At 46.4% G+C, this 72,089-nt stretch overlaps 1 protein-coding gene across 1 annotated transcript; it reads right to left on the bottom strand.

The window, feature by feature from the left end:
- Positions 1-16,966: 16,966 nt before the first annotated feature.
- LOC144684687 (prostatic acid phosphatase-like) lies at positions 16,967-67,162 on the bottom strand. The gene is made up of 11 exons (XM_078548794.1): positions 66,985-67,162; positions 56,039-56,134; positions 54,065-54,151; positions 43,346-43,498; positions 38,653-38,751; positions 37,944-38,039; positions 32,394-32,526; positions 27,557-27,648; positions 27,190-27,293; positions 25,089-25,264; positions 16,967-20,761 (listed from the first exon to the last, which is right to left on the bottom strand). The coding sequence occupies exons 1-11, from the start codon at positions 67,099-67,101 to the stop codon at positions 20,610-20,612; spliced, it is 1,305 nt and encodes a 434-aa protein (XP_078404920.1). The 5' UTR covers positions 67,102-67,162; the 3' UTR covers positions 16,967-20,609.
- Positions 67,163-72,089: the final 4,927 nt, after the last annotated feature.

The raw sequence follows: 72,089 nt of genomic DNA, 5'->3' as shown, positions 1-72,089 counted from the left end.
ACTCCATCGACTATAGAGCCAGAGTCCTCAAACGTTCCTCATATGTTAAGTCTTTCATTCCTGGGATCATTCTCATGAACTTCCTCTGGACCCTCTCCAGGGCCAGCACATCCTTCCTGAGATACGGGACCCAAAATTGCGCACAATATTCTAAATGTGGTCTGACCAGAGCCTTATAAAGCCTCAGCAGCACATCCCTGCTTTTGTATTCCAGTCCTCTCGAAATAAATGCCAACATCGCATTTGCTTTCCTAACCACCGACTCAACCTGCAAGTTAACCTTAAGAGAATCCTGGACAAGGACTCCCAAGTCCCTTTGCACTCCAGATTTCTGAATTCTCTCCCCATTTAGAAAATAGTCTATGCCTCTATTCTTCCTACCAAAGTGCATGACCCCACACTTCCCCATGTTGTATTCCATCTGCCACATCTTTGCCCATTCTCCTAACCTGTCCAAATCCTTCTGCAGCCTCCCCGCCTCCTCAATACTACCTGTCCCTCCACCTATCTTTGTATCATCTGCAAACTTAGCCAGGATGCCCTCAGTTCCTTCATCTAGATCGTTAATGTATAAAGTGAAAAGTTGTGGTACCAACACTGACTCCTGTGGAACTCCACTAGTCACCGGCCGCCATCCTGAGAAGGACCCCCTTATCCCCACTCTCTGCCTCCTGCCAGACAGCCAATCTTCTATCCATGCTATCCTTCCTTGCCTCTAACACCACGGGCTCTTATCTTACTGAGCAGCCTCCTGTGCGGCACCTTGTCAAAGGCCTTCTGGAAGTCCAAGTAGATAACATCCATTGCCTCTCCTTTGTCTAACCTACTCATTACCTCCTTAAAGAATTCTAACAGATTTGTCAGGCATGACCTCCCCTTGATGAAACCATGCTGACTTTGCCCGATTTTACCATGCACTTCCAAGTATTCTGAAATCTCATCCTTAGTAATGGACTCTAAAATCTTACCAACGACTGAGGTCAGGCGAATCAGCCTGTAATTTCTCGTCTTTTGCCTCACTCCCTTCTTAAACAGGGGGGTTACATTAGCAATTTTCCAGTCCTCTGGGACCCTCCCTGACTCCAGTGATTCCTGAAAGATCACCACTAACGCCTCCACTATCTCTTCAGCTATCTCCTTCAGAACTCTGGGGTGTAATCCATCTGGTCCAGGTGATTTATCCACCTTCAGACCTTTCAGTTTTCCTAGCACCTTCTCCTTGGTAATGGCCACCATACTCACCCCTGCCACCTGACTCTCTTGAACTTTGGAGATGTTACTCATGTCCTCCACTGTGAAGACTGATGCAAAGTACCTATTCAGTTCCTCCGCCATTTCTTTGTTCCTCACTACTACTTCTCCAACGTCATTTTCCAGTGGCCCCATTTCCACTTTTGCCTCTCTCTTACCTTTTATATATCTAAAAAAACTCTTGCGTGAGGTGTGGAGAGAGAGAGTGTGTGTGGTGGGGAGAGAGAGTGCATGGGGTGGGGAGAGAGAGTGCGTGGGGTGGGGAGAGAGAGTGCGTGGGGTGGGGAGAGAGAGTGAGTGGGGTGGGGAGAGAGTGCGCGTGGGGTGGGCAGAGAGAGTGCGTGTGGTGGAGAGAGCGAGTATATGTGGTGGAGATAGTGCGTGGCGTGGGGAGAGAGGGCGTGAGGTGGAGAGAGAGAGTGCGGTAGGTGGAGAAAGGGTACGCAGGGTGGAAAGAGTGCGTTGGGTGGAGAGAGAGTGTGTGGGGTGGCGAGAGAGAGTGCGTGTTTTGAGAAGCAAGAGTGCATGGGTTGGGGAGAGAGAGTGCATGGGGAGGAGTGAGAGATTCCCTGGCGTAGCGCGAGAGTGTGTGGGGTGGAGAGCGAGAGTGCGTGGGGTGGAGAGAGAGAATGCTTGTGGTGGAGAGAGAGAGAGTGCGTGGGGTGGGGAGAGAGAGAGTGCGTGGGGTAGGGAGAGAGAGTGTGTGTGGGGTGGGGAGAGGGATTGCGTGGGGTGGAGAGAGAAGGTAAGTGGGTTGGATAGAGAGAGTGCGTGGGGTGGGGAGAGAGAGAGTGCGTGAGGTGGGGAGAGAGAGGGTGTGTGGGGTGGGGAGAGAAAGTGTGTTTGGGGTGGGGAGAGGGATTGCGTGGGGTGGAGAGAGAAGGTAAGTGGGTTGGATAGAGAGAGTGCGTGGGGTGGGGAGAGGGAATGTGTGGGGTGGAGACAGAGCATGCGTGGGGTGGAGAGAGAGAGTGCGTGGGGTGAAGAGAGAGAGTGCGTGGAGTTGAGAGAGAGAGTGCGTGGGGTGCGGTGAGAGTGTGCGTGGGGTGGAGACAGAGAGAGTTTGTTGGTTGGAGAGAGAGAGAGTGCCGGGGGTGGAGAGAGAGAGAGAGTGCGTGGGTGTGGGAGAGAGTGTGCGTGGGGTGAGGAGCGAGAGTGCATGGGGTTGAGAGGAGGGTGTTCGTGGGGTGCAGAGAGAGCGTGCGTGGAATGGAACTACTACTTCTCCAGCGTCATTTTCCAGCGGCCCCATGTCCACTTTTGCCTCTCTCTTACCTTTTATATATCTAAAAAACTCTTGCGTGAGGTGTGGAGAGAGAGAGAGTGTGTGGTGGGGAGAGAGAGTGCATGGGGTGGGGAGAGGGATTGCGTGGGGTGGAGAGAGAGTGCGTGGGGAGGAGTGAGAGATTGCATGGGGTGGAGAGAGAAGGTAAGTGGGGTGGATAGAGAGAGTGCTTGGGGTGGGGAGAGAGTGCATGAGGTGGAGACAGAGACTGCTTGTGGTTGGGAGAGAGATTCTGTGGGGTGTGGAGAGAGTGCGTGGGGTGGAGAGAGAGAGTGCGTGGGGTTGAGTGAGAGAGTGCATGGGGTGGAGAGAGACGGCTAGCGGGGTGGAGAGAGAGAGTGCGTGGGGTAGAGAGAGAGAGTGCGTGGGGTGGAGAGAGAGAGTGCGTGGAATGGAGAGAGAGAGTGCGTGGGGTGGAGAGAGAGTGCGTGGGGTGGAGAGAGAGAGTGCGTGGGGTGGAGAGAGAGAGTGCGTGGGGTGAAGAGAGAGAGTGCGTGGGGTGGAGAGAGTGCGTGGGGTGGAGAGAGAGAGTGCGTGGGGTGGAGAGAGAGTGCGTGGGGTGGAGAGAGAGAGTGCGTGGGGTGGAGAGATGAGTGCGTGGAGTTGAGAGAGATAGTGCGTGGGGTGCAGTGAGAGTGTGCGTGGGGTGGAGACAGAGAGAGTTTGTTGGGTGGAGAGAGAGAGAGTGCCTGGGGTGGAGAGAGAGAGAGTGCGTGGGTGTGGGAGAGAGTGTGCGTGGGGTGAGGAGCAAGAGTGCATGGGGTGGAGAGAGAGAGTGCGTGGGGTGCAGAGAGAGAGTGTGTGGGGTGGAGAGAGAGAGTGTGTGGGGTGGAGAGAGAGAGTGCCAGGGGTGGAGAGAGAGAGAGTGCATGGGTGTGGGAGAGAGTGTGCGTGGGGTGAGGAGCGAGAGTGCATGGGGTGGAGAGAGTGTGCATGGGGTGAGGAGCAAGAGTGCATGGGATGGAGAGAGTGCGTGGGGTGGAGAGAGAGAGTGCATGGGGTGGAGAGAGTGTGCGTGGGATGGAGAGAGAGTGTGCGTGGGATGGAGAGAGAGAGTGAGTGGAGTGGGGAGAGAAAGTGCACAGTGGAGAGAGAGTGGGTGGTGTGGGGATAGAGAGAGTGGGTGGGGTGGGTAGATGGAGAGGGCGTGGGGTGGAGAGAGAGAGTGCATGAGGTGGAGAGAGAGAGTGAGGCAGGTACAGAGAGGGTACGCGGGGTGGAGAGAGGGCGTTGCGTGGAGAGAGTGCGTTGGGTGGAGAGAGTGTGTGTGGGGTGGGGAGAGAGAGTGCATGGGGCAGGGAGAGAGAGTGTATCAGGTGGGGAGAGAGAGAGTGTGTATCAGGTGGAGAGAGAGATCTTGTCGGGTGGGGAGAGAGAGAGTGCGTGGGGTGGAGAGAGAGGGTGCGTGGGGCGTGGAGAGAGAGACTGCGTGAGGTGGAGAGAGAGAGTGCGATAGGTGGAGAGAGGGTACGCAGTGGTTGAGAGTGCGTTGGGTGGAGAGAGAGAGTGCGTAGGGTGGAGAGTGAGAGTGTGTAGGGTGGAGAGTGAGAGTGTGTAGGGTGGAGAGTGAGAGTGCGTGGGGTAGAGAGGGAGAGTGCGTGGGGCGGTCAGAAAGAGTGCGTGGGGTGGGGAGAGAGAGTGCGTGGGGCGGGCAGAAAGAGTGCGTGGGGCGGGGAGACAAAGTGCATGTGGTGGAGAGAGCGAGTATATGTGGTGGAGATAGTGCGTGGCGTGGGGAGAGAGGGCATGAGGTGGAGAGAGAGAGTGCGGTAGGTGGAAAGAGGGTACGCGGGGTGGAAAGAGTGCGTTGGGTGGAGAGGGAGTGTGTGGGGTGGCGAGAGTGAGTGCGTGTTTTGAGAAGCGAGAGTTCATGGGTTGAGGAGAGAGAGTGTGTGGGGAGGAGTGAGAGATTCTCTGGCGTAGAGCGAGAGTGCGTGGGGTGGAGAGCGAGAGTCCGTGGGGTGTAGAGCGAGAGTGCGTGGGGTGGAGAGAGAGAATGCTTGTGGTGGGGAGAGAGAGAGTGCGTGGGGTGGAGAGCGAGAGTGCGTGGGGTGGAGAGCGAGAGTGCGTGGGGTGGAGAGCGAGAGTGCGTGGGGTGGAGAGAGAGAGTGCGTGGGGTGGAGAGCGAGAGTGCGTGGGGTGGAGAGAGAGAATGCTTGTGATGGGGAGAGAGAGAATGCTTGTGGTGGGGAGAGAGAGAGTGCGTGGGGTGGAGAGCGAGAGTGCGTGGGGTGGAGAGCGAGAGTGCGTGGGGTGGAGAGCTAGATTGCGTGGGGTGGAGAGAGAGAATGCTTGTGGTGGGGAGAGAGAGAGTGCGTGGGGTGGGGAGAGAGAGTGCGTGAGATGGGGAGAGAGTGAGTGCGTGGCGTGGGGAGAGAGAGGGTGTGTGGGGTGGGGAGAGAGAGTGTGTTTGGGGTGGGGAGAGGGATTGCGTGGGGTGGAGAGAGAAGGTAAGTGGGTTGGATAGAGAGAGTGTGTGGGGTGGGGAGAGGGATTGCGTGGGGAGGAGCGAGAGATTGCGTGGGGTGGAGAGAGAAGGTAAGTGTGGTGGATAGAGAGAGTGTGTGGGGTGGATAGAGAGAGTGCTTGGGGTGGGGAGAGAGTGCGTGAGGTGGAGACAGAGACTGCGTGTGGTTGGGAGAGAGATTCTGTGGGGTGTGGAGAGAGTGCGTGGGGTGGAGAGAAAGAGTGCGTGGGGTTGAGCGAGAGAGTGCATGGGGTGGAGAGAAAGAGTGCGTGGGGTGGAGAGAGACAGTGCGTGGGGTGGAGAGAGAGAGTGCGTGGGGTGGAGAGAGACAGTGCGTGGGGTGGGGAGAGAGAGTGCGTGGAGTTGAGAGAGATAGTGCGTGGGGTGCGGTGAGAGTGTGCGTGGGGTGGAGACAGAGAGAGTTTGTTGGGTGGAGAGAGAGAGAGTGCCTGGGGTGGAGAGAGAGAGAGTGCGTGGGTGTGGGAGAGAGTGTGCGTGGGGTGAGGAGCGAGAGTGCATGAGGTGGAGAGAGAGAGTTCGTGGGGTGCAGCGAGAGCGTGCATGGAACGGAGAGAGAGTGTGCATAGGGTGCAGAGAGAGAGTGCGTGGGGTGGAGAGAGAGAGTGTGCATGGGGTGAGGAGCGAGAGTGCATGGGGTGGAGAGAGAGAGTGCGTGGGATGGGGAGAGAGAGTGCATCAGGTGGAGAGAGAGAGCTTGTTGGGTGGGGAGTGAGAGAGTGCGTGGGATGGGGAGAGAGAGAGTCCGTGGGGTGGAGAGAGAGAATGCGGCAGGTAGAGAGAGGGTACGCGGGGTGGAGAGAGTTCGTTGGGTGGAGAGAGTGCATTGGGTGGAGAGAGTGTGTGTGGGGTGGGTAGCGACAGTGCATGGGGCAGGGAGAGAGAGTGTATCGTGTGGGGAGAGAGAGTGTATCGGGTGGAGAGAGAGATCTTGTCGGGTGGGGAGAGAGAGAGAGTTCGTGGGGTTGGGAGAGAGAGTGCGTGGGGTGAGGAGAGAGAGTGTATGGGGTGGGGTGAGAGAGTGCGTGGGGTGGATAGAGAGAGTGTTGGGTGGATAGAGAGAGAGCATGGGGTGGATAGAGAGAGTGCTTGGGATGGAGAGAGAGAGTACATGGGGCAAGGAGAGAGAGAGTGCCCCTATCCAAAGAGCTCAGGCCTTTCACCTGGAGCAGGACCGGCCTCCTCTACCTATAGGTCCACCTCTCCATTGCTGAGGAATCCTGGCCGGCGAACTGGCAGGAGCTGGAGACCAAAGTCACCACTCGCCTGTGGCGCTGCACAGGACTCCTCCAAGTGCTATCTTACCGGAGTCGAGTCCAGGTCGTAAACCAGCTGATTGCCACCATGTTGTGGTGCTGGCTATTCACTTTGACCCCTCCCCAGATTTTGTCACGAAAATCCAGAGAATGTTCGTCGACTTCTTCTGGGACAGAAGGCTGCACTGGGTCACTGCTGAGGTTTTGAGTCTCCCGCTTAGGAAGGGCAGTCAGGCACAGGTGTGCCTTCGCACCCAGGTGGCGACTTTCCGCCTTCAGGCCCTGCAGCGATACCTTTACGATGAGCCTCCTCCGAGATGTTGTGCCCTGGCGACGTATTTCTTCCGCCAGATGCATGGCCTGAATTATGACACGCAGCTCCTGTTTATAGACCGGAGGGGCCTTTGTGGCTCCTTGCAGGTGTTGCCCATCTTTTATCAGTGTCATGAAGAGATACTAATGTATATAATGTTATTGGAAATTATTTTTTTTTAAATAGACGTTTATTCTGTGTCTGAGTGTGTGCGCTAATTGGATAAAAGCCAGCTGGTCTGGGTGCTTTGATAAATAGTAGTTTTGAGATGTAAACAATAGGTAGAGGGTACATTTGTATTTTGTTGAATAAATCATTCAAAGACTGGGGGGTGAAATCTTGCACCTAGCTAGGAGACACCAAGCAATATGTTTATATTACTAATAAAATTGGTACTATGAAAGGGGTTCAAAGGGCCTCATGATACAATGAGAATTTACATTCAAACAGAAAGGCTGGGTATAACAAAAAGGAGTTTATGTGTGCAGGTCAGAGGCACATAATATCTGTAATAGCTGTAAGCCTACAACTGTTTGCAAAGGAGCCAAATTGAAAGGAACCTCATTTTGAATTTGTAAGGTGAAAAATGCTTTGCCTGGTGTCTGTTTAAGTCCTGATGAAGAGTCATGTGGACTCGAAACATTTACTATGTCTTCCTCTCCGCAGATGCTGTCAGACCTGCTGAGATTTTCCAGCTATTTTTGTTTTTGTTTCAGATTTCTAGCATACGCAGTATTTTGCTTTTATCTTAATGTTTAAGTCTATTGGTTATTGTTGCCTTAGTGGAGATTAATTTGGGAATTTGTTAAAAAGTTATGATATTAGTAACTTGTAGCCATGTGTATGTGTTTAATTAACCGCAGGTCAATTGGGGACTCTTGGCGGGATAAAATTTACAATTCCTTGAATGGTTTAGAATTGGTGAATCTTAAGATTACAAGTACGAGAAGCACTTTGAATTCAGGAGTTGGTGAGGTATTTTAGAAGTGATGAGATTGCAAGATGGCTTTGGCAATTGTCAAGACTTGTCTGGGAGTAGAAGAGATAACTCTAATTGGGTTGGAGAAAATAACCAAAAGTAAGTTAACAGAGTTGGCAGATAAGTTAAAATTGAGGTTACCTGTGGGAGCTAGGAAACCAATTGTTATGACAGTGCAGTTGTTAAAGGCTGAGTTATTTACAATCCCAGAGGGAAACTTTAAATATCTGTCATAACCTATATTTTCAATTGGTACGTTTTGATTTGCAGCTCTAAATTCAGGAGTAAGACCACCAAGTCTCGAGATGTTTTTATATCAAACTAAATAAAACATTTCTTAATTTACAACAAATTAAACACATAAAATTATAGCACAGCATCTACAGTTGGAAGTGATACCTGACACTAGTGAGTCACAGCTGGAGGTAGTGAGACTTCAGTTTGAATTAGAAGCAAAGGAAAGAGAATTCCAAAGGAAAAGGTAGAAAGGCAGGAGAGAGAGAGAAAACAGGAAAGGGAATTAGAAGTTGTGAAGATAGAGAAAGAGGAAAGAGAAAAAGAGAGAGAGAGAATTCCAACTGAGAATGTTGGCAGTTAAAGAAGAGATGCCTGTAGGTGAGGAAGGGCTTATTTCCGGAGTAGAACTCAGTGGGGAGATGTTTAAATTTGTACAAGCTCTTACAAAGTTTGAGGAAAAAGATATTGAAGTATTCTTTATTTCATTTGAAAAACTAGCTAAACAGATAAAATGGCCATAGGAAAACTGGACGTTATTATGACAGTCTAAGTTGTTGGGTAGAGCACATGAGCTATATGCTTCGCTATTGAAGAAATGTCAGTAAGCTACGATGTGGTGAAAAAGGCTATTTTGAGTGCATATGAGTTGGCTCCTGAAGCATACAGGCAGAAATTTAGGAATATGAGAAAACAGCCTGGGCAAACTTCTATTGAGTTTGAAAGAGTAAAACAAAGTAATTTTGATCAGTGGATATGGGTGTTAAAGTTAGAGACAATGTATGCAGTTCTTAGGGAAGTAATTCTCCTGGAAGAATTTAAAGGTTCAATCCCTTCAGTAGTGAGAACTCATGTGGAGGAACAGAGGGTTGATTCTGTAAGTCAAGCAGCAGAGATAGCTTTGTGTTTTGTGTCCCAGACTGCTGAGGGAGGCAAGGGAGGAGATCGCAGGGGCTCTGACCTGAATTTTTAATTCCTCTCTGGCCACGGGGGAGGTGCCAGAGGACTGGAGAACAGCTAATGTGGTTCGGCTATTTAAGAAGGATTGTAGAGATAAGCCAGGGAACTACAGGCCAGTGAGTCTCACGTCAGTGGTAGGGAAACTATTGGAGAAATTTCCGAAGGAGAGTATCCATCTGCACTTGGAGAGGCAAGGTTTAATCAGGGATAGTTAGCATGGCTTTGTCAGAGGGAGGTCATGCCTAACAAATTTGATTGGATTTTTTGAGGAGGTGACCAGGTGTGTAGATGAGGGTAGTGTAGTTGATGTAGTTTATATGGATTTCAGCAAAGCCTTTGACAAGGTCCCACATGGGAGACTTAAAAAGAAGGCAAATGCACATGGGATACAGGGTAATTTAATAAGGTGGATTCAAAATTGGCTTAGTTGTAGGAGGCAGAGGGTGATGACAGAAGGATGCTTTGGTGACTGGAAGCCAGTGTCCAGTGGCGTACCACAGGGATCTGTGCTCGGTCCCCTATTATTTGTCATTTATATAAACGACATAGATGACTATGTGGGGGGTAGGATTAATAAGTTTGTGGATGACACAAAAATTGGCCGGGTGGTTAACAGTGAGGTTGAGTGTCTTGGGCTACAGGGAGATATAGACGGGATGGTCAAATGGGCAGATAAGTGGCAGATGGAATTTAACCCTGAAAAGTGTGAGGTGATACACTTTGGAAGGAGTAATTTGACAAGGAGGTATTCAATGAACGGCATGGCACTAGGAAGTTCTGAGGAACAAAGGGACCTTGGTGTGTGTGTCCATAGATCTCTGAAGGCAGAGGGGCATGTTAGTGGGGTGGTGAAAAAGGCATATGGGACACTTGCCTTTATCAATCGAGGCATAGATTACAAAAGTAGGGAGGTTATGTTGGAGTTGTATAGAATCTTGGTGAGGCCACAGCTGGAGGACTGTGTGCAGTTCTGGTCGCCACATTATAGGAAGGATGTGATTGCACTGGAGGGGGTGCAGAGGAGATTCACCAGGATGTTGCCTGGGATGAAACATTTAAGTTATGAAGAGTGGTTGGATAGACTTGGGTTGTTTTCGTTGGAGCAGAGAAGACTGAGGGGTGACCTGATCGAGGTGTACAAGATTATGAGGGGCATGGACAGGGTGGATAGGAAGCAGCTGTTCCCCTTAGTTGAAGGGTCATTCACAATGGGGCATAGGTTCAAGGTGAGGGGCAGGAGTTTAAGGGGGATGTGAGGAAAAACTTTTTTATCCAGAGGGTGGTGACGGTCTGGAATGCACTGCCTGGGAGGGTGGTGGAGGCAGGTTGCCTCACAACCTTTAAAAAGTATCTGGATGAGCACTTGGCACATCATAACATTGAAGGCTCTGGGCCAAGTGCTGGTAAATGGGATTAGGTAGGTAGGTCAGGTGTTTGTCACGTGTCGGTGCAGACTCGATGTGCTGAAGGGCCTCTGTGTGGTTCTGTGATTCTGTGATAGCTGATGATTATGGGCAGAAACTTCTGTTCGGTGTGTGGGGATGGGCCCACGTGTAAAATGATGCGCGGTGACGTCGGGCGTGCACCGCGACATCATCACGCGCATTCTGATCTTCCATTCAGCAGGCATGCACCAGAGTCAGCTGCGTGCCCGCCGAACTGTCAAAGGCCTATTAAGGCCATTAATCAATCAATCAAGACAATTGAAAAAGCTGCCCCTCCAACCTTAAGGTTGGCAGCAGTCGAAGCGCCCAAGCAGCCTTCGTATTTTTCATGAAACCTCTTCCACGGGCGAGATGAGGTTTCATGAAGGGTTTATAACATTAATAAATATTTCTGGAACACTTGAAAAACATGTCCCAGCTCATGTGACATTGTCACATGAGGGGACATGTGTAAATGATTTTTTAGGTTCTTTATTTAAAGTTCATATTATGAAATTATTCTCCCTGAGGCAGCTCCTGCACAAAAGAGCACAGGCCCCAACTCTCTCTCTTCCCCCCGCCTGCACAGGTAGCACTGAGCGCTTCCGGGTGCGCGTCACACTGGACGGGCCTTAATTGGCCTGCCCACGCAAAATGGCATTACGCAGCTGATCGTGGGCCACGATTGACTCCGTGCCCACCCACGCCCACTCCTGACCGGCCCACCCAACGGGGAGAAAATTCTCCCCTATGAGTTAGTGCATACAGCTAAACCTTTCTTTCATCGCACTTTCAAATTGGAAAAGGATAAAAAGTGGGAAGGTGAAAGGACGGCAGGTAGTCAGGGAATAACAGGAGTAGCTGGAAGTTCCCAGGAAGTTTTTATTCTGAATAAAATGGAAGGTGCTGAGGGTAGAAGTGACATTCGAAAATTGAGGTGTTTTCATTGCAATAAAGCGAGGCACACAAAGTCAGTGTATTGGAGATTGCAGGAAAAATCTGTTGGAATTGTTGGGGTACAGAAAAACTCTGGAAGTAAAAGTACTGTGGGTTCTGAGGCTCAGGCACAGAAGAAACCAGTGGTTTGTGTACAGGTGAAACAGGGAGAATCAGTGAAAGTTAAAGAAGTGGGAACGTATTCACAGTTTGCTCAAGAGAATTCTGAGGAGCAGGTTGCAGAAATGTTTAAAGACTTTGTATGTGAAGGGAAAGTCTTTCCATGTGTACAGGGTGGAGTAGGTAAAGATGTTAAAATTTTAAGAGACACAGAGGCTAGTCAATCCTTAATTTGTGGGATAGTGACATTTGTTGTTCAAAGGGAGCATTGCAGGAGCTGATAATAATTGTGGGGTTCATGGAGATGCTAAATCCATTCCATTGTGGAAGGTAAATTTAAAGAGCAAATGGAGGACAGGTGAAGTTGGACTTGTGGAAAAATGCTCATTGCAGGGTAATTTATTCCAGGTAATGATATAGCTGGAGCTCAAATGCAGGTGATGCCTATGGTAGTTGAGCAGCCTGTAGAAGTGTTTTCAATCGAAGTTCTACAGAAGGAACATCCTAGATTGTTTCCTCATGGTGTTGTAATGAGATCAAAGGCTCATAGGGAAGAACAAGAAAAACAAGAAGGGCAGGCAGTTCAAAGGCAAGAAGAAGGTGTTGAAATCCAATTAGCTGGCACTGTGTTTGATAACGTTGTTCGGGAGGAAAGACAATTCAGCTGAAGTGTTTGACTCGAGGCTAGTTGAGTTACAGAAAAATGATTTGCAGTTAAAGCAGTTATATCAGAAAGCTTACTCAGAACCAGAAGCAAAATGTATTCCTGAATGTTATTACCTTAAGGGTGATATTTTAATGAAAAAATGGAGGTCAGATCATGTCTCAGCAAATGAAAACTGGAGGGCGGTGCATCATATTGTTATCCCATTAGCGTATAGAAATGAGATTCTGAGGATTGCTTGTGAAATTCCAATGGAGGGACATTTAGGAATTAGGAAAACACAGGAAAAGATAGAGTTTTTTTGGCCAGGATTGCATAGGGATGTTGTCAAATTCTGTAGAACCTGTCACACATGTCAAATAACAGGAAAACTACCAGCAGTGATTAAGCCAGAGCCTTTAACTCCAATACCAACATTTGAAGAACCTTTTACCAGGGTCATGATTGATTGTGTAGGATCCCTTCCTAAGACTAAAAATGGAAATCAGTATTTGCTGACAATAATGGATGTGTCTATTAGGTTTCCTGAAGTTATACCTTTAAGAATCTTTACAACCAAGAATATTGTGGAGGAGTTAATTAAATATTTCACAAGATATGGTTTACCTAAAGAAATACAATCAGACCGGGGTTCAAATTTCATGTCACAGCTGTTTAAGAAAGTAATGAACAGGCTGGGGATAACACAGTTTAAGTCAACAGCTTATCATCCTGAAATCACAGGGAGCTTTGGAAAGAAGGCATCAAACTTTAAAAACTATGATGAGAGCGTACTGTCAGGATTATCCACAGGATTGGGATACAGGAATTCCATTCTTGTTATTTGCTATTAGAGACACTCCAAATGCCCTTTTTAACTAGTTTATGGTCATGAGGTAAGGGGACCACTGAAATTGATTCATGAGAAATTAGTGGGTCAAAATTCAGAAACCATTCTCCTGGATAATGTATCAAACTTTAGTGAGAGATTGGACAGAGCATGTGAGTTAGCTAGGGAACATTTAAAGATATCACAGCAAGTGATGAAAATGAAGGCAGATAAAAAAAGCAAAAACTCGCAGTTTTGATTCTGGAAAGTACTAGTTTTGTTACCAGTACTATGTGATTCATTAAATGCAACATTTAGTGGGCCTTACATATTCAAAAGAAATTAAGTGAAGTAAATTATTTAGTAAATACTCCAGATAGAAGAAAGAAGCAGAGAGTGTCTCATGTAAATATGCTGAAACAGTACTTTGACAGGGAAGAGAAACAAAAAGAGGTTTTAGTGATGGTGGAAGATGAGAAAGAGGTAGAAGTGCAGGACTCTGAAATTGATTTTCCTCTAATCAAAATGGATAATGAGGGGGTGCTTAAAAACTTAAATGAAATATTGAGTTACCTCCCAAGCAAGTGTTAAAGTGATTTGGAAAAGCTATTGCAGTCACGCAAACCTATTTGTATGAATAAATTAGGAAAGACATATTTAGCTATACATGATGTCTCTGTACAGGTTTCATCTTCAATAAGGCAACTTCCTTATAGATTAAATCCAGCAAAGCTTTAAAATATCATTGAGTCTAGTTGCAGTAACTGGAATTCGCCATTGTACTAGTACCAAAACCAGATGGAACACACAGACTGTGTGTGGATTATCAAAAAGTGAGTGCAGTAACAAAAGCAGGTTCTTATCCTATACCACATTTGGAAGATTGCATTGAGAAAGTGGGACAATCAAAATTTATCACAAAAATTGACTTCCTAAAAGGATATTGGCGGGTACCATTGTCAGAGAGAGCAAAGGAGATATCAACTTTCGTAATGCCAAGTGGTCTATATCAGTTTAAAGTCATGCTATTTGGTATGAAGACTGCACCTGCAATGTTTCAAAGACTGACAAACAAAGTAATTGCAGATATAAGCAATTGTGCTGTTTATATTGATGATCTAATAGTTTTCAGTGGGAGGAGCATTTACATCATCTCGAATAATTATTTATTCAACTACAAGAAGCTAATTTGGTGATGAACTGGGCTAAAAATGAATTTGCAAAAGCGCAAGTTACACATCTAGGCCATACCATTGGACATGGTAAGGTGGCTCCGAGAGATGCGAAAGTTAGGGCTATCATGGATTTCCCAGTGCCTACAACAAAATGAGAAGCTTTGAGATTTCTGGACATGAGTGGATTTTACTGGAAATTTGTACCAAATTTTAGCCGAGTGGTTGCTCCACTGGCTGAACTATTAAAAACGAACAAGAAGTTTCAATGGACACTGGAGTGCCAGAAGTCATTTGATAGTTTGAAAACTGTATTAACTACAACACTAGTATTGGCAGTGCCCAATTATGCCAAGCAATTCAAGTTGGCCGTTGGTGCAAATGATATAGGCATTGGGGCTGTCCTGTTATAAGAAGATGACACTGGAATTGAAAAACCGATAGGGTATTTTTCATGGAAGCTGAACGTACAACAGAGAAGATATTCAACGATTGAGAAAGGGACCTTGGGTTTGGTGTTAGCATCGCAGCATTTTGAAATTTATGTTGCAAGCATTTCATCAGAATCAATTGTTTATACAGACCACAGTCCTTTAAAGTTTTTGGACAAATTTCAAGACTTTTCAGATGGCATCTATTATTGCAACCATTTAATCTACGGATTTACATGATGCCGGGATAGAGAATCTGTTTGCAGATGTGCTATCAAGAGTTTGAAGCTTAAAGGAGAATTGGACATTTTTTGAAAAAAAAAACCTGGACACTGAACTGGAGTGATTTCTGTTGATACCAAACCAAGGATATATATAAATGTTAAAAAAATGAAGCCATCTTTTGGAGTTATGACAGTTCATGCTAGGAAGCGGATGTCATGAAGCAATATTAATTTATATAATGTTACTGGAATTTTTTTTTTAAATAGAGGTTTATTCTGTGTCTGAGTGTGTGCGCTAATTGGATAAAAGCCAGCTGGTCTGGGTGCTTTGATAAATAGTAGTTTTGAGATGTAAACAATAAGGTAGAGGGTACATTTGTATTTTGTTGAATAAATCATTCAAAGACTGGGGGTGAAATCTTGCACCTAGCTAGGAGACACCAAGCAATATGTTTATATTACTAATAAAATTGGTACTATGAAAGGGGTTTAAAGGGCTTGGTGATACAATGAGAATTTGCATTCAAACAGAAAGGCTGGGTATAACAAAAAGGAGTTTATGTGTGCAGGTCAGAGGCCTACAACTGTTTGCAAAGGAACCAAATTGAAAGGAACCTCATTTTGAATTCGTAAGGTGAAAAATGCTTAGCCTGGTGTCTGTTTAAGTCTATTGGTTATTGTTGCCTTAGTGAAGATTTGGGGATTTGTTAAACAGTTATGATACTAGTAATTTGTAGCCATGTGTATGTGTTTAATTTGTTGTAAATTAATAAATGTTTCATTTAGTTTGAAATAAAAACCTCTTGAGACTTGGTAATTTTACTCCTGAATTTACAGCTGCAACTGAAAACATACCAATTGAAAATAGAGGTTATGACAGTTGTTTAAAGTTTTATTCTGGGATTTGAAATAACTCAGCCTTTAAGAACTGCATTGTCATAACACCAGGTCCTGATCAAAGTCTGGAACATGGTCGCCTCGTGATGCAGCTCTCCGCCGTCGGGAGTAGCGGCTATTGTCAGAGAGCCGCTACTCAGGAATCCACACCTTTGCCCTTTTCAGCAGCTGGCAGAGAGAAGGGCTGTGCCTCCCAGGGTGACCAGGATCGGTGACATGCTGGGTGGCTGATGAGTGGCTGGATGCTTCCACAGGAGTTGGCGCATTGTGCATCAGTGGACATCCAGCTCACAGCCAATGCCATTCATGACCTTAGGACGGTTGTGCTCGGCCCTGACGTCATACTAGGACTTGAGGTGGCGCAGAGATCTTCCGTCTGAGTGTACCCGTTTGGACAGAATTCCACAATGGGCCTAAGCCCCAAACCCTCCCTCGGGCACCGGTGCCCCGCAACCTGAGTCGCCTCATGGAAATGCGGAGGGTGCCCTTTAGCACGGTGTGGAGGGGTTTCCTGTATGGGCTGCTGCAGCACACCCTTCACTTCCTTGCTGCGCCTGCCGCCCGGATATGCCTTATTGCCATGCAGCGGCAAGGTCCCCAGTGGGGAGCCCTCTACGGGGTGTCCTCCCATTATCCGTTGGGGACCTGCGGTGGAGGGTGTTGCATGTAGGATGTGTCGGTTCATGGACTCCCGACATAGCAGCGTTTTTTTGCGGCCTTGTGGAGTCCACGGACCACAGATATATAAGTTGTTGTAGGCTCCACCCCCTTTTTAGTTACTTGAAAACCCTTTTACATCTACTTTGTTTGCACTTCAATCCCATGCTCCTGGTCTAAGGGCACCCAGTGCAAGGGGGTTGGGGGGGCAGAAGGGAGGAGGTCATTAACAGGTCCAGGTGGCAGGCAATTGGGGGAGGTCGTCCAGCCCGACTGTCTGCCCTTCCTCCGTGGCTACGCTCATGGCCGGATGTCCCTGGAGAGGGAGCATGTGGTGTCTGGCGGCACCATCGAGGCTTTCCATGCTCGGTGGGCACCACAGGGACTGGGGTGTTTTATTGACCCTCTTAATCACATTTTGATTTAGTGTTCAGAAGTTTCCTTTAAATTCTGTCTTTTGTTGCAGTTTCCCCTTAAGGGGCTGCTTTTTAATTTGTCTCCAATTTTAAGTTAGTTTATTTGGTTGACTTAAAAGAGTTACATATTCTTAACTTTCCAAATCCTGCCACTACATCTTGGTGCTCCCCTGACATCCACAGCAGAGGTGGAGGCAGCCTGTTGACTGTTACACTCTGTCTGTAGTGACCTTGCCGGGTGTCCTCTGGAGGGCTGAGAGCTGGATGCCTGCTACCCTCCTCAACCTGTTGGGCAGGTGGGGTGGGGGGAGAAGGAAGGGAGAAAGAGAGGGAGGAGATGGGTTTTTAAACAGGAGTATGGGGTGCGAGGGTGAAACAGCTCTTGCACTGGGATGTTATCTGTATTTACACAAAACACCATCACTGCTGTGAATAAATGAGACTCAGTCTGATGAACTGGGGAGAAAAAAATTAAACTTTATTGCACTCAACACATGAAAATTGATGAAATTGTAACACTCAAGTACTTTCTTAATTCAACAGAGATCACTGAACTAGAAGGAGGTTGTTCAGCCCTCCTGTGTCATTCCGCCCCTCATTCACATCACAGAAGAGTCATACGGACTTGAAATGTCAACTCTGTCTCTCTCTCCACAGATGCTGCCAGGCCTGAGTTTTTCCAGCATTTTTTGTTTTTGTTTCAGATTTCCAGCATCTGCAGTATTTTGTCTTTATTTACAGATAATTTGTATCTCTGTTCTATTTGTCCACCTTTGCTCCATTTCTCTTGGTAACGCTATCGATAAAATCTATCCACCCCGGTCTTGAAAGGAGAATCATATTCGACCTGAAATGTTAACTCTGTCTCTGGCTGAGTTTTTCTAGCATGTTCAGTTTTGTTTTAGATTTTCAACAACCGTAAAATATGGATCAACAGGGTTTGTAGAACAGAGGATGAAATTACTGGCAGGGGAGGGTGCAGTTTGTCTTACTGTTTTATGTTTTCAGATGATGGCGTAATATTAATGTCACTGGACTCATAATCCAAAGCTCCCAGCTCATGGTCTGGGGACACCGGTTCAAATCCCACCACAGCAGTGGTGAAATTTAAATTCAGTTAATAAATTCCTGAATATAAAGCTAGTCTCAGTAATGGTCACCATGAAATTATCATTGATTGTTGTAAAAACCCATCTGATTCACTAATGTCCTTTAGGGAAGGAAATCTGCTGGGTCTGGACCCAGAGCAATGTGGTTGACTCTTAAATGGCAAGAGCCTGGTAAGCCACTTAGCTCAAAGGCAATTAGGGATGGGCAACAAATGCTGGACTTGACAGCAACACCCGCATCCCACAAAAGAAATTATTTTAAAATCTCCCTTTCATAAGAACCTTTAAAAAGAGTGTTTCTAGGCACAGCATCTCTCAAAGTTATGTACTGTCATGAATGCTGACAATTATGTTTGAAATGTCCCTTTAACTTTCAAAGGGAAAGGTAATTCTGAAAGGGTGGGAGGCAAATTCCTGGTAAACATCTCAGTTCAGAGAAGTGCCCACGTGACTTTGGGTTGCCACGGGGATGGGAGTTGAGAAAGGAGGATCATTAGCTTCCCCACTGAGGTATTGTGTTGTAGTTTCTAGCAGCTCCAACAAAAGCTCACAGAACAAAAGGCCGCAGCTGAAGCACAACAGAAGAGAATTGGAGTTCTCCCAGGAACAGGTCTTCTCTGTTCTGTAGAAAATGGCTGGGAGCAGAAGTGGGCAAAAGAGTTTTATCAGAGCCGACAAAACTGTTTAAAGGGGTTGGATACAGGAATCTCTGGATTGTCAGGAGAATTATGACCTGATGGAGAGGGATTGATCAAGGTGTGCCTTGCTGATGATAATCGTATCTGGATGACTCAGTGGGAGTGGAGCAGTTGGTGTGGACACTGGAAGATTAGACTCGGCATGGTGAGGAGTGACTGAGCTCAGCCCGGGAGCTGGGAGAAGCTGGCACTGCCTGTGTCTCCAAAGTATGACGTCAAGTTAAAGAACTTTACTGGTTTTTTTTAAATCAATATACCATTTTCCTTGGTTAATATTTGAATCATGCTTATTTTAGTTTTAAAGTGAAATCTTGTTAGGAAATTGTTTCTACAGTGATTGTAACAGTATTCATACTCCTACTGGTAAGGTTGTCATTCACTGCCCATCACTGAGAAGGTGGTGGGGTTGCCTTCTCTTTGAACTAAGGACAGTCGAATCAACCACACTGCGGTTGGTCTGGAGTCATGGATGGGCCATACTGGACCAGGACACCAGATTCCCTTCCCTAAAGGACGTTTGTAAATGATTTGGCTTTTTAAGACAACCAGACAATTTCATCACCACTTTTACCAATCCCAGCTTTTTACTTCCAAATTCTCACATTTCCATAGTGTGATTTCGATTCCCAGACATCTGGATTACTTATCCACTAACTCAACCACCATATGAAAGCATTGGTGTTTACAAATAGAAACTGCTGAGAGAGACAAGGGGTTGGAGTGGTAAGGATTGACATTAGAAACAGGAGGAGAATAGAGATCTTCACCATGACAAGTCTGTAAAGATGGTCTCTCCACACACTTCCTTGAAAACCTACAGCTCCCATATCATGAGAACAAAACACCTGTCAAACCAGCTCCAGTGTCCTAGCCCACCTTGAATGGTTATCTTGTGTAGAGATGGCCAAGAGACGACAAATTAAACAGAGGTTGTGAACAGTGAAAACTCCACCTGTGAGATATAATCTAACAATGAATTCAGTGGATAATACTGCAAAAGAACCAGTCATAACTATCTCCTGCAGTGTTGACAATGTCACCTCACTCAAATGATGCCCACATTCTGTTTGCTTAAACAGGTCACGTGAGCAATGCCAGTGGAGGTTCACAAACCTAAAAGAAGTCTGCCATAAGTTCACATTTCTGTGTCACAACTTCAAAAAAAAAAACAGCATTTCAAAAAAAAACAAGCTAATTATTTCCTGCTGATTTCTAATTAGCCCCAAATACAATGTAGCAGTTAAATTGCCTTAATAAAGGGAGTGGGTTTCACAGTCTCACACTGGTAGAAGATGAATACATTGTGTATTACTGCAGTGCTGCCCCTAATAAAACAGGTACCTGACTTACCGAGACCAGCAAGCACACATTCCAAATTACACGTTACAAAACACACTAATCCATTGACCCATCAACTCACTGCCCCGTCGACCTGCCGATTCACAGGGCCTCCCCCAATTCAGAGCACCCCCACGATTCACAGACCACCACCACCCCCCTCGCTGATTCACAGATCCTCCTGGTTGGAGAGGGGTGGGGATGTAATGGATCCCATGGCAGTATTTGGAAGAAGAGCAGGGCAGTTCTCTCTGGTATTCCAGCCAATATTTATTCTACAATCATCACTAAATAAAGGATCTGGTTTTTTAATCTCATTGCTGCTTGTGGGATCTTGCTGTGCATAAATTAGCTGCAATGTTTCTTACACTACAAAAGTGACTACACTTCAATGAGCTTTGAGTGACCTGGGGCTGTGAAAGGCACTATATAAATGCAAGTGTTTCTTATAGCAATGACTTTAATGTAACCAGTGGCTAACTGGAGGAAACCGCTTGCCTGTAACCCTGGATACATGAGTGTATCAGTATCAGTGATATATCCAGGTCCACAGGTCACCACAAGATCTGCTGTCTCTGCATTATGGTTAGTAGTAACTTGGGACAGGTGCTGACCAACTTGTGTCCACTGAGATGTTTTAAAAGGCCTGTGTTACAGTAAAGACAATTGAACTAACACCGCAAGCTATTTTTAAAAAAAAAACACACTTCACTACAGCACTGTAAAACAAAACAATTGCCATTTCTCCTCTTTCCTTCCGCAGTTTAAACTCCCATTTTCTAATCAATGCTAGTTTTCTGAAGCAAAAACTATTTTTTCAACCCCATGATGATCAAAAGAGCAGAATTAAAATGCCTGCTTATCAAACAAATAAAAGCCTATTTAAAGCTAGCAACGTTGCCTCCCCGCAGGCTTTAGACCGCTCCTAGTCTCATTATCTTTCTTGCCCTGCTCAGGCCGAGAGCATTTTCTCAGTCTCTTCATAGTGGGTGGTGAGTTTCTGGTAGCTCAGAGGTTGGTCCATGTCTCGACGCCAGAGTATCAAACACACAATAAGGATCACTAGCAGAAAGCAGGAGCCAATGGCCAATCCCAGAATCAGCTCTGCAAGGATAGAAAAGAGAGAGAGATACATACTTCAGACAGGTACCAATGATGGGGAATTACATACACTACTTTCTTATACATTGGAGACATGGTATTTGTACAATTAACTACAAAACTGCCCCACCCTTCAACAAAGACTTGTTGTGCTGGCTTATACATGGATGACAGTCACTTTAGGGGACAGGTACCAACAAAATCCCTGGAATCTGCTCACCAGCCAGTCAGCACCTTGGGAAGGAGGGGAACAGACTGGAAGAGGAGGGGGTGAATTTGGGAGGAGGTGGTAAATGGTCTCATTGTAACTTCTGACTTTTGTTCCTAATGTGGCAGCCCCCTGTCTCATAAGACGATGTTTTGTGCAGTGATGGTCAACTCTGTGTTAAATATCACTTGCTGTGGTTCAGGAGCCCCACTCTGGCATGGCGGTCTCTGCCACATTTGCTGCAGAGGGAGACAGTGGGCTGAGAAGGTGCACAATTCACTAGTCTGTTTTCTCTGGGCCCTCTCTCGGCCAGCTGAGCTTTGCGTTTCTGCTCACCTCTTCCAATGCCCTTCCAAAAAGACAGCCTCCAGAGATCATGGCCATCAGCGACTGCTGTCCAGTTGTCAGTGTCCGCCATCTTCATATTTCACTTGCAGATGTCCTTGTAGCAGAGGTATGGACATGCAGGAGGTTGTGACCCAGTGGTCAGTTCACCATATGGGATTTGGATATACAGCTGTCATCCATCCAAGCTCCAGCGTCACATTGTTCATGCTGATAGACTGTAGTGTGGCAACATCCTGGACGATGACATTTAACTTCCTGATACTGATGGTCAAACCAAATTCTTTATGGGCATGAGTCTGTCCATTTGCCGCTGAAGGTGTTCCTCAGTATGCCAATGCCAGCGTAGAGCAATTTTTTAAATACAGTGACGACTTCAGGATTTTCGCAAAGCTTCATCCTAATACAGCATCCAGTGCTGCCCACACCCGACTTTACTACAGCCCTACAAACAAGCTGAACAATTTCTAAGAGGCTGCTCAGTTTAAACCCCAATCCCCCCTCAGTAAGGTGGGGGGAAGGGGGGGGGGGGCGTGGATTACAGCAAATGGACAATTCCAGCAGTTATTGAACAGAGTTAGAGCAGAAACAAGAGCTCAACCCAACCTGTCCCAACCCAGAGATCCTGTCCCTGATACAAGCTGAAAGCTTGGGGGAAGGGAATTAGATAGTTCCTTCAACGTGCCAGCATAGATACGGGCTGAACGGCCTCCTTCTGTTGCAAGATTTTATTGTTCAATAATGAGCAGAGACAGTAGTTAATTAGTTAGTTGTTCATTTGTTGGTTAATAGTTAGTTTGTTAGTTAATCTCAGGCTTCCAGGAAACATCCAGCTCCATTATTATTGGATCACCCATTCTTTTGATCTCCTGTGAGCACTCTGCCACTCTATTAGAGGAGGAATTTGCTGGAATTGTTGACAGTTCTAATGGCAAACGGGGAAGCTGTCAGAAAACCTGTATACAAAGCCAACAGGTCTGGCAGCATCTGCGGAGAGGAACACAGTTAACGTTTTGAGTCCGTATTGTTCCAGCCCTAGAACCATAGACCCACAGAACACTACAGCAAAGAAAACAGGCCATTCTGCCCTTCTAGTCTGTGCCGAAATATTATTCCGCTAGTCCCATTGACCTGCACCTAGTACATAATCCTCCAGACCTCTCCCATCCATGTATCTATCTAATTTATTCTTAAAACTTAAGAGTGAGCCCGCATTTACCACGTCAGGTGGTAGCTCGTTCCACACTCTCACCACTCTGAGTGAAGAAGATCCCCCTAATGTTCCCCCTAAACCTTTCCCCTTTCACCCTAAAGCCATGTCCTCTCGTGTTTATTTCTCCTAATCTAAGTGGAAAGAGCCTACTCGCATTTACTCTGTCTATACCCCTCACAATTCTGTAAACTTCTATCAAATCTCCCCTCATTCTTCTACGCTCCAAGGAATAAAGTCCTAACCTGTTTAATCTTTCCCTGTAACTCAACTCCTTAAGACCCGGCAACATCCTAGTAAATCTTCTCTGCACTCTCTCAATCTTACTGATATCCTTCCTGTAGTTAGGCGACCAGAACTGCACACAATACTCCATGGTTGGCCTCACCAATGTCTTATACAACCTCACCATAACATCCCAACTCCTATACTCAATACTTTCTGATTTCCTTTTTTTAGTATTTTCTTACATTTTCTATACTCTACAAGTACCTCATTTGCTCCTTGTTGCCTATACCTGCTATACACTACTCCGGCCCCCTCCCACAACTCTTTCTCCAGTACATCAATGATTACTTTGGTGCTGCTTCATGCTCTCGTCTGGACCTGGAAAAATGTATTAATTTTGCTTCCAATTTCCACCCCTCCATCATTTTCACATGGTCCATCTCTGACACTTCCCTTCACTTCCTCGATCTCTCTGTCTCAATTTCTGGTGATAGACTGTCCACCAATATTCATTGCAAGCCTACCGACTCCCACAGCTACCTCGACTACAGCTCCTCACACCCCACTTCCTGTAAGGACTCCATCCCATTCTCTCAGTTCCTTCGACTCCGTCGCATCTGTTCTGATGATGCCACTTTCAAAAACAGTTCCTCTGACATGTCTTCCTTCTTTCTTAACCAAGGTTTTCCACCCACGGTGGTTGACAGGGCCCTCAACCGTGTCCAGCCCATCTCCCGCGCATCCGACCTCACACCTTCCTCTCCCTCCCAGAACACTGATAGGGTCCTCCTTGTCCTCACTTATCACCCCACCAGCCTCCGCATTCAAAGGAACATCCTCCGCCATTTCCGCCAACTCCAGCATGATGCCACCACCAAACACATCTTCCCTTCACCCCCCCGGCGGCATTCCGCAGGGATCGTTCCCTCCATGACACCCTGGTCCACTCCTCCATCACCCCCTACACCTCAACCCCCTCCCATGGCACCTTCCCATGTAACCACAGAAGGTGCAACACCTGCCCCTTTACTTCCCCTCTCCTCATCGTCCAAGGGCCCAAACACTCCTTTCAAGTGAAGCAGCATTTCACTTGCACTTCCCTCAATTTAGTCTACTGCATTCGTTGCTCCCAATGCGGTTTCCTCTACATTGGAGAGACCAAACGCAGACTGGGTGACCGCTTTGCAGAACACCTTCAGTCTGTCCACAAGCATGACCCAGATCTCCCTGTCGCTTGCCATTTCAACACTCCACCCTGCTCTCATGCCCACATGTCCGTCCTTGGCCTGCTACATTGTTCCAGTGAAGCTCAACGCAAACTGGAAGAACAGCACCTCATCTTCCGACTAGGCACTTTACAGCCTTCCGGACTGAATATTGATTTCAACAATTTTAGATTATGAACTCTCTCCTCCATCCCACCCCCTTTCCGATCCCCCCTTTTTTTCCCCCCAATAATTTATATAGATTTTTCTTTTCCCACCTATTTCCATTATTTTTAAATGTATTTCCATCCATTGTTTTATCTCTACCTTTTAGCCTATTTCAATCCCTTCCGTTCACCCCACCCCACCCCCACTAGGGCTATCTGTACGTTGCTTGTTCTGCTTTCTGCCCTTAATTAGCACATTCCTTAGATAATATCACCACCTTCAACACCTCTTTGTCCTTTTGTCTATCTCCACCTATCACTGGCCCTCTATCCAGCTCTACCTGTCCCACCCCCTCCCCTTAAACCAGCTTATATTTCACCTCTTTTCTATTTTTACTTAGTTCTGTTGAAGAGTCATACAGACGCGAAACGTTAACTGTGTTCCTTTCCGCAGATGCTGCCAGACCTGCTGAGCTTTTCCAGGTATTTTTATTTTTGTTTTGGATTTCTAGCATCCACAGTTTTTGACTTTTATCTGTATACAAAGCCAGTTAGGTGGGGTGGTTTGCTGAGCGTTAGGCAAAAAAAAGTCTGATCTGTGAACTGCAGGTTTGTGTAAACTTGATCAATTGCTTCTGACCTTGTCACACAATTGTTTAATGTCTGAAAGATCAGAAAAGCACGCGAGGAAGACATAATAAATATCCTGACCAAATGGGGTACTACTGAAGCCCCCCCGCCCCCCCATTTAATTATGCTATCATACAATTAGGGGCCAGGTTAGAGCACTCCTCAACAAGAGATCCAGGATCCACTTGGTGGACTGACCAGCACTGCTGAAATTGGAGCAAACCCTCCTATCAGATTGGATGGAATGATCAATGGCAGAATAGATAGACCATTCCAAACTATCATTGGTCAAAAGTCACCATCAATGAGCATACTGAGTTGTTTGTCAATACAATACCTATTTGGATGCTGCTGTGGTGAACTCGGCATTCCTTTTCCCAGTTCTTTGGGATCACGTCTGCAGTAATTTGGATGAATTTTTTTAACGGGCAGCTTTTGGTACAAGATGGCAGAGTGAGAAGGTATGCCTCAGAATTGCTCTCATTTCTGTAGTACATCTCCACAGTGAAGGACCTGTAAAAGCCACATGCAACCTTTAGAACAGGAGGAGGTCATTTCACTTCTTCTGCTGCTCAAATTAGCCTCCCCTCTCAGAGGGATGCATTTTACATAATCCCATTTCTCTCACTCCCTCACACTGGTCCCATTTCTCTCGCGTTGTTTTAGATTTCCCTACCAGCAAAAACAATCTGTGTCTACCCTATCAAGCCCCTTCAGAATCTTGAACGTTTCAATGAGGTCACCTCTCATTCTTCTAAACTCCAGAGAATATAATCCCAATTTCCTCAGACTATCATAGGCCAACCCCCTTATCCCAGTTCTGGAGAACCTTCACTTTACCACCTTTAATACAAGAATATCCTTTCTTAAATGTGGAGACCAAAACTGCACACAGTATTCCAGATGTGGGCTCACCAAAACCCTGTACAATGTAGCAAGACTTCTTTATTCTTGTACTCCAATCCCCTTGCAATAAAGGCCAACATGCCATTTGCCTTCCTCATTGCTTGCTGCACCTGCATATTAACATAGTATTCACTTGGTGTACTTGTACAAGGGACCCAAACATTTAAAAATGTCATGCCTTTTAAAAAAATATTCTACTTTTCTATTCTTAGCACCAAATGAATAACTTCACGTTTCTCCACATTATACTCCATCTACCATCTGGTTGCCCACTCACTTAATATGTCTATATCTCTTTACTGCCTCTCTGTGTCCTCTTAGCAGCTTGCATTTCCACCAAGCTTTATATCAGCAAACTTAGATACATTACTTTTTGTCCCGACATCTAGCTGAGGCCACAGCACTGATCCTCGGGTCACTAGACTCATCATAGCCAGCCAACTTGAAAATGTCCCCTTTCTCCCTACTCTCTGCTTCCTGTCTGTTAATCAAATCTCAATCTTGTTTGGTCCAATTAGGAGGGTCTGGTTTCACAGTAACTGTCCTCACACTGACCAGTCTCTGGGAGGGTCTTGTTTCACAGTAACTGTCCCCACACTGACCAGTCTCTGGGAGGGTCTTGTTTCACAGTAACTGTCCCCACACTGACCAGTCTCTGGGAGGGTCGGGTTTCACAGTAACTGTCCCCATACTGACCAGTCTCTGGGAGGGTCTGGTTTCACAGTAACTGTCCTCACACTGACCAGTCTCTGGGAGGGTCTGGTTTCACAGTAACTGTCCTCACACTGACCAGTCTCTGGGAGGGTCTGGTTTCACAGTATCTGTCCTCACACTGACCAGTCTCTGGGAGGGTCTTGTTTCACAGTAACTGTCCCCACACTGACCAGTCCCTGGGAGGGTCGGGTTTCACAGTAACTGTCCCCACACTGACCAGTCTCTGGGAGGGTCGGGTTTCACAGTAACTGTCCCCACACTGACCAGTCTCTGGGAGGGTCGGGTTTCACAGTAACTGTCCCCATACTGACCAGTCTCTGAGAGGGTCTGGTTTCACAGTAACTGTCCTCACACTGACCAGTCTCTGAGAGGGTCTGGTTTCACAGTAACTGTCCTCACACTGACCAGTCTCTGGGGGGGTCTGGTTTCACAGTAACTGTCCTCACACTGACCAGTCTCTGGGAGGGTCTGGTTTCACAGTAACTGTCCTCACACTGACCAGTCTCTGGGAGGGTCTGGTTTCACAGTGACTGTCCTCACACTGACCAGTCTCTGGGAGGGTCTGGTTTCACAGTAACTGTCCCCATGCTGATAAAAACAATCAATTTGATGGATCGAAGAGGTGCCAGCATCCTGACTATCTGGATGAATGCAACCCAAAAGATGAGGGCCTAGTGTAATTGAATGCAGATCCTCGCCTTGAGTTTATACCCTCCTTTACTAATCAGCAGAGAACAGACCAACGATAGAGGCTGGGGAAATGGAGCCCAAACAGCGGTGTGCAGGGCAGATGCTTTTAAAACAAATTTCAGACGTACCCATCTTTCTCTTGGTAAAGCTCAAATATGTGACAGGCAGCATATGTTGGAGCAAGGCTGTAAACACCGAGAGCCATTTGAAGGGCTGCGATTGTTGTGTCATGCTGTGAAAAATGAGCAAGTTCAGAATGGATCAAATTGCTAAAGTGAATTGACTGCAAGCACCAACAAATAAATATGGGCATTGATCGTGGCGTGTTTAATAGCACCACCAATCCCGGTGTAATTATTACTGATCCTGGTGTAAATAATAAATATGAAGAAACATGGCCTTGTATATAACTGTTAGTCAGTTGTATTGAATACTGTTGTTTATGGTGTATTTAATACAAACATTTATATTCAATATTTCTGATGGGAGACTCACCGCCGAATACATGATCAATTTGAGAAGGGGATTGGAATTGCTGTCACATGTTGCTCGAGTAATGTTTTGGAGGATTTGCTTGAGGAGTACACCTGTAACAAGAACAAATCTTTAGCCACAGAATAAAAGAACAGAGGTAAACAGAGCTCATAGCAGTACAATAACAATAAAGACTATCAACACACAGTTATTCAGTGACAGCACTCAGATTGCATATTACCATTCCAGTCAAGCAAAAATGTGAAACCAGACCCTCCCAGAGACTGGTCAGGGTGGGGCAGTTACTGTGAAGCCAGACCCTCCCAGAGACTGGTCAGTGTGGGGCAGTTACTGTGAAGCCAGACCCTCCCAGAGACTGGTCAGTGTAGAGACAATGTAACAGCAGTTGGCCAATTAGTACCCAAGTCTGTTTCACCATTCAATAACATAATGGCCTTTGTTTGTTTTTTAACTCCATATCCCTTAATACCTTTCATTAACAAAAACCATCAATCTCAGATTTAAAATGAACATTTGATTGAGCAACAATTGCTGTTCGTGGATGAGTTCCAAATGTCTCCCACCCTGTGTGTGTGGATGTGTTTCCTAATTTCACTTCTGAAATGTCTGGCTTTATTTTCTAAACTATGTCCCAACCATTGGAAATAGTTTCTCTCTGCCTGCTCAATCATTCCCCTTAATCTGTTAAAAACTTCAATCAAAGCAACTTTAACCTTCTAAATCCAAGGGAATATAACCTGAGTTTGTGTAACCTCACCTATAACTTAACCTTTGGAGTCCAGGAATCATTCTGGTAAACCCACACTGTACTCCCTCCAAAGCCAACCTATCCTCCTAAGGTGTGGTGCCCAGAACTGTTCACAATACTCCAGGTGTGGTCTAACCAGGGCTTTGTGTAGCTGAAGCATGATTTCTACCCCCTTCTATTCCAGTTCTCCATATGTAAAGAGCAGAATTCCATAAGCCTTTCTGAATCTTTTCTGTACCTGTTCAGGACATTTTAATGATCTGTGTACCTGGAGCCCAAGTCTCATTTGGACCTTCACTGTTTCTAGTTTTTCACTATTTAGGAAGTCCCATTCTCTCCTTTTTAGATCCAAAGTGGATGACCTCACCTTCGTCTACATTGGACAAAATTGTGGCAAATGGATTTCATTCACTTAATCTATTAATATCTCTTTGTAATTTTACACTTCCATCTACACTGCTGACAATGCTGCCTATCTTAGTGTCATTAACTCATTAGCATATGTGGCTTTCTATCCAATCATCTAAGTTGTTAATAATTATGATGAATATTTGAGGTCCCATTACAGATCCTGGCAGGGCACCACCAGTCACATCCTGACAATCACAGTACCTGCCCATTATCTCTACCCTCTGTCTCCTGTCACTCAGCCAATTCCTAAACACATCAATAATTTGCTTTCAATTCCAAAGGCTTCAACTTTAGCTAATAATCTCTTGAAGGATTTTATCAAATGCCTTCCATATAAATGACATCCCCTGTCCACTATTTTAATCATCTCTTCAAAAAAATTCAATTAGGTGCCATCCCTGTTGAAGAAAGTGTGCAAGGAAATGCCTAGTAACCACAGGCTGATCCATTTAACATCAGTAAGATTTTAGAAACAATAATGTATGGAAATGGTGAGAAATATTAAATTTGACTAATCTAAATGGAATTATTTGATGAAGTGAAAGAGAAGGTTGATGTGGCTGTTGTCTATATGGATTTTAAGAAAGCATTTGACAAGGCACCAGGCTGATTAACAAAATTGAGGATCAGTATCAACTTGGATAAAATATTTACTTCAGGACAGAAAACAGTACACGAGGTAAATGCTTGTTTTTCAGACTGGAGGATAGTGTTTCCCCAAGGTCAGTGCCAAGACCAATGCTTTTTTGATATGTATAAAATTTCAAAATTTACCAATTATGCCAAACTTGGAGGTACAGCAAACAGTGAGGAGGTTACTAATCAACTACAACAGGACATGGATAGGCTAGCAGAATGGGCAGACAAGTAGCAGATGGAATTTAATACAGAGAAGTGTGAGGTGTGCATTCTGGCAGAAGGAATAGGGAGAGGCAATATAGACTAAATGGCACATTTCTAAAGAGTATACAGGAACAGAGGGACAATGGGGGTTCATGTGCATCAATCTCGGAAGATGGCAGGGCATATTGAGAGAATAGCTAGCAAAGCGTGAGATCTTGGACTTTATAGAGGTATTGCGTACAAAAGAAGGGAAGTTATACTGAACCTTTATAAAGCTCAGTTTAGGCTGCAACTAGAGTGCTGCATCCTGTTCAGGTTACCATACTTTGTGAGGGTCCTTGAGATGGTGCAGAGGAGATTTACCAGAATAGTTCCAAGGATGAGGGATTTTAGTTACAAGGTTAGGTTGGAGAAGCTGGGGTTGTTCTCCTTGGAGCAAAGGAGATTGAGGGGAGATTTGATAGAGGCGTACAAGATTATGACATTTGGATCAGTTAGACAAGGGAAAGGCTTCCCATTAGTTGATGGTACAAAGACGAGGGGACACAGATTTAAGGTTTTGGAGGAGAAATGAAAGGGGGCAATGCGAGGAAGAACTTTTTTTTTGTACACAGTGAGTGGAACTCTGACTACAAGGGTTGTGGAAGAGGAGAGAATGATTTCAAAAGGAAATTGGGTGGGCAGCTGAGGGAAATAAACTTGCAGAGCTACAGGGATCGAATGCAAGCAATGGGACTGACTGGGCTGTTCTACAGGGAGCCAGCATGGACACTTCTCTGTTATGATGCTATGGCTAGAATACTACTGGCCCTGGGACAAGGGCGTGGGAGGCAGGCAAGCTGATGGAATGCCGGGGAACTGCATCAGGACGGCTCCTCCACGCAGTCCCACTGAGGAAGTTTTACAGTGATGGGCTGCATTTATTTTCAATTCTTCCACAAAGTGTGGGCGTCACTGGTTAGGCCAGCATTTGTTGCCCATGCGTTGGCACCCACAGTGCTGTTAGGGAGAGAGAGTTCCAGGATTGTGACCCAGCGACCGTGAAGGAACAGCAATATATTTCCAAGTAAGGCTGGTGAGTGACTTAGAGGGGAACTTCCAGGTGGTGGTGTACCCGTGTATTTGCTGCCCTTGTCCTTCTCGATGTTAGCGGTCATGAGTTTGGAAGGTGCTGTCTAAGGAGCCTTGGTGAGTTTCTGCAGCACATCTTGCAGATGGTACACACTGCTGCCCCTGTTCATTGGTGGTGGAGGGAGTCAATGTTTGTGGATGTGGTGTCAATCAAGCAGGCTGCTTTGTCCTGGACGGTGTCAAGCTTCTTGAGTGTTGTGGGAGCTGCACTCATCCAGGCAAGTGGAGAGTATTCCATCACACTCCTGACTTGTAGATCGTGAACAGGGTTTGGGGAGTCAGGAGGCGAGTTACTCACTGTAGGGTTCCTAGCCTCTGACCAGCTCTTGTAGCCACAGTATTTATATGGCTAGTCCAGTTCAGTTTATGGTCAACAGTAACCCTCAGGATGTTGATAGTGGGGGATTCAGTGATGGTAATGGCATTGAATGTCAAGGGACGATGGTTAGATTATTTTTGGAGATTGTCATTGCCTGGCACTTAAGTGGCAAGTAACATTCATGCCACACATCAGCCCAAGACTAAATATTGTCCAGGTCTTGCTGCATTTGGACATGGACTGCTTCAGTATCCAAGGAGTCACAAATGGTGCTGAACATTGTATAGTGAACATTCCCATTCCTGACTTTATGATGAAGCAACTGAAGATGGTTGGGCTGAGGACACTACCCTGAAAAACTCCTACAGTGATGTCCTGGGACTGAAATGATTGACCTCCAACAACCACAAACATCTTCCTTTGCTAGGCATGGCTCCAACTAGCATAACCACTGATACCCATTGACTTCACTTTTTTTAGAGCTCTTTAATGCCACACTCGGTCAAATGCTGCCTTGATGTCAAGGGCAGTCACTCTCACCTCACTTCTGGAGTTCAGCTCTTTTATCCATGTTTAAATCAAGGCTGTAATGCAGTCAGGAGCTGAGTGACCCTGGCTGAACCCAAACTGAGCATCAGTGAGGTTATTGCTGAGGATGTGCCACTTGATAGCACTGTTGACAACACCTTCCATCACATTGCTGATGATCAAGAGTAGACTGATGGTTAAGAAGTCATATGGAATACTTTTCTTTATTAGTTGAAACATAGAATATAAGAGCAGGGAAGTTATGCTGGAACTATATAAAACATTAATTAGGCCACAAGTTGAGTATTGTGTGCAATTCTGGTCACCTCATTACAGAAAGGATGCAATTGCAGTAGAGAGGGGGTATAGGGGAGATTGACAAGGATGTTACCAGGACTGGAAAATTGCAGCCATGAGGAAAGACTGGATAGGCTGGGGTTGTTCTCCTTGGAACAGAGGGGGCTGAGGGTAGATTAGATTGAGGTGTACAAGGTTGTATGGGTCCTGGATAGAGTGGATGGGAGGGCCTATTTCCATATTATTTTTCAATAATCCAATATTATTTTCCTTGGGATGTCAGACATGCTGACCCCTTCCTCTACTGTAAATACTGACAAAGTCTTTATTCAACATGTCCTTGATTTTCTTAATTTTCATTAATAATGTCACTGTGGCAAGAGTTCTGTTGCTGGAAAACCAGATACTCAAGATCTGGGGCTTCAACAGTGACATAGGGAGAGCTAGGTGCTGCTGAGCAAGACCAGACCAGATACTATAGGAACAGTCTTCTTTCATCTTTCACCATCCTGCCCCATCACATCTTCAGGCCTCAGCCCAAATCATCGGCCCTCACTCACCCCCTTGGAGCCGTGATTTCTCCTTCCACTTGTACATTTCATAGTCAGACTGGAGGGCAAATTCCTTCAGTTGCCTCATATGCTCCATTGTGTCAGGAGTCACCCAGGCTGGAAGAGTGAAGTTGTGAGCTCGCTGTCCAAGTAAAATGGAAGAACAAGTTAATAATTGATCAGGACTATCCAGCTTGCAACAGAGAGACAGAGCTCATCCCAGCTATGCCCAGTTGGCCTCAGTGCCAACAGGTCTTTGGAGTGTCACAACTAACACCAGTGACCCTCGAGGACTGGTGGCTGAGCAAAGGCTCAAGCTGAGCTGTAATGATGACTTGCAGTCACTGTCCCAGAACCTCCACCAAAAGAAAGCAGACCCCATGCCCCACGCACCAGCCTTGGCCCCGGTCCTGGACACACCCAACCCAACCATAGTACATGCCTTAATAAAAGAAAGATACTGCAGATACTGGAAAACCAAAACAAAAACAGAAAATGCTGGAAAACCCCAGCAGGTCTGGCAGCAGCTGTGGAGAGAAATAAAGTTAACGTTTCAGTCCAATATTTCTGAAGATGACTCATATTGGACTCGAAATGTTAACTCTGTTTCTCTCTGCTGCTGAGCTTTTCCAGCATTTCTGTTTTTATCTCACTGTACACCCTACCCATTTATACTAAACCCCCAATCCACCCTGTGACACCAGAGAGAAACACATGGTTTTTGAGCACCGGGTAAAACCTCTAAAATTAGATTTCCCTAATCAAAGCTAATTCTACTAAAAGAATTTAAAAACTGTACCCCCATTAACATTAGATACCATATTGAGGAACAAAGCATCACCAAACAGTGAAGGATGCTGCTCTAATGGTAGACAACTATAAGCTTACACAGAAACCTTTTAATAAAAGGCCGTGGCCTGAAGAGGTGAAGACGCAAAATGGTGAAAAATGAAAAAAGACTAATCTCTAGTAATGCCCAGCAGTCCCAGAAGGACAGAAGTGAGGGAACAATAGGAGATGGGTAAATATGAAAGAAAGAATGAGAACACAAGTCAGGAAGGAAGGGGTAGGGGGTAGGAACAATCCCAACAACCTGTGCGCTTTCACTGCAATAAGGCAGGGCATGTTAAAGCTAATTGCTGGAGGCTGAAGGGGAATACAGTGGGTTTTATTGGGGTTCACAAGGCCAGCAGAGGAAAGGATATCTTGTCAGGGATCATGACAGGCAAGTCAGTGGCCCTAACCACAGTGATTGACCCTTCCATGGATGTAGTAGAGTCTGACAAAATCCCTGAGGGTTACCAGGTTTTGTTTTTAAAGGAGGTGGCCCTGTTCTCCTCTAGCGAGGAAAGCAAGCCCATTATCCTGCTCAGGGATACAAGGGCCACCCAATCACTATCAGAGCACTGAAGAAGGGTCATACAGACTCAAAACGTTAGCCTCTGTGGAGACAGAAACAGAGTTGTCAGACCTGCTGAGTTTTTCCAGCATTTTCTGTTTTTATAACATTGTGTAAACTTTGAAATAGTGCTCTCAAATGGTTTAGATGGTCTTCCCAGTTGTTGCTATATTACCAGTAAGTCATCAATGTACACAACATAGTTGTGTAAGCTAGCCACTTCGGTTTATTAACCTTTGAAAGGTGACTGCAGTGTTCTTGAAACTGAAAGGCATTACTTTACACTGGAATAAGCCATCTGGGGGCTCATGAAAGCGGAGATTTCTTTCACTTGGGTGGTCATGGGGACTTGCCAGAACCCTCTCAATCAATCAATTTTGCGACTGTAAGTGGAGTTGCCTGCTCAGTCTATAGTCTTCAATGCAAGGAATAGGGTTTGGACCACGGCATTAAGTTTTCAATAGTCAAAATAGAGCCTTTTGGAACCATTTGGCCTGGGGACTAATACGATAGGAGAACTCCAGGGGCCACCCAATCACTATGGTGGAAAGCATGACCTTCCCACCAGAGAGTGCAGTCAAGGTGAAGGTTCTAGTGAAGGGTATTGAGGGTGGGTTTATGCCCATAGCCCTATAAAATCAGGTCCAACTGGAGTGTGACCTTGTTTTGGGACCGTTTACAATAGGGATCATCCCTTGTCTGGTTGTGGATGGAGTAGGATGCTCCTGGGGAATAATTGGGGGAGCGGCGGCACACGGAGTGGGTAGCCTCCCAAGTAGTCTCAAATAAGTCAAGTGAGGTCAGGGAGATGGCGCAGTTGTGGGAACAAATCCCTGATATCTTTCCTGATTGGTCCATGGCTAAGCAACTCTAGAGGGAGCTGAATCAGCACTTCAGACAGATGGTCCAATGGCCTGGCTGTCTGAAACTTTCCTTGACGATTTAAATGAACAGAAGAAGGAGGTATTCAGCAGACCCTCCTTGATTGAGGCCCAACAAGCAGATCCAGATTTAAAATGAATCGCACAGACCATCAATTCTGAGACCAAAGCAGAAGGTGGGAGGGGGGGGTGCCCAAGTGCTTTGACACAGAAAATGGGGGCAGTAGTGGGGGTAAATGAGGAAGAAAATGACCTAGCAAATTCCCAAATTGAACCCCTATGTGAAGCTAGCCAACAGTATTAGGGGAATTAGACGCAGCACTTAATTAATTATTTTAATGCTGAGCAGAGGAAAGACATGACCAAACTGCTTGGAGAGTTTAAGTATGTAGGGACAAGCCAAGTTGCACTTCCTTTGCCCTTCATGTAGGAGAGAGTCCACCTACTAAACAGAGCCAGCGTTGGCCGAGCCCCAATAAATTAGCCCAAGTTCGAGAGGAGATTTGAGACATTTTGAAGAACTACAATCAAACCCAGTCCAAGCAGCTGGAGTTCTCCTATCGTATTAGTCCCCAGGCCAAATGGTTCCAAAAGGCTCTGTATTGACTATTGAAAACTTAATGCCATGGTCCAAACCCTATTCCTCGCATTGAAGACTATCGACTGAGCAGGCAACTCCACTTACAGTCGCAAAATTGATTGATTGATTGAGAGGGTTCTGGCAAGTCCCCATGACCACCCAAGTGAAAAAAATCTCAGCTTTCATGACCCCCCAGGTGGCTTATTCCAGTGTAAAGTAATGCCTTTCAGTTTCAGGAACACTGCAGTCACCTTTCAAAGGTTAATAAACCGAAGAGGCTAGCTTACACAACTATGTTGTGTATATTGATGACTTACTGGTAATATAGCAACAACTGGGAAGACCATCTAAACCATTTGAGAGCACTATTTCAAAGTTTACACAATGCTATAAAAACAGAAAATGCTGGAAAAACTCAGCAGGTCTGACAGCATCTATAGAGACAGAAACAGAGTTAACGTTTTGAGTCTGTATGACCCTTCTTCAGCACTCTGAAGAAAAATGTCAAGATAGTGTGGTCAGTTCTGTGCCAGGTGGCTTTTGAAGAGTTGAAGGCTATCCTAACAAATGAATCTGTACTAGCAGTCCCAGACTTTAATTGGTCACTTAAGGTGGCCATTGACTCAAGCGATATAAGAATAGGAGCTGTTTTACTCAGGAAGATGAATCAGGTATTGAAAAGCCAATTGGATATTTTTCAAAAAAAGTTAAATAAGCACCAACAGAAATATTCCACCATGGAGAAGGAGGCAGCTCTGGGACCTCTGCTAATGCTTCAACATTGGAGGTTTATATTAACACTGGACACAGGAAAATACACTGACCGCAACCCACTAACCTTATTAGCGAAATTTAATGCCAAAGCAAGATTTTTCAGGTGGAGTCTGTTGCTTCAACCATTTAGTTTAAAAATCATACATATTGCAGGAAGGAACAATGTAATTGTGAATGCTCTATCCAGAATTTAAAATAAGCAAATGTCACAAATAAGCTGTAGAAGGCTTAGTGACAATGCCCTTGATGAATGCATGTGAATGAGTGTGAGAGAAAGTTTGCTATTATGTGTCTTTAATTTTCTTCCTCCTGTATTATAACAAAGAAAAAAATGAAGTGTCAGGAAATTTTGTTTTTTCCCCTTTTTGCACAGGGGACAAAGCTGTACCCACAGGTATATGAAAAACAAACACCATTTTTAAAAAAAAATTGGAGACTGGACAAGCATTGTAACAAGGGAGTCAGGTGATCTCCCTCCTTGTCTGCAAAACTACATGAAACGGCCCAAGGATGGAACTTTAGTCTGTTTGTTTGCTCAGGACATTAAAATGTAAATAACCTTTTTTAGAGCATTCCTTGGAAAGAATAAATGAAACAGATTTAACAGTTACTATTCCCAAAACTGATGCACAATGACCCCACATACCTGGTGGCTGCAGAATGAAATTCCACAGAATGGGAGCGAGGGAAAAAAAAACAAACATTCTATCACAAGGGGATGCAACCAGCTGAGATTCAAACCCATTGTGCATCAAGGTTGACATCATCAGGGATCGCTTGTATGGACAAATGGAACACCAGTACTCTGGTCACTTGACACAAACCAGCTTGTGATTAAGAAACGCTTTATTAACACACATCTTGAGAGCAGCCTCCAATGTCAATGTGTATGGGAGACAGAGACCACAGGGGGAAGAGATCCTGCCCAGAATCCATTAACATGCAGAGGACTGGAGCTATCCTTTTACCTGCAGATTTGAAAAACCCAGCCAGAACTTCACAACAGGGGCTCAACTGCACCTCCAACTGGAGCAAAGCCAGAAACCAGTTGTTATAAGCTGTAAGCCACTGAACTCATCCCTAGAAACTTCCAGCATACATTTTCTTCAGGTGAGCCAAAAGGAACCAAAGATCTGCAACATTTCCAGCTTCCATCATGAAAGACAGGGTTAATAGTGACTTTATGGGCTCTTGAAAAACTGAGGTGCATGCTACCGTTTTTGTAATCACCTTTTCTTATGTGTGCGAGCGCAAGTTTGTGAGAGCGAGTATGCATGCTCCTCTTTTGTGTGATTGGGTGCTGTTGCGATTATATTCGGGTATAGAGAAATAAACATTTATTCTTTCTTGATAGTCGCAGCACGAGGTGTTAAAACAGTTTTCTTTAAAACACATCTTGTTACGGTTAGTCAAGAGATGGGGGAAAAAAAAGAGGAACTACCCTATCATCTCTCTATTCGTTACAGATTACACATGCCTCCTCCCTAACTTGTGGTCACCGCAGCCACTGTCACATTTCTGCTCCTGGGATCTTTCTGGTTGCAAATTGGCTGCAGAACTTCCTACATTACAACAGTGGGTACACTTCAAACATGTTTCATTGGTTGTAAAGCACTTTAGGACATCATGGAGCTGTGTAATGCACATCCTTGTTTTGATTACTTTCTGTAACTGTTGAGACACAGTCAGGGTTTATTCTCAAGTACCAACCCTTCTACCCTGCTAACTTTCTGTGATCAAACCCTAATTTGCAATCAGACCATACCCACAGAGTAGAGGCAGGATGAACAGGGAGGGTGGTATAGCACTAGCACAGGTGTGAGTGCACGTGCATACCTGCGTGCACACTGCAGTCACCCTTACCCTGCAGGTTGCAGTTTTAGATCCCATTGAAAACCAGTTTATCACAACTCTGTGCTACTCACCTCACAGTACAGGATGTCGTAAATCCACCACACAGTAGGCAGCAAAACTTGCTGAAAGGGAACCCCCACATTTATAGATAACCTCTTCAGAAAGTCCTACACAAGTGACCAGTAATAGAACACATCAGAAAATGCAAATGTTAATTGCCAAAAGGATGTTGTTGAAATTGGGGAGGCGGGGGGGGGGGAACGGAGGGAGGGTCCCTGAGCGAGTTACCCCCATCTTGGCGAGAGCGTCCCTAAGATGGTCAGAGTTACACCCACCTCATCCATGCTGTGAAACATTACTCTTGGACATACTGATCCAGGTGCAAAAGCACCAAAGCTTCCTTGGAATTAGTTCCAATACTCTAAGGAGAATGATAACCAAGTTAAAATCATTAGGCGGTTTTGGGGCAGGGGCCGGGTTTTAAAATCTTAAAAGTCAGCTTTCTGGGACAAACCTGCCTCCAACCTGCCCACTTCTGTCTTTAACAGAGAGTAGAGGGGGAGGTGACCAGGTGACCAACTCGCCCCAGGGATCTGGGGTACCATTTTAAATATGGTATAAAAACTCAGCATGTTTGGCAGCATTTGTGGAGAGAGAAACAGAGTTAATGTTTTGAGTCTCGCTTGACGGCTGGCTGAGAGCGCGCGGGCGGGAGTGCAACAGGGAGCGCGACGGAGAGATTAGATAGATTTGTGTTGGTGAATTATGCTTGACACTTACATGGTTCTCCCGTATTATTGCCTTGTATTGTGGACAATTCATTGTCTCATTCAACAACTCTTCATAGCGAGGGCAGTTTTTCAATGGGTACATCAGCAACTAAAAAGATTCAGATTGCATCAGTGCCAGCATGATGTTCATACCATCTCCACCCTGCTCAGTGCAAGTGCAAAGGCCAGCACAGCCCGGCCCCGCCCGAGGGCCGCCGCTCCCACCCCCAGCCCCGCCCGATGACCACCGCTCCCACCCCCCCGACCCCCCAGCCCCGCTGCTCCCCCCAACCCGGGCCCGCCCGAGGGCCGCCGCTCCCCCCCCACTTGCCCGAGGGCCACCGCTCCCACCCCCAGCCCCGCCACCCCACCCCCAGCCCCGCCGCTCCCCCCCAACCCCGCCCAAGGGCCACCGCTCCCCCCCCCAGCCCCGCCGCTCCCCCCCGCCTCACCCGAGGGCCGCCGCTCCCCCCCACCCGACCCCACCGCTCCCACCACCCCGGCCCCAGCACCGGTCCACAGGGCCCAGTGCTCTCCCCCGCCCCCGTCCGTCCGTCCGTGCACCGGTCCACAGGGCCCAGTGCTCTCCCCCGCCCCCATCCGTCAGTCCACAGGGCCCAGTGCTCTCCCCCGCCCCCGTCCGTCCGTCCGTGCACCGGTCCACAGGGCCCAGTGCTCTCCCCCGCCCCCGTCCGTCCGTCCGTCCGTGCACCGGTCCACAGGGCCCAGTGCTCTCCCCCGCCCCCGTCCGTCCGTGCACCGGTCCACAGGGCCCAGTGCTCTCCCCCACCCCCGTCTGTCCGTCCGTGCACCAGTCCACAGGGCCCAGTGCTCTCCCCCGCCCCTATCCGTCCTTGCACTGGTCCACAGAGCCCAGTGCTCTCCCCCGCCCCCGTCCGTCCATGCACTGGTCCACAGTCCCCGCGCTCCCGAATTCCCCCCCCTCACCCCGTGTACCAGTGCGCAGTGCTCCACACCGCCCCCTCCATGTACAGTGCACTGTTCTCAGAATCACAGAATTGTTACATTGCAGACGGAGGCCATTCGGCCCATCGTTTCTGCACCGGCTTTTCAAATGAGCAATTCACCTAGTACCATTCCCCTACCTTCTCCCCATAACCCCGCACATTCTTCCTTTTCAGGTAACCATCTAGTTTCCTGCTGAAAGCCTCGATTGACCATCTCCGCCACACTCAGGCAGTGCATTCCAGACCCTCAACACTCACTGCGTCAAAATGGTTTTTCTCCTGTCACTTTGGCGTTTTTGCCAATTATTTTATATCTGTGCCTTCTGGTTCTCAGCCCTTCCATCAATGGGATTAGTTTCTCCCCATCGACTCTGTCCAGATCCCTTGTGATCTTGAAAACCTGTGTCAAATCTCCTCTCAACCTTCTTTTCTCCAAGGAAAACAAGCCTAACTTCTCCAATCTATCTTCATAACTGGGCTTCATTCATTCCTGGGACCATTCTTGTGAACCTTTTCTGCACTCTTTCCAATGTCTGTCAATTTTTCCTTAATGTGCGACACCACATCTGGATGCAATAGTCCAGCTGAGGCCAAACTAGTATCTTATACAAGTTCAACATAACCTCCTTGCTCTTGTACTCTAATGCCCTATTGATAAAGCCTAGGATACTGTATGTTTTATTAAACACTCTCTCAACCTATCCTGCCACTTTCAATGACTTATGCACATATACACCCAGGTACCTCTGCTCTTTCACTCCCTATAGAGTTGTACCCGTTACTTTACAGAGTCTCTCCATGTTCATCGTCCCAAAATGAATAATTTCACATTGAACTTCATCTGCTACTTGCCCAACCATTCCACCAACTTGTCTATGTCCTTTTGAAGTTCTGCACTATCCCCCTCATAATTCACAATGCTTCCAAGTGTCGTATCATCTGCAAATTTTGAAATCATGGCCTGTACACCAAGGTCTAGGTCATTAATATATGTCAGGAAAAGCAAACCAACACTGATTCTGGGGAACTCTACTACAAACCTTCCTCCAGCCTGAAAAACATCCAGAACCACTACTGTTTCCTGTCACTTAGCCAATTCCGCATCCATGTTGCTACTGTCCCTTTTATTCCATGAATGTTAACTTTGCTCACAGGTCTGTTGTGCAGCACTGTATCAAATGCTTTTTGGAAGTCTATGTAAACCACATCAACAGCATTTCCCCCATCAACTTGCTCTGTTAGCTTTTCAAAAAAACTCCAGCAAGTTAGTTTAAAAACCTTAAGGAACCCATGCTGGCTTTCCTTAATTAACCCACATTCGTCTACGTGACTATTAATTTTGTCCTGAATTATTGTTTCTAGAAGTTTCCCCACCACCAAAGTTAAACTGACCAGCCTGAAGTTGCTGGGCTTACCTTTACACCCTTTTATGAAGGAGGGTGTAACGTTTACAATTCTCTACTCCTCTGGGACCACCCTGGAGTCTAAGGAAGACTGAAAATTATGGCCAGTTGCTCCACATTTTCCACTCTCACTTCCCTCAGTATCCTTGGATGCATCTCATCCAGCCCTGGCCCAGATGTTGAATAATTATTTTAAGCTGAATTGCTCTTTGTCTTTTTCCATAGTCAGCCTGAACCTTATGATACAATGATCACTGTCCCCTAACTCCTACTGACACTTGATCCACCTTATTCCCAAGAACCAGGTCTAGCAGTGCCTTCTTTCTCGTTGGGCTGGAAGCATACAGCTGTAGAAAATTCTCCTGAACACATTTTAGGAACTCTTGACCCTCTGCCCTTCACACTACTGCTATCCCAGTCTATAGTCAGATAATTAAAGTCTCCCCTTATAACTACTCTATAATTCTTCCACCTCTCCGTAACTACCTTGCCAATTTGATCCTCTACATCTTTCCCACTAGTTGGTGGCCTACAGACTACACCAAGCCATGTAATTGCACCTTTTTAGTTCCTTAGCTCTAGCCAAATAGATTCTGCCCTTGGCCCCTCTGGGACACCCTCCATCGCCACTGCAATGCTCTCCTTAAATCAATACTGCTGCCCCATCTCCTTTCCTTCCTTTGCTGAACACCTGTATCCAGGAATATTTAACACCAAGTCCTGCCCTATTTTGAGCCAGGTCTCTGTTATAGCCCAACATCATATTCCCACATGGCAATCTGCATCTACAACTCACTAGTCTTATTTACCACACTCCATGCATTCACATTCATGCACAGTAACCGTGATTTAGACTTTATTACTTTCTCCCTTACTCTGGCCGAATTGTTCTATTAACTATTCTATTAATTTACTATTCCCTATTCTAATGCTATCCATCTCTCCCAGTATTCTGTGTACCTTGGTATTCCTCTCTGATATTACCTTCCTGCAGCCCTGAAAAGTTAGTTTAAACAAGGAACTCTGTCCCATCTCTCTTTAGGTCTATATATCCCTCATCTCCCCCAGAGGTGGTTCCAGCGTCCCAAGAATCTTAAGTCCTCCCTCCTGCACCAGCTTTCCAGCCAAGTATTCATCTGCTTTATCCTCCTATTTCTATACCCACTTGCATGTGGAGTAATCCAGAGATTACTACTTTTGAGGTCCTGAATGCTAATTTCCTACCCAACTCCCTAAATTCTGACAGCAGAACAGCATCCCTCTTTCTACCCATGTCGTTGGTGCCGATGTGGACCACAGCTCCTGGCTACCCTCTCAGGATGCCCTGCAGCCGCTCAGTGACATCCTTGACTCTGCCTCCTTGGTGCCAACACATCATCCTGGATTCACGTCTGTAGCTGTGGAAGCACCTATCTATTCTCCTAACGTTCAAATCACCTACTGCCATTGCACTTCCAGACTTCCTTATACTCCTTTGTACAGCTCAGCCAGCCATGGTGCCATGGACTTGGCTCTGGCTGCACTTCCCAGATGAACCATCACTCTCATCAGTATTCAGAAATGGGATGCACTCAGGGGACTCCTGCAGTACCTGCCTGTTCCTTTTTGACTGGTGGTCACCTGTTCCCTCTCTCCCTGCATACTCTTAAGCTGCAGAGTGATCACAACTATAAAATGTGCTATCCACAAAGCTCTCAACCTCATGGATGCACCACAGTGACCCCAAATGCTGCTCAAGTTCCGAAACCCAGAGCTCAAGCTGCTGAAACCGATGACACTTCCTGCACAAATGGTCATCCAGAACTCGAGAAGCGTCCTAGAGTCCCCTCATCACAGGATGTGTGCACTCGAGGCTGGAGCAGCCCGGTCATTCCATTATTTATTAGTTAATCTTGCAGCTAATAAACCTTACTAATACTAATAAACCTTACTGCTTTTAATAAACTTATACTAATACTGACAAATCCTCTTAATACTTAAGACATTATTTTTAAATAAGATTTATTACTAGTAAAGATAAGACTCACCAGCTACTCACTAGTCATTAAAAATATTAAGAATTAATAATAAAGATTTTTAATCTACCAGCTGTTGACTCAATCCCTAACCAGCAATACTCACCAGCCAATCATCTTATGACTTTTTGGTGATGTCATAGTTTTTTAAAAATCTCTTTCAAACTCCCTCTTGACCTTTATGACCCTGAAGTCTCCCCCGAATGCTCACTGTAGCTCGCCCCCTATATCTATCTGTGCATGGTGCCGTGCTCTCCCCCTGTATCTACCAGTGTATTGTGCATTATTGCTCTTCACTCAGTGTTATGGATACTTGCCTTTTCATCTTCTGCAGGTACTGTATGCACGGGAATTGGTTGCCAGTTAAGGTCAGGTTTAAAGATCTGATGTCCATGTGGAGGGTACAGACCAGCGAGATCCGACAGAGCACTCATTAGAGTCCGGTCAACATCTGTACTCCGAACATAAATCTACAGTGGAGAGAAAACAGTTGTATGTGTAGGAATACAAAAGGCAGTTCCTTGTTCAGAGATTAACCATGCCTACCCACCCACCTTCTTATCAAATTCTATCAGTCTTGCATGGCATAATCACATCCAGTTGCTTCTGGGCCCAACTCATTTCTTCCATTTTAGTGCCTTTCCTGGAAACTCACTACACATTTCCAAAGCCTGAATTTTACCTTGGTGGGCGAGACTGTGACTGGACGGGAGAAGAGATGCCGCCTGTGATCGGCCCCTGAACGCAATTTCACGCTGGCTGGCCAATTAAGGCCCACCCAGTGTGAAATGCATCTTCCCAATGGTTGCCTGGTGGCAGCCTGTCAGGTTCAATGGCAACCCAGCACAGGGTTTAAAAATGGCACGGGCAGCTCCATGAAGGCTGCCAGGGAAGAACATATTTTCAGCACTCTGAAGACTAAAGTTATGATCTCAAATGCGGCTGGAGATGCCAGGCGGGAGGGAAGATCGGGTGGGCACTCAGCGGCAGCCCCCCGCCCCCAGTTTTCAGGCAAGTGCCTTGTGGTCCACCTGGAGGTGGTGGCTCCCAGGTAAGACACCCTTGACCCAGAGATGGAAGGAAGGAGGAGGCCACTGCACCTGACAAAGAGAGCTTGGGAGGAGGTGGCAGCACAGGTCAGCAGCTACGACGTTGTGCGGCGCACATGGGTACAGTGCTGCAAAAGGTTTAATGACCTGCTACACTTGGGAAGGGTACTATGTAGGCAAGGATCAGGTGTGGTGAAGGTGTTAAGGGCTGGCCATCCCCCCCATGGAGCTCAGGGGTGTTGGAGTCTGAGTGCCAACTGTCAATGGCACCGGAGCTGGCCAAGGGGGTGAGCCATGGCTGCTTGGACTGAGTGCCTTGCAGCTCGAGGGCCACAACTCGGGTATGCCCTGCAAGCTGTTCCTCAGCTGGGGTTGGCCAGGCTGCAATGGCACTGCAGGTAGAGAGTGGGCTAATCAATGCTCCTCTGTCCTTTCAGGAGAAGACGACCCATAACACTGAAAGTTCACGGACAGACGGAGGCCCCCCCAAGCCTCCTAATCCTAACCAGATTCAAGCAAGGCACCTTGGAGCTGGAGAGCCGCCACGCACCTCGGTCAACCGGCCGCGGAGAGGCTGGGGTGTCAGACGAAGGCAAGAGTGCACAGAGGTAAGAGTGTGTCGGACTGTGCAAACATTTTGCAGTCTCATCATTGGTGGGAGCCTCAAAACTGGAGTCCCCATTGATTATTGAAAGAAGATAGCACCATGACACAGATCTCCATTGTCTCACCAGGGTGCCTGGTATGCACAGTGAGAGCGTGATGACTTAAACGAATAACATGTCCTTGTCCTCCCTTAGCTTCACTAGCACACACTCAATCGCAGGATCCTGAAGGGCCACCCCTGACGCCAGAGGGCCGTCAGGCTTCACATGCACCTGCATCACAGCCACTCTCTGAACCAGGCACCAGCGCAGATACCAGCACCTTGGGTGGGCATTAGATCTTTGGCTAGAATGTCGGAACACAGCGGTGAGGGCACTTCACACTCGCTTGAGGAGTAGGTGGAGGCAGAGAGTGCCTAGGGCACCGGCAGTCAGAGGACTGCTGGAGACCAGGACGATGCTCAGTCGAAGGCTGATGAGCCTGTGGAGTCGTCCATTAGGCGGCAGATGCTGATGTCCAGCGTGACGTGCGGGAGGATCTGGCGGAGATTCATGAGGGTCTGCGTGCCATGGTCTCTCTGTGTGGAGGAGTCCATGCAGAGCTTAAGCACTGCGTTGACCCTCATGGCTGAGCACACTGCCTCATCCATTGAGTGGTGATTAGTGGCAGCTCCAGGTACATAATCAGGGGTTCCGCTCAGACCAGCAAGCCTTCACGCAAGCACTGACCTCACGTGGTCAGTGCCAGTGTCGATGTGGGAGATGAATGAGGCACCCAGTATCCCAGCTAGGTGTCCGTCCACCAATGGCGAGCAGGGAGGTCCAGACCAACACACGTGTTGGCACACGAGCTGCTCGTCATCTCTGCGTACTCCTCTCAGGGCACTCTGGATGATGGCAGCAGCTCCTCCACCCCTCTTCCAGGGGCCGTGGCATCTAATGAGGCTGCGGCGACTGGGGAGATGCCAGCCATGGCACTGGCCACTCCCTTCCAGGCGGGGTCAGCACTGGAGAGCCTAGAAATGCTAAGAATGAAGCTGTCATCTTCAAATAAGCAACCAGCAGCAAACTATCTCCTAAACTCTTCGCTACGCACACTGGTAATGCCGCAGACCCTTTTTATCCTGCCCTTGGATGAGGTTTTGCAAAAATGTGGGCTGCATATGTAGGTGGGACAGAGTGAACCAATGGCAATTTGCATTCAAAGGGGAAAATATGTATAAAGGAGCGAAGGCTATGTGTAAGGGCAGGCATTCTAAGATCTAACACAAGTGTGAAAAGCCTCCAGCATCTAAGCCTCAAGCTGCTGTCTACAAGGAACTGATGCAGAGGAAAACTCACTTTGAATTCAGCTGCTCTGGGTATTGTGTTATTTGCCCGGGTCTTTTAAAATCTGTGCGTCTTTCCGTTGCCTTAATGGAGGTGCAACTTGGGTTTAGATTAATTAGGGGAATTAGAAGTTATAATAATAGTAATTTGACTATGTGCTTAAAATCACTTCTTCAAATTAATTAGAGTTTAATTTAGTTTTGTAAGAAACCTATAAGACTTGGTTGCCTTTTTAACAAATTCAAAGCCCGCATCTCGAAAAAAGGACAAATTGTAAATCCCTCTGGGATTTGGGCAGCTTGGCATTCATCATCCACCTGCCATAACACTGACAAGGGCAAGTAACATTAATGCCACACAAAGTGCCAGGCAATGACCATCTCCAACAACAGAAAATCTAACCATCGCCCCTTGATGTTTAGTGGCATTACCATCACTGAATTCCCCCACTATCAACATCCTGGGGGGGTACCATTGACCAGAAACTGAACTGGACTAGCCATATAAAAACTGTGTCTGCAAGAGCACGTCATAGGCTAGGAATCCTGCAGCAAATAACTCACCTCCTGACCGCCCCCAAAGCCTGAGCACCCTCTACAAGGCACAAGTCAGGAGTGTGATGGAATAGGCTCCACGTGCCTGGATGAATGCAGCTCCAACAACACAAAGAGCTCAACACCATCCAGGACAAAGCAACCTGCTCTGAATAAGAGTCATACAGACTCGAAACATTAACTCTGTTTCTCTGTCAACAGATGCTGTCAGACCTGCTGAAATTTTCCAGCATTTTCTGTTTTCATTTATTATTAAAGTAGCCCACTTGATTGTTTGTGGATGAGTACCATTCACTCCCTCCACCACCAACGCACTGTGGAGCAGTGTGTACCATCTACAAAATGCACTGCAGGAATTCACCAAGGCTCCTTAGACAGCACCTTCCAAACCCACGACAACTACCATCTAGAAGGACAAGGGCAGCAGATAGATGGGAACACCACCACCTGGAAGTTCTCCTCCAAGTCACACACCATCCTGACTTGGAAATATAATCACCGTTCCTTCACTGTCGCTGAGTCAAAATCCTGGAAATCCCTCCCTAACAGTACTGTGGGTGTACCTACACCACCTGCACTGCAGCGGCTCAAGAAGGCAGCTCACCACCACCTTCTCAAGGGCAATTAGGGATGGGCAATAAATGCTGGCCTCACCAGCGATGCCCAAATCCCAATGAATAAAAAAAAATCTCACTGAGGTCTACGGTAAACAGCCTTGCATTGCCACTGACTACAAACTCTGGGCTACTGTATCTGCTGTTCTGTTTAACAGCAGCTCCTTTAGTGGCTCCCTTGTTCTGGTGCCTGTTCTTTTACACTTACCGGATTCAAACTACATGTTGCTTGTCAGCCCAGAGTACCTGAAACATCTAAATGCAACCATAAGATAAAAGCAAAATACTGCAGATGCTGGACATCTGAAACAAAAACAAAAATTGCTGGAAAAACTCAGGTCTGACAGCATCTGTGGAGAGAAAGACAGAGTTAACGTTTCGAGTCTGTATGGCTCTTCTTCATAACTCCAGGACATCTGGTCCACTCCTCCATCACTCCCAACACCTCAACCCCCTCCCACGGAACCTTCCCATGAGTCTGGGAAGTGTCTTCTGCAGTCACTGTCGCTGAGTGAAAAAAAAGTGACATCACAGGAAAACTGTAAGTTCATTGGTTGGTAAGTAACTGTTAGTTTGAACTATCTATTCTAAATTGATTTCAGATTAAAGGGGACTACTGGGGCCCAGGATCAGAGGCCTAACACTTCAAGTTCAACTCAGCAGAGAGAACAAGTTCTAGTTGATTTTAAAAAGTGTATTTTGAATCTCTATTCTAACTTGCTTTCAGATTAAAGGTAAATAGGAGAAATATTTTACAGATTGATAAACTAAAGACCGGTAGGAAATTTAAAAACAAATTGAAAAACTAATTAAATAAAAGAGAGATGCAGGGCCAGGTGATGTGTTGTAACTGCATGGCGTGGGAGCTGGTGGACCCTATTGTGGTTCCTAGTGACCACATCTGTAGCAAATGTTGGTTGCTCGAGGAACTCCAGCTCAGAGTTGATGAGCTGGAGTCTGAGCTTTGGACACTGCGACACATCAGGGAGGGGGTGTTACCTGGACGCTGTGTTTCAGGAGGCAGTCACACCTCTTAGATTAATTACCTTAAATTCAGCCAGTGGTCAGTGACAGGAGGTTGTGACTATGAGTGAGGCAGGTAGAGGGATCCAGGAAGTAGTACTGCAGGAGCCTTAGTCCTTGCCCGTATCCAACAGGTTAGAGATTCTTGCTCTCTGTGTGGACGAGAGCAGGGACTGTAGAGGGGATGAGCAAACTGACCATAGCACCATGGGACAGGAAGACATTCAAGCAGGGGGAGAAAAGAGAAATGTAGTTGTAAATCGGGGATAGTAGTTAGGGGAATAGATACTGTTCTCTGTAGCCAGGATCGAGAGTCCCGAAGGCTGTATTGCCTACCTGGTGCCAGGGTTAAGGATATCTCATCTGGGCTGCAGAGGAACTTGGAGTGGGAGGAGAAAGATCCAGTTGTCGTGGTCCGGGTAGGTACCAATGATATAGGTAGAACGAGGAAAGAGGTTCTGCTGAGGGAATACGAGCAGCTAGGGGCTAAATTAAAAAGCAGAACCAAAAAGGTAATAATCTCCGGATTACTACCTGAGCCACGAGCTAATTGGCACCAGATCAATAAGATTAAAGAGGTAAATGCATGGCTCAAAGATTGGTGTGGGAGAAATGGGTTCGAATTCATGGGACATTGGCACCAGTACTGGGGAAAGAGGGAGCTATTCCATTCGGACGGACTCCACTTGAACCATGTTGGGACCAGTGTCCTGGCGAATTGCATAACTAGGATTGTAGATAGGGCTTTAAACTAAATAGTTGGGGGGGTGGGGGGGTTTGGGGGGGGGAGGGCTCAGTTGCATGGAAATATAAAAAAATAATAGTTTAAGGAGAGGGTAAGAGTGCAGGTTAGTGACAATTGTTACCAAAAAAGGTGAAAGGAAGGGACGGAGTGTATGAACACTATATTGCATGAAAGAATCATATAAGAGAAAATTAACAGTAGGGCAAACTTAAAGGCTTTGTATCCGAATGCGTGTAGCATTCGGAATAAAACTAATGAGTTAACAGCGCAAAGAGATAAATAGGTATGATTTGGTGGTGATTACTGAGGCGTGGTTACAGGAGAACAGGTTTGGGAGTTGAATATCCAAGGGTACTGTGTTTCGGAAGGATAGGCAGGAAGGAAAAGGAGAACACGGTTGTTTAGTAAAGGAAGAGATCAGTGCTATAGTGAGGAATGATATAGGCACTGGAGAGCAAGACGTAGAGTCAGTCTGGGTAGAAATAAGAAATAGCAAGGAAAAGACCACCCTAGTGGGAGTAATCTATAAGTTCCCAAACAGTAGTTCAGCAGTAGGACACAGTATAAACCAGGAAATACTGGGAGCATGTAAGAAAGGCACGGCAACAATCTTGGGTGATTTTAACATGCATATAGACTGGACTAATCAAATTGGCAAAGGGTAGCCTCAAGGGAGAGTTCATAGAGTGTATTAGAGATTGTTTCTTGGAGCAATATATGTTGTAGAACCACAGGCTATTCTGGATTTGGTTTTGTGTAATGAGATGGGATTAATTAATGATCTCATAGTAAAGGATCCTCTAGGGAAGAGTGATCATAGATGCTGGAATTTCAAATTCAGTTTGAGTGTGAAAAACTGGAGTCCCAAACTAGTGTTCTGGAGTTCTGGAGTTCATGAGGGCAGATTTGGCCCTAGTGGACTGGGCAGGAAAACTACAAGGTAGGACAGTTGGTGAACAGTGGCAGATATTTAAGGAGATATTCAATTCCTCCCAAGTAAAATATATTCCAAAGAGGAAGAAAAATGGTAAGAGGGGGAAAAAGCATCCGTGGCTGAGCAAGGAAGTTAAAGATAACATAAACTAAGGCAGACCAAATTGCAAAGGTCAGGGGCAGGCTGGAAGATTGGGAAACTTTTAAAGATCAACAAAGGGTTACTAAAAAAAATAATAAAAAGAGCAAAGATAAATTATGAAAGAAAACTAGAGCAAAATGTAAAAACCAATAGCAAAAGCTTCTACAAGTTTATAAAAGGAAAGAGAGTAGCTAAAGTGAATGTTGGTCCCTTGGAGGATGAGACTGGAGAGTTAATAGTGGGGAACGCAGAAATGGCAGAGAAGCTTAATCAATATTTTGCCTCAGTTTTCATGGTGGAGGACACTAGTACCACCCCAATAGTAACAGGTAGTTCAGAGGGTATAGAGAAGGAGGAACTTAGAACAATCACCATCACTAGAGAAAAAGTACTGAGCAAATTATTGGGATTAAAGGGTGACAAGTCCCCAGGACCTGATGGCCTACATCCCAGGGTCTTAAAGGAAGTGGCAACAGAGATAGTGGATGCATTGGCTATAATATTCCAAAATTCCCTGGATTCTGCAAAAGGTTCCAGTGGATTGGAAAAATGCTAATATAACAGCCTTATTCACAAAAAGTTGGGGGGGGGCAGAAAGTAGGAAACTATAGACCAGTTAGTTTAATGTCTGTCGTTGGGAAGTTGTTGGAATCCATTATTAAGGAAGTAGTAATGGGGCATTTGGAAAGTCAAAATGCAATCCATCAGAGTCAGCATGGCTTTATGAAGAGTAAATCATGTTTGACTAATTTGCTAGAGTTCTTTGAAGATGTGACAAATAAAGTGGATAATGGGGATCCTGTAGATGTTATATATCTGGACTTCCAGGAGGCCTTTGATAAGGTGCTGCACAAAAGATTAATACACAAGATAAGATCACACGAAGTTAGGGATAACATATTAGCTTGGATAGAGGATTGGCTAACCAACAGAAAGCAGAGAGTCGGGATAAATGGGTCTTTTTCTGGATGGCAAGCTATGACTAGTGGGGTGCCACAGGGTTCGGTCCTTGGGCCCCAATTATTTACAATCTATATTAATGACTTGGATTCAGAGATAGAATGTACTATAGCTAAATTTGCAGATGACACCAAAATAGGTGGGAATGTAAGTTGCAATGAAGAAATAAGAAATTTACAAATGGATATGGACAGGTTAGGTGAATGGGCCAAAATTTGGCAGATGGAGTTTAACGTGGATAAGTGTGAGGTTATCCATTTTGGTCAGAAGAATAAAAAGGCGACTTATTATTTAAATGGAGAGGAACTTCAGAATGCTTCAGTGCAGAGGGATCTGGGTGTCCTCGTGCATGAATCGCTGAAAGTTAGTATCCAGGTACAGCAGGTAATAAGGAAGGCAAATGGAATTTTGGCATTTATTGCTAAAAGAAGAGAGTATAAAAATAGGGAAGTGTTGTTGCAACTGTACAAGGCATTGGTGAGATCGCACCTGGAGTACTGTGCACAGTTTTGGTCCCCTTCCTTGAGGAAGGTTGCGTTGGAGGCAGTTCGGAGGAGGTTCACTAGATTGATTCCAGAGATGCGGTGCTTGTCTTATGAGGAGAGATTGAGCAGTTTAGGCCTATACTCGCTAGAGTTTAGAAGGATGAGAGGAGATCTAATTGAGGTATATAAGATGCTAAAGGGGGTAGACAAAGTAGATGTGGAGCAGATGTTTCCCCTTGTGGGGCATTCTAGAACGAGAGGCCATAGTTTTAGGCTAAGGGGTGGTAGATTTAAATCAGAGATGAGGAGAATTACTTTTCTCAAAGGGTCGTGAATTTGTGGAATTCACTACTTCAGGGTGCAGTGGATGCCGGGACGCTGAACAAATTTGAGGAGATACAGATTTTTAATTAGTAACGGGGTTGAAAGGTTATGGGGAGAGGGCGGGAAATTGGAGTTGAGGCCGAAATGAGATCAGCCATGATTGTAATGAATGGCGGGGCAGGCTCGAGGGGCTGCATTGCCTACTCCTGCTCCTAGTTCTTATGTTCTAATTGCAGAAGGTGCAACACCTGCCTCTCTACTTCCCCCCCTCCTCACCATCCAAGGGCCCAAACACTCCTTTCAGACGAAGCAGCACTTCACTTGCACCTCCTTCAATTTAGCCTACTGCATTCACTGCTCCCAATGCGGTCTCCTCTACACTGGAGAGGCCAAATGCAGACTGGGTGACCACTTTGCGGAACACCTTCGGTCTGTCCGCAAGCATGACCCAGACTTTCCTGTCGCTTGCCATTTCAACACACCATCTCATGCCCACATGTCTGTCCTTAGCCTGCTGCAATGTTCCAATGAAGCTCAACGCAAACTGGAGGAACAGCAGCTCATCTTCCGACTAGGCACTTTACAGCCTTCCGGACTTAACATTGAGTTCAACAACTTCAGATCATGAACTCTCTTCTCCATCCTCGCCCCTTGTCAAATATTTATTTTTTTATATATTTTTTTCCCCACTTATTTTATTATTTTTAAAATTTCCATTCATTATTTTATCCACAGCTTTTAGCCTATTTTCAATCTTTTTACCCCCACCACCATCCCCTCCCCCCACCCCACCCCCACTAGGGCCAACTGTCACTCGCTCATCCTGCTTTCTACTCTTAATGTCACCATTAGCACCTCCTTTAGCCAGTATCACCACCATCAACACCCCTTTGACCTTTTGTTTATGATATCTTTCACAATCTCTCCTTTGCCTCCATCTATCACTGGCCTTCTATCCAGCTTCACCGGTCCCACCCCCCTTAAACAGCTTATATTTCACCACATTTCTACTTCCCTTCAGCTCTGAAGAGTCATACAGGCTCAAAACGTTAACTCTGTCTTTCTCTCCACAGATGCTGTCAGACCTGCTGAGTTTTTCCAGCAATTTTTGTAAATGCAACCATAGTTCAGCTGGAAGGGACACAGCTCTACCCAGCAGATCCTGGGCCAGGTAATGGAGTTGCTGCTCTGACAGCCACCCCTATGTTAGCTAGTTTTTAAATCATCAAAAGCTCCCTCGCATTGATGACTCAAGAGCTGGAAATAGGTTGTAGAGCATGACAGCCTCACAGGACAACAACATTTAGCCAAGGCACCAGGCAGCCTAGCAGCCAAGTCACAGCAACAATCTTAGTCATTGTTCAAATACTTTGTCATTACTTTGAGAAGTTAGGAGAGACATATTGGTACATTTTAAAATAATTTTCCTTTGTTTCTCGGAATCTCCAAAGGACTTTGCAGAAATCTAACTCATCCTCCAAACCAACATAGGAAAGGGCAGGTCAAAGGGACCCTGGTGATTGGTCAGCTGTTAAACAAAAGTTATGGCATTGATGTGGTGCCTTTAGCTTAGTAAGGTTCTTCACTGAAGTGAAGAAGAAGAGTCCTGAAGTCCAGAGCTCTGAAGAAGAGGAGTCATACGGACTCGAAACGTTAACTGTCCCTCTCTCTGCAGATGCTGTCAGACCTGCTGAGTTTTTCCAGAATTTACTGTTTTTGTTTCTTCACTGAAGTGTTACTTGAAACAGAGGCACAAAGAAATTTTGGGATTAGAGCTTAATTAAAAAAAAAGGTAGATTTCAGAGTTAGGGCTCTGGAGATGGGCATTCCTGTTAAACAGAACAGAGTTGTGCCGACTGATTTCAGTGGGCAGATTGCTTTATACTGAGGATTCACACAAGAGAACTGACATCTGCTTTACCACATCACATGGGAGTTTTGTGAAATGCCCATAGCTACCAGACAAGCAAAACAAAGGTAGGAGCCAACACATTAAACACCTAACAAAAGACCCGAGCTTCAAATATGAGTTACTGGCATAACAACATCCAAGAAAAATTCCTCCACTGTCACACAATTACATTCAATGCTGAGTTGAGACCTCAGCTCATAGAGAATAGCTCAGCTCCTCACTTAGGCATTCACCCTTTCAATAAATTTCTCACCTTCATTTAGTTGCTCACCTGCCCCTTCACTCACCCCCTCACTAAACCCCTTACCCAAACCTCACTCACCCCTCGCCCCACCTGTGATTCCTTCATTCAATCTCTCACCTCTTCCCGATGGTACGAGGAGTTGAGGAAGTCTTTGTAACGATGTTGTAGATATTGGCCCAGCTTGTAGTGTTGCTTCATCCCAACCTACAGAAGAGCAGCAGAAATCCTGGTCATTACTGGAGGATACAGGTCAGTACCAGACTTCAACCCAATCACCACAACTTTGTGTTCCACCTTAAGAAATCCAGCACAAAGTACTGGAATGCCATTCCTTTAACAGCTCCATGAGTACACACATCACCCAGAGTGGGGATAGACGGCAAGTACAGAGTGGGGATGGACTGTAGGTCCCAGGGCCTAACCTTGTTTTGTACTGGGATTGGGTTAACTCTTCCTAGCAAATGTGGCAATTGGGATGCCACAATTGGCCAGAGTTTCCTAGACCAAGGAAGGGAGACCAATCAGGATTCCAACTATCCAGTCAACACTGCTTGGTTATCAGTCAGAGAAGCAGGGAGGGAAGGGGAATACCATCACACTGGGCCGCAATGCTTGGATATCAGAATCGCGGGGTCAGGGAATACCATTGCACTGGGCTGCAATGCTCGGATATCAGAGTCGCGGGGTCAGGGAATACCATTGCACTGGGCTGCAATGCTCAGATATCAGAGTCGCGGGGTCAGGGAATACCATTGCACTGGGCTGCAATGCTCAGATATCAGAGTCGCGGGGTCAGGGAATACCATTGCACTGGGCTGCAATGCTCAGATATCAGAGTCGCGGGGTCAGGGAATACCATTGCACCGGGCTGCAATGCTCAGATATCAGAGTCGCGGGGTCAGGGAATACCATTGCACCGGGCTGCAATGCTCAGATATCAGAGTCGCGGGGTCAGGGAATACCATTGCACCGGGCTGCAATGCTCAGATATCAGAGTCGCGGGGTCAGGGAATACCATTGCACCGGGCTGCAATGCTCAGATATCAGAGTCGCGGGGTCAGGGAATACCATTGCACCGGGCTGCAATGCTCAGATATCAGAGTCACGGGGTCAGGGAATACCATTGCACCGGGCTGCAATGCTCAGATATCAGAGTCACGGGGTCAGGGAATACCACTGCACTGGGCTGCAATGCTCAGATATCAGAGTCGCGGGGTCAGGGAATACCACTGCACCGGGCTGCAATGCTCAGATATCAGAGTCACGGGGTCAGGGAATACCACTGCACCGGGCTGCAATGCTCAGATATCAGAGTCGCAGGGTCAGGGAATACCACTGCACTGGGCTGCAATGCTCAGATATCAGAGTCGCGGGGTCAGGGAATACCATTGCACCGGGCTGCAATGCTCAGATATCAGAGTCGCGGGGTCAGGGAATACCATTGCACCGGGCTGCAATGCTCAGATATCAGAGTCGCGGGGTCAGGGAATACCATTGCACCGGGCTGCAATGCTCAGATATCAGAGTCGCGGGGTCAGGGAATACCACTGCACTGGGCTGCAATGCACCACGTGGTATTTCAACCCCTCAACCTCACAAATCCAGAGTTGGCACTCATTGAGGGACGGAGTTGGGGAGTTGGGGGTTGGGAGGGGGGGGGGGGGAGGGGGCGGTGGGTGATATGGTACCTTGGAAAATCCCCAAGGGTCAGCACCTTCAAGACAGAAAATAGAGAGGGCCATAAGCTATTGGGGTTCAGAGCTCTATCCACCCTGACTTAAAATACCAAACCGAAGGTGCTTCACAGGAGCATATGCAGAGAGCCTATGACTGGTGGTGATCTTACAGCTCAGTTAACGATACAAATGGCTGAACAGGAATAAACAGAGTTTATACAGCACTATTGGACTCCCAGGGAAGGTCCTCTGAAGTGGCCCAGCGCACCATGACAAAGGGAATCCAGATTCCCCAGTCTAACCCGCAGCTTCACATTGACCATTCACACAGTTCTCACTGAAAGCAACTCTCCTGTTAGAATGTAGGGAAGGAGAGACCGTGATGGGGCCAGAGTCGAGGACAGAAACCACTGACCTGGGTAAGCTGCCCAAAACCTTGGGGCCAGTCCTTCTCTGTATGCGGATCCTTTGGGTAAGTTGAGACAGGTGATCGGTCTCCATGGCGATAAATCTAGGGAACATAGATTGCAGATTATACTGGCTGAATTTAATACTTTATTGATGCATTGATGATTACATTCAGCTCCTGGGAGAAAGTGTGGGATGGCAGGGTGGGCGGAAGGGAGGGAGAGGAAAAGTGGGAGGAGAGAGAGAAAAGAGGGCTTCAGTTCTCACAATTTATATTTGTTAGAAACGTACGCTCGTCTAGTACTGTATATCAGACTCCCAATCTGACAGGTCAGAGACAGTGTAGGGTTGAGAGAGGTAAATGGTATGGGACCGGGAAGAGAAGCCATTGCTACACCAGAATTGAGAGGAACCAGGCAAGGAACAGTCCCATCCAGCTGGACAATGGAGGAGAGGTGTTGGAGGAGGATGACGTGATCAACCATGTGAAAGATCACAGACAGGTCAAAAAAGGACAAGATAATTTGCCACAATTACATTGAACATCATTCGTGACTTTGATCGGGATTGTTAGAGTGCTGTGGCAGAGCCAGAAACCTGACTGGAGGAAGTAGAACAAAAAGGAAACAGGAGCAGGAGCAGAATAGGCCATACAGTCCCTCGAGCCTCCTCCACACCATTCAAAACGTGGACACGGAGGAAGGAAGGAAGACACAGCAGGCAAGGCAATGGAGTAGTGGTAATTTCACTGGACTAGTAATTAAGAGGCTCAGGCAAATGGCTCTGGGGACATGGGTTTAAATCCAACCACGGCAACTGGTGGAATTTAAGTTCAATTAATACATCTGGAACATAAAGCTAGTCTGAAAATAGTGACTATGAAACCATTGTCGATTGTGGTAAAAACCCATCTTTAGGGAAGGAGATCTGCTGTCCTTACCTCGTCTGGCCTACATGTGACCCCAGACAAACACCAAATGTGGTGACTCTTAACTACCCTCTGAAAACGGCCTAGCAAGCCACTCGGTTGTTACAAACCGCTACAAAGCCTAAAAAAGGAATGAAACCGGACAGACCACCCAGCCCGAGGCACCGGAAAAAACAACCGTAAACTCAGCCCTGAAAAGTCCTCCTTACTAACATCTAGGGGGCTTGTACCAAAATTGGGAGAGTAGTCGCTCAGACTAGTCAAGCAACAGCCTAACGTAGGTGACCCTCACGGAATCATACCTTACAGATAATGTCCCAGACACCACCATCACTGGGCATGTCCTGACCCACCAGCTGTAGCGGCATAGGTGGTAGACAGTCAGGCAGCTATTGCCTGGGAATACTCAGCTGTCATCGTCATCATCCCTTATTTATAACATCAAGAAATGGCTAAAGGCACTGGATACTGCAAAGGCTATGGAGCCCTGACAATATTCCAGCAACAGCACTGAAAACTTGTGCTCCAGAACTAGCCATGCCCCTAGCCAAACTATTCTATTACAGCTACAACACTGGTATCTACCCGGCTATGGTGAAAAAAAGGTGTGTCCTGTCCACAAAAAGCAGGGCAAATCCAACCCAGCGAATTACCCAGTCTACTTTCTATCATCAATAAAGTGATGGAAGGAGTCATCAGTGCTATCAAGCGGCACTTAGTCAGCCATGACTTGTTCACTGCCACTCAGTTTGGGTTCCACCAGGGTCACTCAGCTCCTGACCTAATTACAGCGTTGGCTCAAACATGGACAAAAAAAAAAAGAGCTGAACTCCCGAGGTGAGGTGAAAGTGACTGTCCTTGACATCAAGGCCACATGTGACCGAGTGTCACTGGGTCCCGTGATGTTTCGTGTGCTCCAAGCACTGCACCCCTCCCCCCCCTCCATCTCATCACCATTCCTGATAGATGAACAGGTGAAGCAGCCAGCCAAAAGGATCTAGTTGTCTTAAAGTCCATGTACCCACTGTATCTCAGCAGTGTCTCCATGAAATGTGCCTCTTCACAGAGCGTATGTGTGCTGTGTCCTCACTGCATCGTGTCATCCTCCTCCTGGAATCTTGTGGCAACGAAGGCCTCACGAGTATGCCTGCCTCATCTGGCCAGTGCAATGGCCTCATCACCCTTGTCTCTTCTGATGAGTAAGTCAAAGGGGACATGCAGCTCTTGCATTTCCTCATCATCCAGGTCCTCCCCCAACTTTGCATCACCAGGTTGTATAGCACGCAGCAAGCCATTAATGATGTGCGACATCTTCTGGGGAGCATACTGCAATGCTCCACCAGATCTGTCCAGGTACCGGAACCTCATTTTCAATGGTGTACTCAACCAAACTCCGGGTTGCAGCATAAGCCTCGTTGTACCTTCTCTCACCAGGAGTGAGGCCACCACATGGGCATCATCAGCCACGTCCTCTGCAGGTAGCCCTTGTCCCCGAGGAGCCAACCCTGCAGCCTCTGTGGATCCTGGAAGATGTCAGGGATCCAAGACCTGCTGGGGATGTACAAGTTGTGGACTCATCTAGAGTACCTTGCACACACCTGCATGATTCATTCAGCAGACCAGCTAAACATCAAGAAAAAGAGAGTGAAAGCCTTTGTGGCTCACATACTGGACTGCTTGTTACCAGGGAGATTCAAGAGCTGTGTGAGTGCAGTTGATGGCACCCTGCACCTGTGGGAATTCAGAAATCTCAGCAAATCCCAGCGCTCTTGCTTCCTGTCTTTCCTGATCTCTGTCAAAGTTGAAAGGTGTGTGCCTTGGCAAAAAAAAGGCAGCCGTGGCCTCCTGGATACATTGTGGGTGGAGGCTTGAGATCCTGCAAAGGTCCCCAGTGGAAGGAGCCACTGCCATAGATATTGAGCACAGCAGTAGCTTTAACTGCCACTGGCACTGGATGCCCAAGTCCCCATGGTGCCAAATCCTACAGAAGGTGGTATATTTGCCTGACAGTTCCCTCGACATGCGCAGGTATCAGTGACACTGGTTCTTACTCATCTGCGAGTAGCACAAGCGCTGTCTATAGACCCTGGGTCTAGAATATACCTACGAACAACAGCTCTGTGGGATTCATCCTCCGCATGCAGAGGAGGCTATGCTGCCCCTTGGTCTTCAGGGTTCTGCTCCTCCCTCTGGTGAACCAGGTGCCTCTGTCACATTCTGCTCCTCTCCTGCCTATGAACAATGAGGCAGACAGCAAGATCACCAGGCACCATGTTCCTGATGGTCTCCTCACTGCAGTATCAATGAGAGAGATGCAAGGATCAGCAATTGTCTAAGGACCACTCTTGGTCAAGTCATTGCCTGCAGCTGCCTCTCAATGCTCTTTAATGCATGCTGGAGAATTCAGGCCACCATATGGATGCCCAGTGTTTAGTGCGCATGATGGCTCACCATGCCCACATCCAGCACCACCCACCACATGACCGAGTTGCGACAGCTTTGGTCACTCAACTGCATCCTGAACTCTCATCTCAGGGGCAGGCATGGTCCTAACCTGCACTCTAAGGCTTCATGGTTTGCTTGGACCATAAGGGTGACTTTTCAATGTCAACTTAAACATAATGCAAAGGACTAGGAGCACACCTCAATGGCCACCTTTCCCCAGGGGGATCCTCAATCCTCCAATCACCCAATGGTTCTGCAGCACCATACCACCCGTTCAAGTTTGAATGGTGTGTGCAAGGGGTTAACAGTAGAGGAGCAATCGTGGCACTGTGAGGAAGTAGTGCTGCTTGAGAGAGCATAATCGCTTGACTAGGCAGACTCCAAGCATGTCAACTGAGTTCAAGCTAAACGTTCTCAGCTGCGGAAGAGTGCTGATCTTTGACATGTTTTGACATCTGCCTGGCTGTTTCCTTCCTCCCACCCCCACCCCCCCAAAATTTGTTTGTATTAAAACTTCAGTCCGTGCTGCCATCACCCCCCGCCTTGCACTGTCGCCCTTGCCAAGGTTCCCTTTTCCCCCCTTGACCCGGCACCAAAACTGAAGAAGCTGCTTGCCTTTGACCACTCCCCCCTGAATCCAGAGCTGCTTCCTTGTATTGGGATCATCAATGCACTCACCTCCAAGTTCCCCTTGAAGTTGAGGTCACCAGGTGCACATCTTTTAAAGGCAGTTTCAAATCATGCCATTATAAATTCATGCTAACATGGAGGGATGATTCCAGCGTGTGGCCACAATAATGAGGAGATGCAAATGCATTCAAATTAAGTTCCCGACATTTGATGACAGGAAATGTGGCCTGCCATTGATGAAGGGGGTTGGGGAGAGGGGACAAACACTTCCTGGATTCCTGTCACCAGGAAACACCTGTCTTCAGTCTTCTCTTTTCGCGCGAAGACCCCCAAAGCTGTCATTCCTTTCCTGTATACCCCCATAGTTCTGGCATCATCTTTGGAAATTTTTTTTTGAACACTCTCCAGTGCCCCTCTATCTTTCTATAAGATGGCGGCTAGAACGAATACCACACAGGACCAATTTGAGCCCCCCCCACCCCCACCCCCACCCCCACTTTCTGTTCTCAACAACTCTAGCACCATGTCACCTAGCATGTTCACTCCAAAGCACAGAGACAGTGTGTATTTGCACTTTTTGATCACTCCCTGTGACTGGTTGTAGTTAGTGACTGTCCAAATCAGCTGGACTGCACTCTACATGTGCAACTCAGCAAGGTTTCATGTAATGAAATCTGCATCTGCCTTGTGGTTTGGTCATTGCACAAGCAAAAATAGGTAGAACGGGAAGTCAATACATGGTGGTTCACTTATGATCTTGATGCTGGACTCTCGGAGTCTGCTCTATGCCATGTTGTGCCATTCTTTTTTCTCTCCCACATTAAACTCACTCCGAATATTGCTCCCCTGGAGCTTTGGATTACCTCAGGTGTTCTTAACCTAATAAACCTTTCCTCACCAGTTTGCTTTAGACTGTCACTGTGAATCAGGCATCTCTCCCAAACTTTCAAAATGGTAAACCACAAATGATCACAAGATAAAACTATTTCAGCACATGAGTCTTGAGACACCACTTCCTCAAATGCTCCTTTTCTTGCTGTCACTCTGAATATTTTCAGCCTCTTTACACTTTTCATCACTTCCCTGGCCTTTCTTCACTCTGGTTTATAGTAATCCTGTCTCTGTACATTTCAGTAGTGGGAGCCCTTTTGTTCTGTAGTTGTGATGTCCTTGGCTATCCAATGTCAGGATCATTCGATTCTTGACTCTTTCCTGGGATAAGGTGCCTCCACAATATTGCCTCAGAAGTATTTCTATCTCCCTTCCACATCCTTTCCTTTCAGGAACATTTCATGCCCTCAAAGACTATTTCTCAATAGCTTATGATCTGCCTTCATTCCAACCTGAAAGCTAATGACCCTCGGATCAGATCTCCCTTACTTCAGCTTGGCTCATTGTTTCTGACTAACGCAGGAGTAAAGCCTGTATCACTTTGCCCCACACGCTCCTTCACTTGATATTTAAGAAAAGGTTTTTGAAGTGTCTCATGCACATATAGACCGTCCCAATTTATCAGATAGATTAAAATCCCTCACCATTACATCTGATGAAGTACCATCCATGGGAGAGAGAATGCTACCACTAAGCCCAAGTTAGAATGCTTAGGTTCAAGTGCTACTATCAGGTCTTGAGCACATATTCGAGTGCTGTATTGAGGGAGTTAGTGCTGCACTGTCAGAGATCCAACAGCATGGTTCAAAGGAAACCAGGGAAGTTCTTCCTGGTTTCCTGGCCAACAGTTATCCCTCAATCACATCATCAAACCAGCTTCTGATCATTATATCATTGCTGTTTATGGCAGCTTGCTATGTGCAAATTAGTTGCCACTTTCTTGACATTATATTCAAAAAAGTACTTCAACTAGCTAAGTGCTTTAGAATCTTCTGGGAGACACAATAAAGGTACAAATTCTTTCTTTATTACACATTTGTTGCCCTCCCCCCCCCGCATCCTGGAGTTAGATCTCTGAGCCATCCACAAACGTTCACTCCCTCCACCAACAAAGCACAGTAGCAGCAGTGTGTACCATCTACAAGATGTACTCCAGGACTCACCAAGGCTCCTTTAACAGCAGCTTGAAAACACACAACCACTGCCATCTAGAAGGATAAGGGCAGTAGATAGGTGGGAAACACCACCACTTGGAAGTTCCCCTCCAAGTCACTCACCATCCTGACTTGTAAATATATCACCGTTCCTTCACTGTCACTGAGTCAAAATCCTGGAACTCCCTTCCGAACAGCACTGTGGGTGTTACCTACACCACATGGACAGCAGTGGTTCAAGAAACATGGAAACTAGGAGCAGGAGTAGGCCATTCGGCCCTTCGAGCCTGCTCCACCATTCATTATGATCATGGCTGATCATCCAATTCAATAGCCTGCTCCCGCTTTCTCCCCATATCCTTTGATCCCTTTCGCCCCGAGAGCTATATCCAACTCCTTCTTGAAAGCATACAATGTTTTGGTCTCAACTACTTTGTGGTAACGAATTCCACAGGCTCACCACTCTGAGTGAAGAAATTTCTCCTCATTAGTCCTAAATGGTCTACCCCATATGCTCAGACTGTGACCCCTGGTTCTGGACTCCCCCACCATCGGGAACATCCTTCCTGCATCTACCCTGTCCAGTCCTGTTAGAATTTTATAGGTTTCTATGAGATCTCCCCCTCATTCTTCTGAAGTCCAGCGAATATAATCCTAATCGACTCAATCTCTCCTCATATGTCAGTCCTGCCATCCCAGGAATCAGTCAGGTAAACCTTCGCTGCACTCCCTCTATAGCAAGTACATCCTTCCTCAGATAAGGAGACCAAAACTGCACACAATATTCCAGGTGTGGTCTCACCAAGGCCCTGTACAATTACAGCAAGACATCCCTGTTCTTGTACTCAAATCCTCTGGCTATGAAGGCCAACATACCATTTGCCTTCTTTACCGCCTGCTGCACCTGCATGCAGGTGCAGCAGTGACTGGTGTACAAGGACACCCATGTCTCGTTGCACATTCCCCTCTCAATTTATAGCCATTCAGATAATAATCTGCCTTCCTCTTTTTGCTACCAAAGTGGATAACCTCACATTTATCCACATTTTACTGCATCTGCCATGCATTTTCCACTCACTCAGCTTGTCCAAATCACACTGAAGCTTCTCTACATCCTCCTCACAGCTCACCCTCCCACCCAGCTTTGTGTCAGCTGCAAATTTGGAGATATTACATTTAATCCCCTCATCTAAATCATTCATATATATTGTGAATAACTGGGGTCCCAGCACCAATCCCTGCGGTACCCCACTAGTCACTGCCTGCCACTCGGAAAAAGGCCAGTTTATTCCTACTCTTTGTTTCCTGTCTGCCAACCAGTTTTCTATCCATCTCAATACACTACCCCCAATCCCATGCACTTTAATTTTACACACCAATCTCTTATGTAGGACTTTGTCGAAAGCCTTCTGAAAGTCCAAATAAACCACATCCACTGGCTCCCCCTCATCAACTCTACTAGTTACGTCCTTGAAAAATTCCAGTAGATTTGTCAAGCATGATTTCCCCTTCATAAAACCATGCTGAATCTGTCAGATTCTGCCACTGTTTTCCACATGCTCAGCTATTAAATCTTTTATAATGGACTCTAGAATTTTCCCCACTACCGACGTCAGGCTGACTGGTCTATAATTCCCTGTTTTCTCTCTGCCTCCCTTTTTAAATAGTGGGGTTACATTAGCTACCCTCCAATCTGTAGGAACTGTTCCAGAGTCTATAGAATCTCGGAAGATGACCACCAATGCATCCACTATTTCTAGGGCCATTTCCTTAAGTACTCTGGGATGTAGATTATCAGGCCCTGGGGATTTATCGGCCTTCAATCCCATCAATTTCCCCAACACCATTTCCCTATTAATACTGATTTCTTTCAGTTCCTCCCTCTCGCTAAACCCTGTGTTCCCTAACATTTCTGGTATGTTATTAGTGTCCTCCTTTGTGAAGGCAGAACCAAAGTATGTATTTAGTTGGTCAGCCACTTCTTCGTTCCCCTTTATAAATTCCCCTGTTTCTGACTGTAAGGGATCTACATTTGTCTTCACCAATCATTTTCTCTTCACATTCCCATAAAAACTGACTGTAAAAGTTTCTATGTTCCCTGCAAGCTTACTCTCGTACTCTATTTTCCCCTTCTTAATCAATCCCTTGGTCCTCTTTTGCTGAATTCTAAACTGCTCCCAATCCTCAGGTCTGTTGTTTTTTTCTGGCTGATGTGTATGCCTCTTCCTTTCATCTAATACTATCTCTAATTTCCCTTGTAAGCCATGGTTTGGCCACCTTTCCTGTTTTACTTTTGCGCCAGACAGGAATAAACAATTGTCGCATTTCACCCATGCGCTCTTTGAATGTTTGCCATTGCCTATCCACCGTCATCCCTTTAAGTAATGTTTCCCAATCCATCATAGCCAACTCAAGCCTCATACCATCGCAGTTTCCTTTAAGATTTGGGACCCAAGTCTCAGAATCAACTACGTCACTCTCCATCTTGATGAAGAATTCTGACATTTTATGGTCGCTCATCCCCAAGGGGCCTCGCACAACTAGATTGCCAATTATTCCTTTCTCATTACACAATACCCAGTCAAGGATGGCCTGTTCTCTTGTTGGTTCCTCAATGTATTGGTCCAGAAAAACATCCCGTATACACTCCAGGAATTCCTCCCCTACGGTATTGTTACTAATTTGATTTGCCCAATCTATATGCACATTAAAGTCACCCATAATTACAGATGTTCCTTTATTACGTGCTTCTCTAATTTCCTGTTTAATGCCATTCCCAATATCACCACTACAGTTTGGGGGTCTATATACAACCCCCACTAATGTTTTTTTCCCCTTATTGTTTCTCAGCTCTACCCATACAGGTTCCACATCGTCGGAGCTAATATTTCCTCATTATTGCGTTAATTTCCTCTTTAACCAGCAATGCAACTCCACCACCATTTCCTTTTTGTCTGTCCTTCCTAAATACTGAATACCCCTGGATGTACAGTTCCCATCCCTGGTCACCCTACAGCCATGTCTCCGTAATCCCGACTATATCATACCTGTTTACATCTATTTGCGTGGTTAATTCATCCACTTTATTGCGAATGCTCCTCGTGTTAAGGCACAAAGCCTTAAGACTGGTCTTTTTAACATTACTTGTCCCATTCCCACTAATTTTCACTGAGGCCCTGTTTGATTCTTGCCCTTGATTCCTCTATCACTTTTCTTATTCCGCTTTCTGTCTTTTGTTCTCGTCTTTGATTCCCCTTCCTCTGACTCCTTGCATAGGTTCCCATCCCCCTGCCATTTTAGTTTAAACCCTCCCCAACCATTCTAGCAAAAATGTTCCCCCTAGGCAGCTCACCACCACCTTCTAAAGGGTAATAAATGCTGGCCCAGCCAGCAAAGCCCATATCCCGTGAATGAATAAAAATATTGCAAGCCTCTTCTTCTGAAGACATAAACTCTCCCTGATAAACATCGCTCTGCCAGCCCCTTGTTTCTCATTCTCAAATCACATAGCCCAGTAGAGTTCTTCATCCTTTACCCAGATTATTGTTATAGCTCCCTCTTATCCTTAGAGTGTCTCATGATTCCTTCCAGGTAGACAGTCTGCGCTGTTACCACTTGATTTCCCCCAATTTTAGTCCCACTCAACTGTTTTATTTCTGTCTGCCCTAGAGCGGCAAGGGGGATGCAAGGAGAGGTGACACAAAACAAAGAACACAAGAAAGGGGGAAAGAGACAAAATAGGGTCACAGTGAAAAGGAAAAGTACAAGACAGAGAAAGAGTCAAAGAAATCAGAAAGAGAAGTGCAAAATAAAGCAGCATATCTAGACACAGAGAATAAGAGTTACCACAATGAAAGACACCCGATGCAAAAATTACAATTCACTGAATTTGTTAAAGTGCCAATTTCAGACGCCAGCTTGTATTTGTGGTTCACCTCTGCTGAACCTCTTGGTCAGCTCTTCCACAGTGATTCGATAGAGCTGTTGTAAGTGATGAAGCACTGGCGCAGAGTAGAGAGAATGGAATCATTCCATGCTCCACATCAGTGGTAAAGCAAAGAAAAAACAAGGCATGGTGTAAAACAAGTCACTGATTCATGCACCAAACAGATTGTTTCCAGTGGCTGAGAGGTCTACAACAAGAGAACATAGACAATCAAACACAAGAGATTTAGGGCAGAGAGCAGGAGTAGCTTGTTTCACACAAAGGGTTCCTGGGACTGTGGAATGTACTCCAGGGTTCATGATTAAAGCAGAGATTGCCAACAGTTAAGAACAGGTTAGGCACTGGCTGGAGAAAGAACAAACTTGTATTCTATCATCCTTTTTGGTGCCTCAGGGTAAAGCTCTCCATAGACAATGCACCAGCTTGAGTGTAGACACTTGTTATAATATCAAATACACCACAACCAAGTTACACACAGCAAGATCCCAAATAGCAATGAGACAACAACCAAATAAACTGTTTTTAGTTTACATCAGATTACATAAGTATGGAGAAACAGGCCATTCAGCCCAATCAGTCTATGCCAGTATTTATGCTCCACTCACACCTCCTCTCATCTAGATCCACTATCAAACCCTGTATTCCCTTCCCTCCCTTACACTTGCCCAGCTTCCCCTTAAATGCATCGTTCCCATTCACCCCATTCTCCATCCCTCCCTCTCCCCTATCATCCTATCTCTATCCATCTTATTCTCTTCTACTCATCATTCCTATTCAATCTCACTCCCCATCTCTATCCCTCAGCCTAAAATTTCTCTCTGTATCTCTCTGCCCACTTATGGCTCATCTCACTTTCTCTCACATCCACCTGGGTCTGTCCATGTCTCCTTTCACTAATCAATCTGTCTCTCTGAAACTCTCCCCGCCTCCTCCTTTCTCCCTCTCTGTTTCTCACTCACCAAGTTGACGAATTTCAATTTTCTTCCCCCCTCCGCCGCTCTCAGGAGCCCGAACACCAGCACAGCGCAGAGCATAACCCGAGAACCCAGGATCAGTGCCTCTGAGTTGGTAACCATACTGTGCGAGTACCGGGGCCCTCAGCACCCGGAACTATATACCTGGGACGGGGGGGGGGGGGGGGGGGCGGAGCCCGGGGGGAACCTTAAAACGCGGACCCGCCCCTAGCAACCAGGATGGCGGAGACTTTAAACCGCGGACCCGCCCCTAGTAACCGGGATGGCGGAGACTTTAAACCGCGGACCCGCCCCTTGTAACCGGGATGGCGGAGACTTTAAATCGCGGACCCGCCCCTAGTAACCGGGATGGCGGAGACTTTAAATCATGATCCTGTCATCTATACCATGCGATTGGCAATCTTAGAGCACAGAGGACGGCCACTCGGCCCAGCCTGCCCGTACCAGCTCTCTCAAATAGCAATCCAAATATTCTGAGTCACGGCGAAAGGCCGAGTGGGGGCAGAACCGGACCAGAATCATCATCATCAGAACAGACACATGGAGAATCCCGGTTCCCATTGGCTCCAGTTTTGCCGGGGCTCCTTGATGCCACACTCGGTCAAATGCTGCCTGATGTCAAGAACAGTCACTCTCACCTCACCTCGGGAGTTCAGCTCTTTTGTCCATGTTTGAACCAAGGCTGTAAAGAGGTCAAGAGCTGAGTGGTCCTGGTGGAACCCAAACTGAGCGTCAGTGAGCAGGTTATTGCTCAGCAAGTGTCGCTTGATAGCACTGTTACTGACCCCTTCCATCACTTTACTGATGGTCGAGAGTAGATGATTGAGATAATTGTTCGGGTTGGATTTGTCCTGCTTTTTGTGTACAGGACATACCTGGGCAATTTTCCACATAGCTGGGTAGATGCCAGTGCTGTAGCTGTACTGGAACAGCTTGGCTAGGGGCGTGGCAAATTCTGGAGCACAAGTCTTCAGCACTATTGCCAGAACATTGTCAGGGCCCGTAGCCTTTGCAGTATGTGTGCACTCAGAGGTTTCTTGAAACAGTACCAAATGGAGTGAATCGAATTGGTTGAAGACTGGCATCTGTGATGGTGGAAATCCCAGGAAGAGGCTAGGATGGATGACCTACTTGTCACTTCTGGCTAAAGATACTTGTAAATGCTTCGACCTTGTCTTTTGTACTGATGTGCTAGGCTCCCCAATCATTAAGGAAGTGAATGTTCTGCCTTCCACTTGTTTTCTAAGTGCCCAATAGCATTCATGACTATTTGGGGCAGGACTGCAGAGCTTTGATCTGATACATCTGATTGAGGCATGCTTCTTCTGCTATTTAGCATGTAAGTAGACTATTTTTGTAGCTTCAGGTTTTTATTTTCTTCATCCACGGGATGTGAGCTTCGCTGGCTGGGCCAGCATTTATTGTCCATCACTAGTTGCCCTTGAGAAGGTGGTGGTGAGCTGCCTTCTTGAACTGCTGCAGTCCATGCAGTTTAGGTACACCCACAATGCTGTTAGAAAGGGAGTTCCAGGATTTTGACTCAGCGACAGTGAAGGAATGGCGATGTATTTCCAAGTCAGGACGGTGAATGACTTGGAGGGGAACTTCCAGGTGGAGGTGTTCCCATCTATCTGCTGCACTAGATGGTAGTGGTCATGGTTTTTGAAGGTGCTGTTGAAGGAGCCCTGGTGAATTTCTGCAGTGCACCTTGTAGATGGTACACACTGCTGCTACTGTGCGACAGTGGTGGAGGGAGTGAATGTTTGTGGATGTGGTGCCAATCAAGCAGGCTGCTTTGTCCTCGATGGTGTCAAGCTTCTTGAGTGTGGCGGGAGCTGCACTCATCCAGACAAGAGGGGAGTATTCCATCACACTCCTGACTTGTGCCTTGTAGATGGTGGACAAGCTTTGGAGAGTCAGGAGGTGAGTTACTTGTTGCACGCTTCCTGGCCTTTGACCTGCTTTTGTAGCCACAGTATTTATATGGCTAGTCCAGTTCAGTTTCTGGTCATTGGTAACCCTCAGGATGTTGATGGTGGGGGATTCAGTGATGGTAATGCCATTGAACATCAAGGGCCAATGGTTGGATTCTCTCTTATTGGAGATGGTCATTGCCGGGTACTTGTGTGGCGCGAAGGTTACTTGCCACTTGTCAGTCCAAGCCTGGATATTGTCCCAGGTCTTGCTGCATTTAGACATGGACTACTTCAGTATCTGAGGAGTCACGAATGGTGCTGAACATTGTGCAATCATCAGCGAACATCCCCACTTCTGACCTTATGATGGAAGGAAGGTCATTGATGAAGCAGCTGAAGATGGCTGGGCCGAGGACACTACATTGAGGAACTCCTGCAGTGATGTACTGGAGTTAAGATGATTGACCTCCAACAACCACAACCATCTTCATTTGTGCTAGGTGTGATTCCAACCAGTGGAGAGTTTTCCCCTGATTCCCATTGACTCCAGTTTTGCTAGGGCTACTTGATGTCACACTCAGTCAAATGCTGCCTTGATGTCAAGAGCAGTGACTCTCACCTCACCTCTGGAATTCAGCTCTTTTGTCCATGAGGACTTTAATGAGGTCAGGAGCTGAGTGGCCCTGGTGTAACCCAAACTGGGCATCAGTGAGCAGGTTATTGCTAAGCAAGTGCCGCTTGATAGCACTGTTGATGGCCCCTTCCATTACTTTACTGATGATCGAGAGCAGACTGATGGGGGCTGGTAATTGGCCGGGTTGGATTTGTCCTGCTTTTTGTGTACAGGACATACCTGGGCGATTTTCCAATAGCCGGGTAGATGCCAGTGTTGTAGTTGTACTGGAACAGCTTGGCTAGGGGCACAGCAAGTCCTGGAGCACAAGTCTTCAGTACTATTGCCGGAATATTGTCAGGGCACATAGCCTTTACAGTATCCAGTGCCTTCAGCCGTTCCTTGACATCAAGAGTGAATCAAATTGGCTGCAGACTGCCATCTGTGACGCTGGGGACATCGGAGGAGGCCGAGATGGATCATCCACTCGGCACTTCTGGCTAAAGATTGTAGCAAATGCTTCAGCCTTATCTTTTGCACAGATGCTGGGCTCCTCCATCATTGAGGATGGGGATATTTGTGGAGCCTCCTCTCCAGTGAGTTGTTTAATTGTCCACCACCATTCATGACTGGATGTGGCAGGACTGCAGAGTTTAGTTCTGATCTGCTGGTTGTGAGATTGCTTGGCTTTGTCTATCACTTGCTGCTTATGGTGTTTGGCACAGAAGTAGTCCTGTGTTGTAGCTTCACCAGGTTGACACCTCATTTTTAGGTATGCCTGGTGTTGCTCCTGGCATGCCCTCCTGCACATTTCATTGAACCAGGTTTGGTCCCCTGGCTTGGTGGTAATGGTAGAGTGGGGGATATGCCGCGCCATGAGGTTACAGATTGTGTTCGACTACAATTCTGCTGCCACTGATGGCCCACAGCGCCTCATGGATGCCCAGTCTTGAGGTGCTAGATCTGTTTGAAATCTATCCCATTTAGCACAGTGGCAGTGCCACACAACATGATGGAGAGTATCCTCAATGTGAAGGCAGGACTTTGTCTCCACAACAACTATGCAGTGGTCACTCCTACCAATACTGTCATGGAAAGATGCATCTGCGGCAAGCAGGTTGGTGAGGATGAGGTGAAGTATGTTTTTCCCTCTTGTTGGTTCCCTCACCACCTGTCACAGACCCAGTCTAGCAGCTATGTCCTTTAGGACTCGGCCAGCTTCGGTCTGTAGTTGTGCTACCGAGCCATTCTTGGTGATGGACATTGAAGCCTCCCACCCAGAGTACATTCTGCACCCTTGCCACCCTCAGTGCTTCTGCCAAGCAGCAATTGTAGCTAGATCAATTATTAATTTGAAATCAGTGATTTTCATTAACCAAAAAGGCATTACGGGATATGGGACAAAGGTGGATTTATGGAATTAGGCAGATCAACCATGATCTCATTGAATGGTGCAGAACAGGGTCAGTGGCTTCCATGTAGCCCCTTGTTTTTTTTTCATTCCAGTTCTAGTTAATTTGCTTTAGATTTCCCAGCTGTCAAGGTGGAGTTTGAACTCATATGTCTGGATCATTAGCCCAGGTTTCTGGATTACTAGATAACATAATCATGATGTGGCTGTACCCCAAGAGAGACAATCTTGAGGACTCCCAGAGTCAATTCCTCCCACTGTGTTACTGGGCTGCCACATCTAGTGGTTCTGTCCTGCCAGTGGAACAGGACATACTCAGGGTTGGTGATGGAGGTGGCTGTTAGCTGATAGGTATGATTCTGACAGCATGATTATGTGTTGGGATCCTCCAACATGAAAGAAATCCAACACTCTATGTTCAGAAGTTTTATCTGTATTGCAATTGTTTAAAATTGATTTTCTGCTGAACCAAACGGGTTGGCTGCTACAAGTTATATGACCACAGGGTTGGTCCTTTGTTCTGGGAGCTACCACCAGGAGTTACAAGAACAAAAGAATTCTTCACTCAGCCTGTGGAATCTCACACCACATTGTATAGACCCCTTGTAATCAACGAAAGCAGAGGAAGTGTAGACGAACTGGCTCCCCAACCGGAACTATCTTAAAGGAGAGAGATCGAAACTGATTATACTGGAAGAGATACTAATAGCCATCCATCTCTCTTCTAAGGAGGAAAAATGGAATTCTGACCAGAAACACGGAAACCGATTGTTAAGCTGCAATTAACCAGTAATGCCACGTGTGACATGACCCAAGCTTCTGGCCTTTTTTTGACAGTTTAAACATTATATCTTTAGCCTCACAAGCAGTCCACTGTTTAACATCCAGCTGGTGAAACCACCAAGAAGCAGCCCTCCAGGCAGAAAAACAGCCTGCTCCTCATGTCTGTCTGCTGGAAGATTTCCTACTATCACCTGCAGAACCAACCCAGTCTCTGTGTGCCCACTTCATCCTGCGGTATCAGCACCAACTGGAAAGCTCAAGAAGGGACGAGACTGAAAGCGGAGTCGAAGAGTTAAAAGAGCATGAGAAGGGGCAAGACTGAGAGCGCAGTTGGGAGGTAAAGGAGCGCGAGGAGGGGCGAGACCGA

This window comes from Cetorhinus maximus, chromosome 9 (genome assembly GCF_964194155.1).
Source record: "Cetorhinus maximus chromosome 9, sCetMax3.hap1.1, whole genome shotgun sequence".
Taxonomy (NCBI): Eukaryota; Metazoa; Chordata; class Chondrichthyes; order Lamniformes; family Cetorhinidae; genus Cetorhinus; species Cetorhinus maximus.
Note: the sequence above shows the minus strand (reverse complement) of the source record. Positions and strands in the feature narration are given on the sequence as shown.

What these genes read in the sequence shown, in the direction of transcription:
- LOC144684687 (XM_078548794.1), bottom strand. Translation starts at nt 67,101, where the DNA reads ATGGTTACCAACTCAGAGGCACTGATCCTGGGTTCTCGGGTTATGCTC. An exon ending in CCTCGTACCATCGGGAAGAG is followed by an intron (nt 43,499 to 54,064) that starts GTGAGAGATTGA and finishes TCTCCACTGTAG; the next exon opens with ATTTATGTTCGGAGTACAGA. An exon ending in AATTGATCATGTATTCGGCG is followed by an intron (nt 27,294 to 27,556) that starts GTGAGTCTCCCA and finishes CATTTTTCACAG; the next exon opens with CATGACACAACAATCGCAGC.